This window comes from Carassius auratus, unplaced genomic scaffold (genome assembly GCF_003368295.1).
Source record: "Carassius auratus strain Wakin unplaced genomic scaffold, ASM336829v1 scaf_tig00216378, whole genome shotgun sequence".
NCBI lineage: Eukaryota > Metazoa > Chordata > Actinopteri > Cypriniformes > Cyprinidae > Carassius > Carassius auratus.
In genome coordinates this window covers 1-70,000 of record NW_020528536.1, presented here as the reverse complement: position 1 = coordinate 70,000, position 70,000 = coordinate 1, and the positions used below count along the sequence as shown (strand labels likewise).

The 70,000-nt window shown below is 42.5% G+C and overlaps 3 protein-coding genes and 1 pseudogene across 5 annotated transcripts; 1 reads left to right on the top strand and 3 right to left on the bottom strand.

The window, feature by feature from the left end:
• Positions 1-21,927: 21,927 nt before the first annotated feature.
• Positions 21,928-29,631, bottom strand: LOC113097706 (uncharacterized). 2 transcript variants are annotated; one of them, XR_003288931.1, is made up of 2 exons: positions 22,541-29,631; positions 21,928-22,067 (listed from the first exon to the last, which is right to left on the bottom strand). XR_003288931.1 is itself a non-coding variant. In XM_026262965.1 (2 exons), exon 2 carries the CDS (start codon positions 28,781-28,783, stop codon positions 22,790-22,792), a length of 5,994 nt encoding a protein of 1,997 aa, XP_026118750.1. In that variant the 5' UTR covers positions 28,784-28,966; positions 29,440-29,631; the 3' UTR covers positions 22,003-22,789. The 2 variants fall into 2 exon arrangements, 1 of the variants encoding a protein (XP_026118750.1); XM_026262965.1 differs by having other exon boundaries at positions 22,003-28,966; positions 29,440-29,631.
• A 10,278-nt stretch (positions 29,632-39,909) lies between these two features.
• LOC113097708 (Krueppel-like factor 4) lies at positions 39,910-45,121 on the top strand. Of its 2 annotated transcripts, none has more exons than XM_026262967.1 (4): positions 39,910-40,240; positions 41,091-41,760; positions 43,831-43,995; positions 44,210-45,121. In XM_026262967.1, exons 1-4 carry the CDS (start codon positions 40,217-40,219, stop codon positions 44,383-44,385), a joined length of 1,035 nt encoding a protein of 344 aa, XP_026118752.1. In that variant the 5' UTR covers positions 39,910-40,216; the 3' UTR covers positions 44,386-45,121. The 2 variants fall into 2 exon arrangements, with proteins under 2 accessions (XP_026118752.1, XP_026118753.1); XM_026262968.1 differs by having other exon boundaries at positions 39,911-40,240; positions 41,140-41,760.
• A 212-nt stretch (positions 45,122-45,333) lies between these two features.
• LOC113097707 (UV excision repair protein RAD23 homolog B-like) lies at positions 45,334-52,732 on the bottom strand. Its single transcript, XM_026262966.1, has 10 exons — positions 52,526-52,732; positions 50,073-50,154; positions 49,910-49,989; positions 49,313-49,461; positions 48,598-48,644; positions 48,382-48,509; positions 47,800-47,926; positions 46,762-46,889; positions 46,480-46,632; positions 45,334-46,134 (listed from the first exon to the last, which is right to left on the bottom strand). The coding sequence occupies exons 1-10, from the start codon at positions 52,721-52,723 to the stop codon at positions 46,021-46,023; spliced, it is 1,206 nt and encodes a 401-aa protein (XP_026118751.1). The 5' UTR covers positions 52,724-52,732; the 3' UTR covers positions 45,334-46,020.
• A 1,410-nt stretch (positions 52,733-54,142) lies between these two features.
• Positions 54,143-69,983, bottom strand: LOC113097705 (zinc finger protein 462-like; annotated as a pseudogene).
• Between the last annotated feature and the right edge of the window lie 17 nt (positions 69,984-70,000).

Sequence of the window (70,000 nt, the reverse complement as noted above, 5' to 3'; positions counted from 1 at the left end):
ATAAATCTAGAAGAGAAACGCCCTGCGTCTGTGTGTGTGGTGAACGAGCAGAAATCAAGAGTTTAAACCACCAGAGGCTTAAAATAAGCAGAGCCCCTGTATTTATTCAGCCACACACACGGACGACATCAGACTCACTGTAGATACACTTTCATCATGTTTGAGTTTCACATTCTGTGTAATGCAGAGCAACCCAGCAGCCAGCACGACAGCAGATGTTCTGTGTCTGATTGAGAATAAATGTGATGAGTATTTTTATAATACACTATTAGTGCTTGGATAAAAGCACTTCATGCTATAATTACTGCATCAGGACACAGTGTGGTTTGTGCATTAAAAACCACAATCTGATGTTATTTAATCCTGTTAACATGCATACAAACACACCTCGGGTGTGGCTTCACCTTTCATTCTCACACACACACACACACACACAGATCCAGACACGCAGATGACCTGGAAACACTAGATGAGAGAACACTATCACACCTGATCACTGAAGCCCAGCAAACACTGGAGTCTAACGGTTTGTTAGTGACATCTTCTGAAACACTCCAACAACTGACACTCATGAATAACAATCAGTTTTGACAGATCTGCAGTCTGATTGGTCGCTTGGGGTCATGGACTTATCTTATTGGCACAAGATTATTCGACTCAAAGCTCATGCAAGTACACAAACTAGAAAAGTAATCTAAAAGTAGTCAGATTATTTTATATAAAATTTGTATTCTACAATTGCTAGTAAACTCCAACAGAAATTCAATTAAACATGAAGTTTTGTTGTACAAAGACTCAAAAAAAAAAAAAAAAAAAAAAAAAAATGTTCAAAGTGGGAATTGCAATCGGTAGCAAATTAATTCGTAATAAGTAATCTACTTTGCCAGTCCAGTGATCCGGTTAAAACAGCAGGGATGATTTTAATTCATGAACTGGTCACAGCAGACAGGAAGTTGAACTGGAATGACAGGAAGTGGAAATCACTACATTGACAATGCATCTTAAGTTTGAGGTTTGTTATGCTTTATCTTTGACTTCCATTATTAATGAATTTACTGAAAATGCTGTGTCTGTTTCGTTGTTTTACTCAGCAAATAAATAAATAAATAAATAAATGATCATTAAGAAAAAAATGCAGTCCAATGTAATATGTAAAACATCTTGCTTGTTTTAAATTTTTTTTTCTTTGAATGTAGTACATTTTTTATGTTGATTTAGTCTCATTTATAATTTTGTGAAAATATGATGTTATTTAAATATTCCTTGTTTATGTTTTTGCATGCATCTTAAACTGTGCAAACATGTTGGATATTTAGATTTTGTACTCTACATTTGTAACAATTTACTCAAAGCCTTTATGAATAATGCATTATTAAACTAGTTTTAATGCATTAATTATGCCTTGTAATGCATTGCACAGGTATATTTGTAGCAATAGACAACAATACATTGTATGGGTAAAAATTTTACATTTCTCTTTTATGCCAAAAATCATTAGGATATTAAGTAAAGTTCATGTTCATGAAGATATTTAGTAAATCTCCTACTGTAAATATATCAAAACTTAATTTTTGATTAGTAATATGTATTGCTACGAACTTCATTTGAACAACTTTAAAGATGATTTTCTCAATATTTAGATTTTTTTGCTCCCTCAGATTCCAGATGTTCAGATATTGTTTCAGAAAACTGACTCTTATGACTGGTTTCGTGCTCCAGAGTCTCACATGAGAACGATGAGAGAGAGAGAGAGAGAGAGAGAGGGAGAGAGGGAGAGAGAGAGAGAGAACGATGAGAGAGAGAGAGAGGGAGAGAGGGAGAGAGAGAGAGAGAGAGAGAGAGAGAGCGGCAGATGTCGGCTCAGGTGGAAGCGGATCCTCTCAGTCAGCAGATGGAAGAGGAAAAGCATCTCAGAGGGAATTCTGCTCTAAAAACAGACTGACCGGAAGAGAGGAAAGAGACGGAGGGAGATCCGTGGATCTGTTCTTCATCAGGAACACCTCAGCGTCTTCTCTCTGCTTGAGAATGAATCTGGCATCAGCTTGTGAAAGCGAAGGGGTTCAGGAAGACGATCTATTCCTGGACGCTTCACAGGAACGTGCTCCTGATATAGAAACATCTCCAGGAGGAGCATCTGCTGCTGATCACAAGCGCTCACAGACTGATGAATCAACAATCATACAGTTTATTCTCCTAACACAGAGAGAACGGATCAAGAGAAATGAACCCAAGCTTGACTAATGGAAGGATCGAGCAGCACTGAGGAATCAAACATGGTTAGATGTTCTTCCAGTCGATCAGGACATCAACAGCATCTCGTCTCCTGGAGAGGAACTGGAACACAAGTGATGTTTGTCTGGCTCCAGAGGGATAACACAGATGCTGTCATCGTCAGATATTAAATACATATCTACAGCAATCAGACAAACCCAGACCTACAGATCCTGCAGGAAACATTACCTTCATGTGTGTTAGTGATGCTCTGATGGACACAGCTTAGAGACTGAAAGCTATTAATGCATAAAAAATCTTGTTGAAAACACAACAAACGAAAATTAAGCGAATGATGCTGTGCATAAACATGCTTGGTAAATAAGCAGCTTTCAGATGTGGCTCTGGCAGCAGAAATATCTGAATTCATCATCAGCAAGAACTAATCAAAGTTAATTAAAAGCATATAGAAATCAAGAGGAATATTCTGCCCTTTAGTTTTATGATTATGAAAGCACATCTTTCCAAATCATTACAGCCTCCCTTTCTCTCTAAACTAATCAGATAAAGCTGATTTCTACCGGATTTAAGATCTTTACTGAGTTTACTGATGATTGAGACAGATAATAAACACTATTTACAATCATTAACACCACGAATTCATAAAGGAGGTCAAATTAACCCTCCATGATGTAAATATCTGATCAATAAAAACCTTCAAATATTTGATATTCCATGAAGTACAACTGCATTTTAAAAATAGTATGTTTCATCTTTTGCAATGCATGTAAAAATAGACAAATATGAATGTCTGATGTATTGAACATTTGTCTATTATTTTAATTATTTAAAAAGACACCTATAATCCGAAGAAAACCAGTAAATCCAGTTCTAGTCATTTTGACCTGTATATATATATATATATGTGTGTGTATAAGTGTGCACAAATCTTGACAGTCTGCTGATTTCCAGTTGAGCGCGAGAGCAAGTAAACCCTAACAGAGCATTTCTTCAGATAATCAGAGCGGTCCGTGTCGGAATCATCTCTCGGAGGAGTTGAACGTCTCAGGAAATGTGTCAGATTCACAGGGATTCATTACTTGATGACATAAATCATCTCTCTCAACACTTTCCACTGCACGCGTGGGCTAAAATAAGCCATTAAACCTTCACGCTCAAAAATATGATGATCCAAAAAACAATAAAAATTAATTAATTAATTTCATCTAACAAAAGCAAGAAATGTAATGAAAGCAGTAATTCATGAGAACTGTGTCATCATATACTCGTGTAACTCGTGTTGTTTCTTCTGTGGAACACAAGAGCAGATGTTCAGCTTAAAACACCATCAGAGTATCATGTGAGGATCAGAATATTAATGTGCACAGATTCTTCTGGAGGTACGAATCTGAATGAATCCACTGCATGTTTTTTGTGGTTCATTGTGATTCCTGTTCTGACAAAACTCTCATGGACTTTGCAGATGTGCACACAACCACCAACAAGGAAGGACAATATTTGGAACAGGACCACAGAATGACCCAGATGAGATGCTTACTTATGTAATCAGGGGGCGGGGCCTCGCATATAAAATCAGGGGGTGGAGCCTCATATATATGAGCACAGGGGCGGAGTCTCTGCTGTCAGCTTCATGCGCAGTTTCATAGAGAAGCAATGAACGCATCATATTTTTCCTCATTCTTTCTCTGATGAGTCTCAGCGGTCAGCTCTTTGCCAGTCTTTTCCTCGCCCCGCATTCGCTCACTGTGACATGATGAATTACAGATGGCCTCATCTAATGGAAAATGAACTTGTCCGCCATGGGATTCTCATTTATCACACTGGTGTCATGCTTTCTTTCTCTCAGTATCTTATTTCAGTTTAATGGTCTTTTCTCACCATCCGCTCGTCACACATGCTCAGACTCTGTGTTTATAGAAGCAGCGAGCTGATTGTTTCAGGCCCAAGTGCTCTTTCTGTGTTTAGTATTTGCATCCTCATTGAGTCGTAGCTATGCCATCAAAACAAACACAGCGTCCATATGAACCCAAAGACACTCATAAAGTTTCTGTTTAACGCTACGTCGTGCTCTATATAAATGACACAAGTTTTATTATAAACAAAGCCACAAATGCAGTCTCTTCCCGAGTAAATGAAAACAGACAAACAACACGTCTCTTTTCTTGATCAAAACGAGCATTATTTCAAACAATACACACTGCATGTAGAACCCATCATCCTGATGGATAATCAGACTTCAGCGGTGTATCTGACTGCACGATCTACAATATTTGACAAATTTGCCAACAGCCAAAACTTGAGTGAAAACCACTGCTGGCTTCGCGGTCAGAATTTCCATCCACCCAGAATGAACTAATTCACTGACATAACTCTGGAAATAATATTAAATATACAGTTTGGCTTGTTGATATCTATCTGAGTCAAACAAACTCAAATCATGATGCACTGAGAAAGCTGACGTTCTCTGGAAAGTGTCAGAATTTGAGAACAGTTCATCTGAAGTTTGCAGTTTTCAGTTGAATTGAAGCACCACAAGCTCATTTCTCATCTTGTATCACGAGAATGCATCTGCTCCGATGTAAACCTTTCTGTAGTTTGATCTCTGATCGTCTGCGTCATGATCAGCGTTTCTGTTTAACTACTGTGTGAAAAAATCAATCTCTCTTAGAAGAACGAATGCAAACACTGCACATGGGCCATGAAGCTGGACACACACACACACACACACACACAGACACACACACACAGACAGACACACACTTTTTTACTTTCTCAAAAAAACTCATTCTGTATGATTTATAAGTGTTTTGAAAAATGGGGACATGGGTTATGTCCTCATAAGTCTCCCTCTCCTTGTAATACCTGTGTCATACCCATGTCATTATACAGAGTTGTGTCCTGATATGATACAAAAACAAGAACACACACACATACACTCTCAGACACACACACACACACACACACACACACACACACACACACACACACACACACACTCTCACTCACACACACACACACACACACACACACACACACTCTCACACACACACACACACACACACACACACACACACACACACACACTCTCACACACACACACACACACACACACACACACACACACACAGACAAATTGCAACCATTCAGCCGTCAGCTACAGTATCACATCAGACAGTGCACTATAGACCCCCTGAGGAACAGTTCCACTCATTCTCTACTATAGAGAATGAGGAGTTGTCGTCACAGCACAAAGCCCCTCCCTCGAGATCACGGTCTCCGCCATGTTTGCAGGATACCGGCGGCGAAACAGGATTGTTTACATGTGTTTTTAAATCGGTAGTAGAGGAGGTTCTCGCAATTCTGCACTGTTTTACCATGCCTGGAAGTTACTGCTGCGTTAAAAACTGCTCCAGTACCTCACACAATACATATGGAGAACATAGGAACAATGGAATACAGTTTTTTTAGGTTACACCAAGCGCAAAACAGCAGTATTTGGAGAAGCTCTCAAGCATCCAAAATATCGACCCATACGAGCTCCCTGCAGCAGCACAGAGACCTGGACAGTTTACATCCACGCACACATATGGACATTGGGAATTATATTGTTTTTGGTTTAAGTTACTACACAATGCAGGAGTTTAAAAGCCACAAGTCTTTGGAAAGTTACGAGGCTTTCTGCTGTGGCTGGGTCCATCTACAGCAGGTGATGAAAGCAGTGTTGTACTGGCCAAAGTAAGTTTATTCACATGCGTTTTAGTGTATTGTAATTACATTGCAGTTAGAATGCACTTCTTGACCAAAATGGCAAAGTAATTAACTGCGACTGTTTCGTAAACACTAGATTGTAACGAGATGTACTGTACCAGGTTTTTGTGTTGGGGGCAAAGTGGAGAAACCAGTTCTGGGTTAGCTAGGGTAGTTAAATGTGTGATTGCAAGATGTTAATGTCCTGGTTAGATTAAAGCCATTAACAGCGTGAATGCGAGGTGATTTACATTGAAACAATATAATTCCCAATATCCATATGTGTGCACTGAGGTATATGGTTCAGGTCTCTGTGCCGCTGCAGGGAGCTCGTATGGGTCGATATTTCGGATGCCTGAGAGCTTCTCCAAACACCGCTGTTTTGCACTTGGTGTGAGCTTGTTCCTGTAAGGTCCCCTTTCTTTCGCCTTATGTTTTTGCATTGCTTTACTTTCTTCCTTTTCTTTCTCATATTCGTAGATCTGTCTCGATCTTTTCCGCCGACAAAATAAATGCGCAAAAATTAAAGATCTCTGAAATGTTTAGTCGCTTCTCTGTGAAGTTCTGAAGGCATTGCCCCTGGCAACCGATAGCGTATCCTGCCATCAAGGCCAGGCGGCTCAGACCCCTCCCAAATCAACCCAAATCGGCACCTGACTCCTCACTCTCAATAGGAGAGGAAGAACTGTATAAACTTGTTAAATCATCTAAACCAACAACATGTATGTTAGACCCTATACCATCTAAGCTCCTAAAAGAGGTGCTTCCAGAAGTCATAGATCCTCTTCTGACTATTATTAATTCCTCATTGTCATTAGGATATGTCCCCAAAACCTTCAAACTGGCTGTTATTAAGCCTTTCATAAAAAAAAAACACAACTTAGAACTAGTTAATTATAGACCAATCTCAAATCTCCCTTTTCTGTCCAAGATACTAGAAAAGGTGGTATCCTCACAATTATATTCCTTCTTAGAGAAAAATGGTATACGTGAGGATTTCCAGTCAGGATTTAGACCGTATCATAGTACTGAGACTGCTCTCCTTAGAGTTACAAATGATCTGCTCTTATCATCTGATCGTGGGTGTATCTCTCTATTAGTTTTATTGGATCTTAGTGCTTCATTTGACACAATTGACCACAGCATTCTTTTGCATAGACTTGAACACTTTGTTGGCATCAGTGGAAGTCCATTAGCATGGTTTAAATTGTACTTATATGACCGCCATCAGTTCGTAGCAGTGAATGAAGATGTATCATATCGATCACAAGTGCAGTATGGAGTACCTCAAGGCTCAGTACTAGGGCCGCTACTCTTCACGCTTTATATGTTACCCTTGGGAGATATCATCAGGAAACATGGTGTTAGCTTTCACTGTTATGCTGATGATACGCAGCTCTATATTTCCTCGCAGCCTGGTGAAACACAACAATTTGAAAAACTAATGGAATGCATAGTCGATATAAAAAATTGGATGATGAGTAATTTCTTACTGCTAAATTCTGAAAAAACAGAGGTGTTAATTATAGGACCTGAAAACTCTGCTTGTAATAACCTAGAACACTGTCTAAGTCTTGATGGTTGCTCTGTCAATTCTTCGTCATCAGTTAGGAACCTAGGTGTGCTACTTGATCGCAATCTTTCCTTAGAAAGCCACGTTTCTAGCATTTGTAAAACTGCATTTTTCCATCTCAAAAATATATCTAAATTACGGCCTATGCTCTCAATGTCAAATGCAGAAATGTTAATCCTTGCATTTATGACCTCAAGGTTAGATTATTGTAATGCTTTATTGGGTGGTTGTTCTGCATGCTTGGTAAACAAACTACAGCTAGTCCAAAATGCAGCAGCAAGAGTTCTTACTAGAACCAGGAAGTATGACCATATTAGCCCGGTCCTGTCCACACTGCACTGGCTCCCTATCAAACATCGTATAGATTTTAAAATATTGCTTATTACTTATAAAGCCCTGAATGGTTTAGCACCTCAGTATTTGAATGAGCTCCTTTTACATTATACTCCTCTACGTCCGCTACGTTCTCAAAACTCAGTCAATTTGATAATACCTAGAATATCAAAATCAACTGCGGGCGGCAGATCCTTTTCCTATTTGGTGCCTAAACTCTGGAATAACCTACCTAACATTGTTCGGGAGGCAGACACACTCCTGCAGTTTTAATCCAGTACGTATCCAGACCAGATGGTGGATCAGCACCTAGAAAGGACCTCTACTGCCCTGAAAGACAGCGGAGACCAGGACAACTAGAGCCCAGATACAGATCCCCTGTAAAGACCTTGTCTCAGAGAAGCACCAGGACAAGACCACAGGAAACAGATGATTCTTCTGCACAATCTGACTTTGCTGCAGTCTGGAATTGAACTACTGGTTTCGTCTGGTCAGAGGAGAACTGACCCCAACTGAGCCTGGTTTCTCCCAAGGTTTTTTTCTCCATTCTGTCACCGATGGACTTTCGGTTCCTTGCCGCTGTCGCCTCTGGCTTGCTTAGTTGGGGTCACTTCATCTACAGTGATATCATTGACTTGATTGCAAATAAATGCACAGACACTATTTAAACTGAACAGAGATGACATCACTGAATTCAATGATGAACTGCCTTTAACTATCATTTTGCATTATTGAGACACTGTTTTCCAAATGAATGTTGTTCAGTGCTTTGACGCAATGTATTTTGTTTAAAGCGCTATATAAATAAAGGTGATTGATTGATTGATTGTTCAGTGTGTAGAGCTGATGGCAGGTGTGTAGTAGTATAATAATAGTATAGTGTGTTTGTATATGCCCTGGCAACAGTCAGAGAACCACTGGAAAGTGCTGAAATAATGTGCGTGTCAGAACCGCTTCGGTCTCTAGAGGATAATAATCACAGGTGGATTCCACTGCTGAAACAAACCACTTCAGAATCATCAATCCTCTAAAACACCTTGTGAAGATTCATTCTTGAACTGATCACAAACACAAACTCACTGCACGTTCACCCGATCTTCACAGGGAAAGAGAGCGCACACGGCTGGAGGATAGTCACAAATTACCAACTTTTCAAAAATTACCTGTAAATCTCTCATTATGCTATTTTATCATCACATCTTGGTTTAATTCATTAATTTATTTGTCAAAAAAATTACAAAACATACAAAACATTACTAAAATCATTTAGTTATAAAAATCATTTATAACATACCATACCGTGAGAGCAAAATTAGCCAGTTTCAGTCCAATGTGATAACATTAACTAGCATTTACAGGAAAAATAAATCCTCTGTGGGTCGAAATGATCCAAAAACACTTGAGGTAGTGTTATAATCACAGATAATCATTAGTATTTTATTAACTGCTCACACACTGAGAGATGACACTCAAACAGCAGAAACACACACCAAATCTACAAACACACACCGGTTCTCAGCCTTTGACTCGTCGACTGGGATTAAGATCATGACATCATGACAAAAGTGTTTGCAAATGTTTGCTTTTGAGATCTGTTTGGGATATTTTGAATGCAGTGCTTCATTTTGCAGTTTGTATTTTGTGTGTGCAGTTCTTGGATTTATGTAAAGTTTTGAAAATGTGTGTAAGCAGTGTGTAAATGTAAAAAGTATGAAATCAGCTCATAGAAACATGATGCAGATGTACTATATGACACTACCCCAATGACATCATCATCATCAGAATCTGAGCATGTGCTGGTCTCCTGAGGGAGTGAAAGTCTCAGATATTCCATGTGTTGTGCTTTATGATCCATACAGCAGCGATCAGAGCAAAGCCTCTCTCAGCGTGTTCTGACAGATCTCCCTGAGACAGCGGTCATATTTCCTCTCAGTGTCCAGCACATACAGCGAGAGGAAGAGAGGGACAGACGGCAGATGATCCAGGATTCATCTCACTCGTCGAAAAGCTCATTCGTTTAGATGCCAGTAATTCTTGGTTGTTTACATCTGGTTTCAGTGACATCAGTGAAGAACACTGTTAAACCACACGACTGAATGATCAGAAACACACTTACACAGGCTTTGGTTCGATCCGTTAGGCTCAAAAACACGATTAATACTCAGAAATATTTATATCACATCACCATTGGAGAGATGCAGACACAATTTGTGAATGAAAGGCAAAGTAGCAAAGCATCTGAAATGTTTTTATGATGATTCTGAAACGTCTGAGGAAAGTCTGTTGTCAAAGTATTTCTGTATAATTGTTTTACACGACAGCAGCAACGACTGCTTTTATTGTGTTTCATCTGTTCGCTCTGAGATCATATAGCTTATTAAAATGATCATATTCAGCTGCTTCTCCTACTTTTATTACTAATATTTGCATTCTGCATCTGCATTTATTGTTTGGACACACCCCTTATATTTGTCCTGATTTGTCTTAGTTATGATTCATAACCTCGACGGGCCACTGACAGGCTTACAATGAATCCAGATTTCAGCTTCATGTTAAAACAGTAATTACAGGCCAGACTGAAGCTTTATATATTCCACAGTCAAACAGCTATTAAATTATAAGAGCTAATGGCGAAGTTAAAGGCATAATTCATTCAAAAATCCCTTGTGTTATTCCAAACCTGTACGACTTTCTACTATGGAAAATAAAAGATGTTGTTTAGCTGAATGCATGGAAAAATGAAGGTCATGGGTTCGATTCCCAGGGAATGCATGAATGGATAAAAAATCTAAGTGTGTACCTTGAATGCAGTGTGAGTGGCTTTAGATGAAAGCATCTACCAAACACATGAGTGTAAATGTAGGAGAATGAAAGCCTGTGACGTTAGGAGTGTTTCCATCGGCTGACGTCAGTCTGGAGATCTGCTCTGTGTTTGGGAAACATTTCTTCAGAAACCACAGCCGTCAAAATGTGGCCAAAATTAATCCAAGGTTAATAACTCGGTTTGGCAGAAACCTATGATTGATCGAAACTGGAGTTCTCTGGTGTGCTTTAACATTTAACACAAACCATTCATGCTCGCTGAGAGGAACACAACCAGATCTCAAATCACTCCCAAAATCAGTTTCACGAGTTCACATCTACGTATATTAATACCGTAAGTTTATGCGTATTTGGCGTGCTGTCCGGGTGGAGGGCTCCGAGCTCGGGAAGTGGCCCGAACCCAGAGTACTCCCCCCGGTTGTGGTAAGAGTAGATGGATCTATAAGTGAGGAGAAATGGGGTGGAGGAGGGATGCTGAAAACGGTCAATGAACAGAGGTAGGTTCTGCTGTTATTTATACCTTGTCATGAGTTGATTACTGATTGGTCTCCACTTGTGTTAATCAGGTTAATGAACTGCGACTGTTCCTCCCGAACTTTGTTATAAAACAGCATTTCACGAGTTCACATCTACGTATATTAATACCGTAAGTTTATGCGTATTTGGCGTGCTGTCCGGGTGGAGGGCTCCGAGCTCGGGAAGTGGCCCGAACCCAGAGTACTCCCCCCAAAACAAGAGAGCAAAAGGACAGCCGCCGGACTACGAACCCCCCAAAACGCAGAGATTTGGCGGGCTGACGTTTTTAGAAGTATGGTCGTTGACCAGGAGATCTCGCAATGCCTCTGGCAGAAGTAGAGGAGCAGGCAGGTCCTGTTGGTTAATAGTTGAGGAAGAAGCGGTTACGATGTCGGGAAGACAAGCTCCACCGTCTGCCTGCGAGGTGTAATGATATATTGACTAGATGCGTAATGTGTCCTCTGGGAGGCTGAGGCTCGCTGGACAGATAGAGGAAACAAATTATATTCCTGCGTCCACTGGGAGACTGAGGCTCGCTGGACGGGTAGAGGAAATGAATAGGTATTTACTGCGTCCGCTGAGAGACTAGCGCTCGCTGGACAGACATGGGACACCAATAGATATTTCTGTGTCCGCTGGGAGACTAGTGCTCGCTGGACAGGCAGGGGAAACTAATAGATATTACTGCATCCGCTGGGAGACTGAGGCTCGCTGGACAGATATGGGAGACGAATTATGTCCCTGCGTCCGCTGGAAGACTGGGCTTGCTGGACGAAGAACAGGAAGAGATGGATGCATACTGCGTCCGCTGAGAGACTAGTGCTCGCTGGACAGGCAGAGGAAAAATAGGTATTTACGGTGTCCGCTGGGAGACTGATAGCCTGACTACGACAGACTTCCTACTTCCGCTCAATTTTATTTCGCTTCTGTACTCAGTCTGATACAGCGTCAGAGCTTTCGGTTTGCCACCGGTCTGGAAACAGCCGGGCCAATCAACGAGCAGAGGGCGGGCTGAGAGCCGTGACGTAGATGCTAAGCACAGAGTTTTAAATTGTAGGTTAGAGAAATCGAAAACTGAAACGACCGCGGAAATGGGAAACGAGACACGGGATGCAATTCGCTTTGTTATGGAGAACATTCAACTCTTTTTCAAACTGAAGCCAGAACAAGAAGAGTGTTTAACAACAGATTTACAGTGGAAGTTCAATCATAGATTTGAGTTCGATGCATGATGTCTGTGCTTCGATGCGGCTGTACAGGCGCATAACATACGTCATAACTAAACGTATCTGATTGGCTTACGGGTAACCAATGATTTTAAACTTCAGACAAGTGCCCCCTAGCGAGAGAGAAAACACTTCTCTATTATGCCATTGCAGACTCTGCTACTTCACTTTGCTTCGTAGACAGAGTCTGGTATTACCAGGCTAGGAGACTGAGGCCCACTGGACAAACAGAGGAAAAATAGATGTTATTGAGTCCGCTGTGAGACTAGTGCTCGCGGACTGATAGAGACATAGGTATTTTCTGCATCCGCTGGGAGACTGAGGCTAGCTGGACAGACAGAGGAAAGAAAAATAATAATGAAAATAGATATTTACTGCGTCCGCTGAGAGATTTGTGCTCGCTGGACGGACAGTGGAAACGGATCAATATTTACTGCGTCCGCTGAGAGACTGGTGCTCGCTGGACGGACAGTGGAAACAAATAAATATTTACTGCGTCCGCTGAGAGACTGGTGCTCGCTGGACGGACAGTGGAAACAAATAAATATTTACTGCGTCCGCTGAGAGACTGGTGCTCGCTGGACGGACAGTGGAAACAAATAAATATTTACTGCGTCCGCTGAGAGACTGGTGCTCGCTGGACGGACAGTGGAAACGAATAAATATTTGCTGCGTCCGCTGAGAGACTGAGGCTCGCTGGACGGGCAGTGGAAACGGATAAATATTTACTGCGTCCGCTGAGAGACTGGTGCTCGCTGGACGGGCAGTGGAAACGAATAAATATTTACTGCGTCCGCTGAGAGACTGGTGCTCGCTGGACGGGCAGTGGAAACGAATAAATATTTACTGCGTCCGCTGAGAGACTGGTGCTCGCTGGACGGACGGTGGAAACGGATAAATATTTGCTGCGTCCGCTGAGAGACTGGTGCTCGCTGGACGGGCAGTGGAAACGAATAAATATTTACTGCGTCCGCTGAGAGACTGGTGCTCGCTGGACGGACAGTGGAAACGAATAAATATTTACTGCGTCCGCTGAGAGACTGGTGCTCGCTGGACGGACCGTGGAAACGGATAAATATTTGCTGCGTCCGCTGAGAGACTGGTGCTCGCTGGACGGGCAGTCGAAACGGATAATATTTACTGCGTCCGCTGAGAGACTGGTGCTCGCTGGACGGACGGTGGAAACGAATAAATATTTACTGCGTTCGCTGAGAGACTGGTGCTCGCTGGACGGACGGTGGAAACGGATAAATATTGACTGCGTCCGCTGAGAGACTGGTGCTCGCTGGACGGGCAGTGGAAACGAATACATATTTACTGCGTCCGCTGAGAGACTCGTGCTCGCTGGACGGACAGTGGAAACGAATAAATATTTGCTGCGTCCGCTGAGAGACTGGTGCTCGCTGGACGGGCAGTGGAAACGAATAAATATTTGCTGCGTCCGCTGAGAGACTGGTGCTCGCTGGACGGGCAGTGGAAACGAATAAATATTTACTGCGTCCGCTGAGAGACTGGTGCTCGCTGGACGGACAGTGGAAACGAATGAATATTTACTGCGTCCGCTGAGAGACTGGTGCTCGCTGGACGGACAGTGGAAACGGATAAATATTGACTGCGTCCGCTGAGAGACTGGTGCTCGCTGGACGGGCAGTGGAAACGAATAAATATTTACTGCGTCTGCTGACAAACTTGTGCTCGCTGGACATGCGGGGGAAAACAGAGCAGATAATATATATATATATTTTTTTTTTTTTTTTTTTTTTTTTTTTTTTTTTTTTTTTCAGCGCGTCCGCACCGCATCGAGTTGAAAATATCTCAACTTTTCAGAATGCCGCAGCGCAAGAATATCAGACCTGAACCAGGAAGTTGGTCACCAGATCACGGGGTAACCAGTTAAACTGCATGGAGACACCGGAGAGCGCCTAGATGTTTTCCCTGAGGTGCTCGCTCATCGCAGTTGTGCTGCCGTGGTACACCATATCGGTTTTGCAAAGGGAACAAAGAGCCATTTTATTTGTCCTCTGTTTAAAGTATTCTCATACTTTTAATAACAGTGGTCTCGGTTTGTGAAGAAAGTTGCATTCTATTATTCGCAGTATGCCATTATGCGAGATGTAAACAGTGTGACGCGTTCACGCATTTCACACGCGTCAATGTATTTTGTAGTCGACGTAAACGATGATGTCGACGCGTCGTTGCAGCACTAATTAGTGGTGGAAATTATGATTCTTTCTAGAGATTCGTTCATTTTCAGTTCATTCACCAAAATGATTCATTCAGATTCGTCCAGTGATGATTTCTTCGTTTTACGCAAAATGTGCCACCAGGCGGGAAAAAAAAAAAGAGTGTATTATGTCTTAAGTCAACGAACGCGTTCACTTGTTACAAAAGCTGATCTGGCTTTATTAAAATGTGTGTGTAATCGCATTCAATATATAAAGTCTAATTGAGTTGTTCAGATGAACAAAGCACAAGGTTTCTTGCCTAATTAGCATTTTAATTGTTTGGTCAAACAGTTTGTATATTATAAATTCACATCCATAAATCGGGGATTAAACCTTTCTTTTACGGTCTATGGATTAAACGTGGAGTTGCTAAATATCAAAACGAGCGTATGTGCACAGTACTGTACCTATAACTGCGCTTTGCATTTTCGAGATTGACATGCTAAGTAGCAGACTAACCCGGTTTACTCTAATTTCGTTCACGAACAAGGTAAGCTATGTGCCAGTTCATTTTCATTCACGAACGACATGTATCCGTTCATTCAGTTCGTTCACGAATGACATGTGTGCCAGTTCAGTAATTTCACTCACGAACGATAAGATCTCTAGATCTAGTTTAGACTCATATGAAACTCGTTCATTGAAGGGCGTATTCGTTACTACATTCAACGAATCACATACTCTGTCACCTCATACTCGAAGGCTATCGGCTCGAGGTTGAGTAATTCTTTGACAGGATGAAATGGTTGTTACCCGGTTCACTGAGCTGCGCATGCGCTGCTTATAGCGCCGCGCTGCTATGGAGGGAGAAACTTCATTGAACGAGAAATATGAGTCAGTGGATAACATGAGCGATTCGTTCACCTAAAAGATTCGTTCAGCTAAAAGATTTGTTCAAAAGAACGATTCGTTCATGGACGACACGTCACTAGTCCTAATGGATACATTTGGAACACTGGTTTCACGTTGTAGTATAGACTGTGGAAACAGAGGCTTCTGAAAACTATGAATGTCATTATATAATGAATATCATTATGTCTGTAAAACATACCAAGACATGATTATGGCAATAACATTAATTGCAGTTATGTGCTATTCACTTCCAAGCAATTCTAAAGATATTTACTTGCATGCTTTTCATATTACAGTCCTAGAAAGACAACAGAATTTTACTCACGCTGCTGTCCTGCGGCAAACGAGGGTAGTGATCACGCCAGTAGATGGTGAAATATGCCCCTAAATAAATTGGTCCTGCCAGAATAATTGAATGAAACTTATGTCTGTAAAACCTCAGTGAGGTTTAGACGTGCACGGTAAGGCAGGTAATATCTTTGGACATTTCCGTGTGGATGATGACTACGTCATAGCCTCATTTAACAACTTTAAGCCTCCTTTCCACAGCACACGGCATTTGGAAACGATTGTCGCATACTGGTCGTGCAGCAACTGTTACCTTGACGTGTTCAACATGGTAAAATTAATAATCAGTGTTGGGCAGTAGCGTCGCTACAAGCAGCGAAGCTAGTTTGACTACATTTCTCAGTAGCTTGGTCGTAGCTTCGCTACTTTCTGAATCGAATAGCTTTTCAGTAGCGAAGCTACTTTTACCAAGTAGTGCGGTAGCTTCCACACAAGCTACATTTCGCAAGCATTTCTGAAGCTCAAACTCAAATCGGGAAATACAACTGCTAATATCGCTGATCCTGGATCAGTAGTGACGCTCTTGTTCGCGTTTAAGGTGGATAGCAACCAATCATCTTTAGATGCATTACCGCCACCTTCTGCTCCGGATGGTACGACTCCTTGGCCAGTCACGCAAAAAATTATTTGATGAAATGATGGCATAGGATGAGGTCGGAGAACATTTAATCCCGAGGAGTGAGTCGCCGTGGCCGTACCTCGACAAGTACATGACACTGACCGAGATAACAGAGAGAAAATATGTTTTCAGATGCTGCTTGTAAAAATTAACAGGGTCCCCCTTACGATTATTGTGATATATTGTAATATATTATTTTCCTTTTTATTTCTAATATTTATAATTTAAATACATTTAATAATAGTTAACAAGATATAGGTAATTCTGACCTCGCACCGATAGATCTGATTAGAATACATCACATCCGGTCGGGCGTTCGCCCACGGTCTAATCGTGGAAGTGTAAATATTTGTACGCATCCGAGACTCAATTTGGATCTGAAATTCCACATGCGTATGTGATCGAATCTCCACGCGGCTCCCGCACTACTTTCTAGCCGAAAACCTGTATTTAGCGTCTTCACCTGAAAATGCCTCAAACTGCGCCTCGGCCGGAAAAGCCGCGGTGAAGGGCTGAGCCGCGGCGGGAAGTGAGAGAGGCCTGCTGCTGCTGCAGTAGGAACTGAGGAGCGGGCTGGTTGGGTGCCTGCTGGAGCTGCGATTCCAGCGCTCAAAGAGAGCCCGGTCTTGATCGGATCGAGCGTGGTGTCGAGCGAGGTAAGCTCGGCTTGCACGGTCTATTGGCCACGACGTGTGGCTTGGCGAGAAGAGCAACTGTCGCGATGACGTTTGATGGTGCTCAACTGCCGTGTTTAATGATCATGGGTGTCAGAAAAAGTAGCATTTCTGAAAAAAAAATCCCCGGTATGGATCTCCTTGCTGGAAGGAAAATCGGGTCTGTGATGAGAAGACAGACAGCGCGAACCGGGATGCTGAAAACGGTCAATGAACAGAGGTAGGTTCTGCTGTTATTTATACCTTGTCATGAGTTGATTACTGATTGGTCTCCACTTGTGTTAATCAGGTTAATGAACTGCGACTGTTCCTCCCGAACTTTGTTATAAAACAGCATTTTACGTGAACTGACCTGCTCTCACACCTTTTCTTCAGTGTGCATCATAAAGCATGCTGACCGAGTCAAACATCTGATTCAGGAAGAAAAGAGTGACGTCCAGCGCGAGAGTTCATCATCATCATCATCATCATCATCATCATCATCATCAGGACGGCCACACCTCACACATCTGGAGCTGATCTACAGGGAGCGCTTACATTGTGTTAGAACTGTGTCTGATGGAGATTTCAGGACACACACACACACAGACACACACACACACACACACACACACACAGACACACACACACACACAGACACACACACACACACGCACGCACACACACACACACACACACACACACGCACGCACACACACACACACACACAGACACACACATACACACAAACACACACACACACACACACACACACACACACTGGGAGAGCATTATCACACAGATCCTTCAGAGAGAGGAGTTTACTGCTGATGATAGTGATGTATAGTGCTCCAGCATTAACTATTTCACTTTATTTGAGTGTGTGCATCGTCCGTCAGCATCTGTGCACCAGATATGATTCATTCCTTTTCTTGAGGAGAGAGTGCTTTTCTACACAATAATAGAAATGAGAATAAAAACAACTCACAACCCCTTAACAACATCCTAACAGTCCTCCGCAGCAGCGTCATGAAGATGATGACCTGTGAAGAAAGATTCGTATGGAGTTCATCTGCAAGTTGTGTTGCATTGTGAAGCATTTCCTTTTCCCCATAAATGCTAGCTGAATTTGCTCAAAAAATGTGATAGTTTTCACACTTTTTGTGGATTTTCTTTTGAGCTCCAGGACAGAAACGACCGGCCTTGTTTTCTTTTGATTAGCCCAAGTTTTGTATTTGTTTTAGGAACTCACTGATTAGACCTTGTGTGTTTTGAGTGAACATTTGCAAATGATCCACAGATACTGCACAAGCTGTGAACATGTTTTGAAAGGCCGGCTCTCGTGTTCGTGGCGTGACGTCTCAGAGCGAGCAGGACTTTGACTTCACCCCAGTCTCTCTCTCTCTCTCTCTCTCTCTCTCTGGGCCCTTCTCCAAACGTTAACACTTTGTAGTTTTCCAGCGCAGCAGCTTGAACCCCAAACCTCTCGCTCTCTGGTGATATACAGTCTCTCTACAGCTAAAGTTGGTTTGGATTAAGTTAATGTCCCGTCTTCAGTGAGTCCGGTGAGGGCCACAGACCCCCAATACATTAACCCCTTCTCCAAACCGCTGCGGTGATGAGGGAAGATGGTCTGATGCTTTCTTTGCATTCTGTTCATATTCCTCATGTTCTGAATCAGGAGTAAGTCAGATTAGGTTGTGCTCTGAGATCTGCGTTATTTGGGATTGGATCACTGGTCTTGCCTCATCTTCTGGACAGCAGCATGTCTTTGGGAATATTTGGTCCAGTCCGATGCCAGACTTCAGTTCATGTAGTTTGTGTTTGAGTCATTTCTTCAAACTCAAATAAAAGATGCTCCTGTCATTGTTATGAACTAGGGTAACCCCTGAACAATGATTTTCATATTTGTTGACTAGTTGCACTCTTATGATGTGAATTTAATGTTTCATATTTCATATCTCATGTCTCATATCTTCATGTGTTCCCCTGATGTTCCAGTCAACTATGTCTGATTTTGATATTGTGCTGCAAGAGAAAGCTAATTAATTTCTAACAAGCAGAAACTGATGAGGAAATAAAAAGTGAAGGAAAAGAAGAAATGTTTATAATCCTCTGAGAAAACACAAGTGAGGATCTGGAAAAAGAACAAGAGATGTCATGTCTGGTGGAGTAACTCATGGGATATTGTGGGGAAAAAAGGTGAAGAGAAACTAATTCAGCACAAGTGTTTCCACGGTTACAATGTGACGTTCAATTGCTACATTTAGAATTTTTTCTCACAGTTTGGTTGATTTAAATATTGACTGATGTTTAGTCGACCAGTACAAAAGCAATGCATTGGTTATAAGCTGTTCCCCAAAAAATGACAATTAAACTATTTCCATGACAAATTGTAAATAGATATATGATAACCTTGCTTTGGATACCTTATGAATCAGAGAAACACGTTGTGTTGAGATTAGGTGTCTCATCTACAGGAACAAACATGAAAACTCATTCTTTCCCGAGAGTTTATGTTGCTAGAGTTGTTGTAGAATGATGAAGCAAACATACCTCGGTTCAGAGCCAGATCATACAATAATGAACACTAGAATGTGAAGAGAGCTGCGAGGAAGAGACAGGCCACAGATCGTTCCAGACGGAGAACAGCAGGAGTGTGTGGTTAGTTTCTCTCTGACGAATGTTAGTGCAATCTCTGCTTCACTGATGCTGCTGATGGAGAAGAGAAGAGGGGAATTCCATCTCTTTCTCTCTCTCTTTCTCTCCAGGACGCTGATCTCTCGCTTGCATTCCTCACAAACATCACTGACTGCAGGAATGGATCTGTCCAGGGAGCACATTACAATCCCAGCGCGGGCCAAAAACACGCCGCTCGCCGAGGCTCAGATTGTTTGAATTAGTGAGATTGCGTCTGCTTTCGCTCGCCGAGCCTCGAGGATGCACCTGCGCCAGAGTGATGTCACACCCGCACGCCTGCAGTGGCCTCCTGATGACATCATCACAGCGTGACATCATCAGCGCAGAGGGGCGTGGTCTGCTGGAACGGGCGAGTTCAGAACAGGACCCGTTACAGAACATTAGAAATGTTAGTGGAGGTTTTTGACGTCACGCTTCAGCACTGTCATGACATCATCTTCTCATCCTCCAGAGCGATCAATCACATCGAATCAATCCCAGCTCAATAACCACATCCAGGAAGGAGTATACTAATGGATAACTCCCTGCAGGTATTACAGAGCTGAATTTATATCTTTATAAAACAACAACAACAACAAAACAATGAATATCTGGTTTTCTATGACAGCTGTAGCTCAAACAGTAAATCATGGTCATAGGTTTGATTCCCAGGCAACATTCACTGATAAGTGGTTAAACACAAGTTTTTGGAAGTGAAAAGGTAGATTGCGTTCCTGTAGCTCAAACAGTAGATCGTGTCTAGTTCTGTGGTCCAGTATTTGTACGGTAACATCACGCAGCCCTTGTCTTCAGGTTGGGATGTGGAAGTGTGACGGAGCGCTCGCTGAAACACCACACACACTGGAGCGTCAGATCTGGCGTGAGCTGCTTCTTCCAGTGCTGTGGACTCTGTTCAGGTGTGTGTCCAGACTCACACACAGCAGCTGGACAGGTGTTACACAGCACTTCTGATAATCCACTGCTCAAAGCCCAAATATACAACGATTAACAGAAGACTCGCTGCTTGAAGAGGCCACTTAAAGAGGTCTGAATACTCACAGATTCAGTAAATCATTTGTTCGGTAATTCCCCAGAAGAGCAATAATCTTTTGCTTGTTCTGACTCAATCAAAGCCCAACCTCAGATTCAGAGTCTCGACCGGACGAGAGATTGATGAGTGAACACTGCAGGAGCGAGGCTGATTTCTTCACACGATCGAGCGAACACGTCTGAAGGAGGTTCAGAGAAACTGAGGCATGTTCTGTAACTCTTATTGAGCACTGCCACACCGGACGACTGGAGACACACGAGCCAGAAACACACTGAATACACATGATCTTATCCACACCGTTTAGTCCAGCGAACACCATCAGACTGAGGAATGAACTCGAGCACACAGGTGTTATAGAAGTCATCAGACGCACTGTTTTTCACCTCTGGGCAGTGAGAAAGGTGGTAAAAAAATACTATTTTCACTAGAATCAGTAAGATCCCTGATAAATAAATACGTATCGAGATGCATGTACACGCTCACACGGCTGTCAGACATGACAAATATATGCTTATATGATTTATAAATCAAATTCTGTCCTCATGTACTTCCAAACCCATGAAACCTTTATTCAAACTCAAAACACCAATCAAGAATATTTCTATTTAAAGTTGATTTCAGTCCCTCATTGAAAGTCTGTTCGCCCAAAACTTTCAATCTTAAATATAATCCGTGGCTCCAGTCAGTGATCTAATCCCAATTTTATGAAGCAATGCAAATGCTTTGTATGAACCTAATTTCCTAATGAATCCTAATTTCCGTGTAGATATCTGATGAAGAGAACGTGGATGAATGTGTGTTGTTGAAGTGAGAGTAGAGCAAAAATACAAGTCCTCTTCCATCTCAAAGGTTTTTGGAAATAGGTTTGTTCAGTTTGTCTTGGTTAGTATAAAGCGTCTTTCTTCCTCTGCTAGAAGCTCTACTCTCACGAACAGCTGAACTGATTGTGTTTTGGCAATAAACACAACAATAGCTTCATTACATTTTGAAGTTGGGATTAAACCCCTGCCAGAGTTTAGGGTCAACAGATACAGACACACAGACTGTTGGGGATTGCCCCACTGAATGCTGGTTAATATTTATTGACCGCTGCAGAACTCTTGTCAAGGAGTCGGAGTCATCATATTTATTTGATGATTTATTGCACAAGATGTGACCTAACACACATGTTAGTGTATTTGAGGTAGTTTCTGAAATAAATAAAACAACAGATATAAATACTCATTGTTCACATATTACCAATAACTCAACATATAACAAACTCTATAATAAACAACTGTCAAATGCGCTGATATAGAATATATATAGAAATGTATCAGCAATATATCTGTGAGAATAATCTGCTTAGTAAAATTACAAACAACGAAATATAAAATATATACAGAAATGAGAATGTATCATTAATACAGAAGTTAGTAATAATAGCTGCTGGAAGTTATTATCACCATGAAATGTCACTTCAATGTAATAAAATTGTAAACATGAACAATGCACGCTGCGATGCTAGCGGGCTAAACCGCTCGTTAAACAGGATCAAATTACACTCAAAAAGATCGCTAAACATCAATAACATCAATAACATCATAAACACTGTTAAAGTTAACACGATCGTGGTACACTGTAATTATCTAGGTAATTAACAATATATATTGAAGTAACTTACTTCATCACGCACTTTCTCTTGCACATAAACACTGCACCTGAGTGAGAGCGCGCGGCGGGTCTGCCGTGCTGAAGCAACAGTGAATAACCGGTCACGTTACAACCGTACATACTATGAATGCTGCACTACGTTATTTACGCAAGTCATTACTGCAACATAACGCAGATCGCAACTCTTAAACTTAAAAGGAAAGAATTCACAACAGCCGCCCCCACATTTGAGCAGCAAATGGGTAATAAAGGGAATTCTCTAAATGTCTTTGGTATTACCTTCTAAAGCAGGTAACTCTATCAGGCGGGCAACTGGTCTGGTGTAAACTTTACCATTAACGACGATTTCAGCAGTCCGCACACATCCATCACTACTGGGCAATGTCTTTCGAACTCTGCCTATGGGCCACTGAGCTCTTGGGAGCTGCGGATCCACAATCAATACGACAGAGTCAACTTCCAGGTTCTTTGAAGCCTTATGCCACTTCTGTCGGGTCTGGAGCGTAGGCAAGTAGTTTCTAGTGAAGTGAATCCAGAACTGGTCCACCATGTTCTGACAGTGCCGCCATCGCCGCCGCCCCATGTCTCCTGGAGCGTATGCCACCTGAGGCAGCGATGCATCCCGCCGCCCCATAAGGAGAATATTAGGAGTAATCGGATCCATGTCAGCAACATCTGATGAGGCATATCCTAATGGTTTCGAATTGAGGATCCCTTCTACTTCCACTAGGACTGTGGACAGAACATCTTCTGTGACAGCTTGCATTCCGAGAGCCACCTGGAGAGCATTCTTTATGGAACGGACTTCACGCTCCCATATTCCGCCAAAGTGTGGAGCACTAGGTGGATTGAACATGAAGCTAATTTGATAGTCTGAAAGCTGAACTTTGAGTTCTGGCTCCATAATTGAGAAAGCTTCCCGTAATTCTCTGTCAGCTCCCCGGAAATTGGTGCCACAATCCGAACGAATCTCGTGTGGTTTACCTCTTCTGGCTATGAACCGGCGGAGCGCAAGAAGGAAGGCATCTACATCCATTGAATTGAGGAGCTCAATGTGTACTGCCTTAGTTGTAAGACATTTGAAGATTATTCCCCAGCGTTTCTCATTTCTTCTCCCGATTTTGACCAGGTATGGGCCAAAGCAGTCAACACCAGTTGAGTGGAAAGGTGGACAGAGCAATCGGAGGCGTTCTGGTGGCAAATCTGCCATCTGTGGGACCTTTGGCTGAGCTCTCCATCGCTGACAGGACAGACAGTGTAGCTGATGGTACTTTATGGCCTGACGCCCTCTAAGAATCCAGTACTGTCTCCTTATTTCAGCGTAGACTCTTTCTGCTCCTGGATGTAACAGACGCTCATCAAATTCTTTGATAAGGAGCTTCGTTATTGTGTGTCTGGAGTCCAGCACAATAGGGTGGATTTGTTCTGGGTCTGAGTTTGCTAACCTTCTTAATCTGCCTCCAACTCTTATCATGTTTTTCAGTGGATCCCATTCTGGAGCAAGACTGACTAATCGGCTGTGTGCAGGAACTGGTTTCTTTGCCTTGAGGGCAGCAACTTCTTCAGGAAAGCTCTGGAGTTGGCATGCTCTTATCAGGACAGCTTCTGCCTCTTTGCTTGTTATAGGCTCACTGGAAGCACAATCCGATGTGGCCGCCCCATGACAGGCCCGTCGAGTTGCTTCTACTAATTCACACCATGATTTGAACTGGGTAGAATCAGGGAGGTTGGAGACAATGTCAAATGCTATTAGGCAGTAGCTTGGAAGTCCTTTTAATTCGGATACTCCCTCTGACTGGGTGAGTTCAGGTTTTTTAGGCCAGTGTTCTTCGTTTTGTTTCAAGAATGGAGGTCCTTGACTCCAGCGACTAGGCTCAGCCAGACTTTGGAGTGATTTCCCTCGTGTTATGTCGTCAGCGGGGTTGTCCTGTGTATTTACGTACCTCCATGATCTGTGATCAGTTAGCTCCTGTATCTCGGAGACTCGAGTTCCGACGAACACTTTATATCGACAGGAGTCTGATTGAATCCATTCCAGCACAGTTAAGGAGTCTGTCCATAGGATTGTCTGACTGATGGAGAGAGTGGTCTCATTCCTCACCAGTTTGGCTAGCTGTGCTCCAGCTAAGGCAGCACAAAGCTCCAGACGAGGCATTGACTGCTGCCTCTTTGGAGCAACCCTCGATCTGGCCATTATGAAGGAAACGTGAATGACACTGTCGGATTGAATTGCAAAATATGCCACTGCCCCATATGCTTTTTCAGAGGCATCGCAGAACACATGGAGGGAAATGTTCTGTTCTGCTGGAGTTGTGAAGACCGTTAGGTAACAGCGAGGAATGGATACTGTCCTGAGATGTTCTAGCTCACTCTCCCAAATTATCCAGGCCGCCTTAAGGGTTGGCGGTAGATTTGGATCATCCCAGTCTCTCTTTTTTGTCCACAACTGTTGGATGATTACCTTAGCCCTTGTGGTAAATGGTAGTATAAACCCCAATGGATCATACTGAGATGCCAGCACCTGGTAGGCTGTTCTCATTGTCAGGGCTGCATGCTCAATAGGCCGGTAATGATAGCCAAGGCTATCAGTTGCGCAGTTCCAGCGAAGCCCCAATGTGGGCTCCATTGGGTCAACATGGGTTTGGACCAACCACTGCTCTGTAGCGGAGGAGCGGGCTTCAGTAGGAAGATGAGCGATCACGGCTGGGTGACTACTAGCCCACTGTCTGAGGTCGAATCCTCCTTTTGCTAACATGCTGCGTAATTGATCCACTTTTTGTTTGGCTGCAGCAACAGTACGAAAGCTTGTGAGACAATTGTCCACATAGAAGCTCTGGTGTACTATTTCTTGTAACCCTGGATATTCGGCTTCAGAATTATGAGCATGATGTTGCAGAGCGAAGATGGCACAGCATGGACTGCTTGTTGTACCAAATGGTAGGACCTGCCATTCATATACATCTGGAGGGTTCTCGCTCTGCAGGTCTCTCCAAATGAAACGGAGATAGGGTCTGTCCTTTGGTAGGAGACGAACCTGATGGAACATGCCCTTAATATCTGCACTTACAGCCACATGATGCTCTCTGAATCTCAGAAGGACGCCCAACAGTGATGGTCCAAGAGCAGGGCCAGGCAGGAGTTGATTGTTAAGAGAAAGACCCTGGTGTTTGAATGAACAGTTAAAAACCAGTCGTGGTTTATTGTTATGGCTCACCAGATGGTGGGGCAGGTACCATGATTCTTCTGCCTGGGCTGCTTCCCTTTGGTTCAGTTTGGCTACATAATCTGCTTCAATGAGTTTAGCAATCTCTCCTGAGTAGATTGAGGCCTTCACATGGTCTTTCTGGAGTCTCCTTTCAGTACTTCTTAGGTTTGCAAGAACAGATTGCATAGATCCCTTGAGCTTAAGGGCACCTGTCTTCCACAGAAGTGGGGTGGCATAACGTTGTACACCCTGTACACTGACTTGCTGCGTTTGAGACTCAAGCAGCTGCATAGCCTCGTTATCTTGTCTGGACCGGACCACCAGCTTCTCATTGCGAAAGGGCAATACGTCCAATTGCCATAACCTTTCCACATTTCTGTAGAGAAGATCATCTGTGTGAGCTGTAGAGATAAAGAAACATTGCTGCACTGGTGCCTGGTCTGTGGTACCCATTACTGCTCCTTGGAGAGCCCACCCAAGAGCTGTATGGACTGCTACTGGACCCCCTTTGGTGCCTTGACGAATTGGCTCTTTGGCTGTAATGAGATGAACTTGGTCCGAACCAATGAGTACAAGCGGATGCACTTTGTGAAATGGCTGTAGTGGAACTCCCCTTAGATGTGCATACCGTCTCCGAAGAGCCTGAACTGGGTATGTTTGTTCTACCAGATCAAGACCAGAAGCTGTAAATGCTCCTAACACCTGATAACGTTTCTCTGGGTTATTTCTCGGAGAGATTTCAAAGGTGACTTTTGTGCCACTGAGGTGAGTAGTGTCTGGTCGGACGGTACGAAGGGCTAGAGTCTCAGGTTCGCCTTTCAGCTGCAGTTGCTGGACAGCAGTGGGCAGGATCATGGTGCGCTGTGCTCCATCATCCAGTATAGCATAAGTCTCAAATGTCTTTGATCTGTGATGTAGCAGCACTGGTACCACCTTCAGAAGGACTCTGCCTGATGCAATGGATGGTAAGAGGTAGATACGGCTCTCAGAGTTAGCTGATGCTGTGTTAGTTGTATAACTTTGGGCCACACCATGAAGCACTTGAAGGTGAATACCACCACAGTCACTGCAGGGTTTCTTTAGATTACAGGTCTCGGGGGCATGGGAACGAGCACATTTCCAGCAGCGCTTTTCCTCCGAAATCCACTTGCAAAGTTCAGCAACAGGCTGCTCTCTGATACTACTGCATCGAGTGATGTAGTGATCTTTGCTGCCACAGAATAGGCAGATAACTTTGGGTGATGTTCTTTTCCAAGACACCTTAGGACTGGAGGATGGTTTAGTCTCTGTGGGTGATACACCATGATACAAGGTTGTACTTTGGCTTTTCGGTTTAGCTGCATTCTTCTCCTTTGAACTACTGGGTGCTCTTTCATACTGGTAACGTTGCACTAACCTACTGGAAAGTCGCTGTTGCTGAGCCTTGACTTGGAGCCATCCAGCAAAGTCTTGTAGGTTGTACGGGTTAATACTTGGGGAGTTTAGCTTCCCTCTCAGCTGGAGAAACTCTATGAAGCCATCTCTTAAGTACTTGGGCAGCTTACTGAGTAAACGATCTACATGTGAACAACAGTTCAACTCCATCCCTCTGGTACCCTCCAACGACAAAAGCATACTCACTAAGAGGTGTACACGAAGAGCGAAACTCTGGAAGCTGTGAGCATCATTTGGTTTGACCTCTGGGGCTGTGAGGATTGCTGCTATTTCGCTCTGAGCCAGTTGGTGTGGTTGACCATATTGCAACTGAAGGGCTTGCATAGCTGCTGAATATGGGTACAAATGATGGCGACAAGACTGGCCAATCATCTGTGCTTCAGGCAATTTGAGGTGCTCCAGCAAAATATGGTACTTGTATTTCTCATCTAGCTCTGCATGTGGTTCAAGAAGGTTGTCCAGTGCTAACTTCAGGTTAGCAAATTCCCTTTCATTGTCATTCACAAAATCAGGAATCTTTGGTTGTGGGGCAGCATGCAAAGGGCGTTGAGGCACAAAGTATTCAGTTGGATTCAGTGCTTTATTAAATGGCTGCAGAGAGGGGGTATCAAAGGCAGGAGGATGTAGTGTCATAACTGGAACTCTAGGCTGGGTTTGAGAGACTGATGCTGCTGGAGTCATAAGAGTATAATGAGGAGTCGCAAAACTTGCTGTAGGCAGAGCAGTAAACTGCTGTTGTGAAGGTGACCCTGTCAAATGGCCATAAACTGCATTAAGGTGCTGGTAGACTGGCTTAGGTGCCATTAAAGGTGGCTGCACTTGAGGTTGAAAAGCCTTTCCAGCATCATAAATGGGGGACTGCTTCGTAAACAGTGGTGGCACAGTCTCTGCTCTTATAGCAGGTTGTTGTTGGTGTGAAACAGTAGGTATAGTTCCAGAAGATACTGGTGAATACAAGGGGATTGAACTGACTGGACATATTGGAACAAATCCAGAGTTAAAATCCTCAGCCTCCGCAGGAGATTTACTTGCATTCTTTTGCATGTCACTCACACATCCTTGGGTAGGTAGCTCAATGTCAGGTGACTGTGATGGAGTAGTATGACTTGAGGGAGGCAAACGTGGAGAAGTTACTGAAGGGGATCGTACTGGTGGTGTTATATGCTTTTCACTTTGATCATCCTCCTCATCCTCTTCTTCCCTCAAGAACGACGTGATATGTTCCATCAGCTCTTTACGCCGACGCTGTCGTTTTTCATATTGTTGAAGTTTACTGTGAAGTGCAGCCATATCAGCAGCCTCATCCTTCTCTTTGTCAGAAATAGTCTTCAACATTTTCCTCAATGAACTCATGCTCAACAAATCCATGGAGCTTGTGTCTGGGTGCTCACCTTGTCTGGAGACTGTTCGTGACTGACTAGCTAGGCCCACTGCGGCTGCTGCTCCTCTCTGCTCCACTTGCACCTCTTCTGTGGGTGGGGAGGAGAGAGCAGGTCGGTGATGGCCATAGTCAACATGATACTCTTCCAGATGCCTGGGTGTGCGACGATGCCGTGAGGGTCTGTCTGACGTCTCAGTTTGAGGGAGAGAAGTGGCTTGCTCTTTCGATGACATCACTGCAGTAGTCAATAGCTCCGGCTCGAAGGACCAATGTTGGGGATTGCCCCACTGAATGCTGGTTAATATTTATTGACCGCTGCAGAACTCTTGTCAAGGAGTCGGAGTCATCATATTTATTTGATGATTTATTGCACAAGATGTGACCTAACACACATGTTAGTGTATTTGAGGTAGTTTCTGAAATAAATAAAACAACAGATATAAATACTCATTGTTCACATATTACCAATAACTCAACATATAACAAACTCTATAATAAACAACTGTCAAATGCGCTGATATAGAATATATATAGAAATGTATCAGCAATATATCTGTGAGAATAATCTGCTTAGTAAAATTACAAACAACGAAATATAAAATATATACAGAAATGAGAATGTATCATTAATACAGAAGTTAGTAATAATAGCTGCTGGAAGTTATTATCACCATGAAATGTCACTTCAATGTAATAAAATTGTAAACATGAACAATGCACGCTGCGATGCTAGCGGGCTAAACCGCTCGTTAAACAGGATCAAATTACACTCAAAAAGATCGCTAAACATCAATAACATCAATAACATCATAAACACTGTTAAAGTTAACACGATCGTGGTACACTGTAATTATCTAGGTAATTAACAATATATATTGAAGTAACTTACTTCATCACGCACTTTCTCTTGCACATAAACACTGCACCTGAGTGAGAGCGCGCGGCGGGTCTGCCGTGCTGAAGCAACAGTGAATAACCGGTCACGTTACAACCGTACATACTATGAATGCTGCACTACGTTATTTACGCAAGTCATTACTGCAACATAACGCAGATCGCAACTCTTAAACTTAAAAGGAAAGAATTCACAACACAGACATCTCTCAGATTTCATTAACAATATCTTCTTTTGTGTTCTGAAGATGAAGGTTCAGAACAGCTTGAGCTTCATCTACGGTCTTCATCTACACACACACACACACACACACACCTACACACACACACACACACACACACACACCTACACACACACACACACCTACACACACACACACACACACACACACCTACACATACACACACACACTCTCACTCACTCAAACACACACACACACACATACACACACACACATCTACACACACACACACACACACACACACACACACCTACACACACACACACACACATCTACACACACACACACACACACACACACACACACACCACACACACACACACACACACACACACCTACACACACACACACACACACACACACACACACACACACACACACACACACACACCTACACACACACACACACACATCTACACACACACACACACACACACACACACACTCACACACACACACACACACACACACACACACACACACACACACACACACTCACACACACACACACTCACACACTCACACACACACACACACACACACACACTCTCACACACACACACACACACACACACACACACACACACACACACACACACACACACACACACTCACACACACACACACACTCACACACACACACCTACACACACACACACACACACACACACACACACCTACACACACACACACACACACGCACACACACACACAACTCACACACACACACACACACACACACACACCTACACACACACACACACACACACACACACACACCTACACACACACACACACACTCACACACACACACACACACACCTACACACACACACACACACTCACACACACACACACACACCTACACACACACACACTCACACACACACACACACACACACACACACACTCACACACACACACACACACACACACACACCTACACACACACACACTCACACACACACACACACACACACACACACACACACCTACACACACACACACTCACACACACACACACACACACACACACACACACACACACACACACGCTGCAGCTGGGAATATCTGTTAATGATCTATTTTGCGTAAGAAGTCTCTCACTGACTCACAATGTCTCGTTCTATCAGTGCAGTGTACAATAAGAAATGAGTTCAAACTTTTCTAATCTTGACACAAAGAAAAGAACAACCAGGAATAGTTCGTCTGATGAAGGCTCATTATAACACACAGGGGCCCGATGTGTGTGTGTTAAATCAGAGCCGAGGCTGTTTTATAAGAGCAGGAGGAGGCACACAACCCTACAAACCCCTCAGCTGCTTTTATTGGGCTGTAATTTACATTTATGAGCCTGATTTGGTGGTTTTGCACAGATGAAAACCAGGACTGAGCTGAAAAACACACTGCTGGAGCGAAGGATTGAGAGAAACTCAAAGCATGTGAGAAGCATGATCTACAGAAACGCTGTGATGATCACGTCCATCCATCATCTCATGCAGTATTCATGACTTCTTCAGGAGGATGCCAGGATTATCTGTTGGACACACAGAGTGCACGCTGCATCCCAAATAACCAAAAGCTACTTGAAATCAGATCAGACCGTTTAGACTGAGATAGATGTGCTAAAATGTATAATCATGTTTAATCAAAGTGCTAGAACTATCCTCTGGCTATAACAGTTTCACTGGTACTTGATCTATCTGCACAACAGAAACACAGTATAGCTAGATGGGATCATCATTATATATTCTACATTGCCTAACATCCTAAAACCATTCGATGTTAAAGCATTCTGACAGTCTGACTTTCTCTAAAGCTGCTTTAAACCCATGTGTGTTGTGAAAAGCGCTACATAATGACACTATTATATATTACATTATATTATGACACTAAAGTCTGACTTTAATCAGATTTCTCTCGAGAGAAACGCCGTTCCCTGTTCTTATCAGCTCCAGCTCACAAACACACATCTGGAAAAACACTCGTCTTATCAGCCTTCAGATGCACACGCTGAATGATTTCTCCTTCAAGAGACACAGAAACTGCTTCCCTAATGTTTTTGAGAAAACAATCAATAAAAACAGAGATGACGTGTGAAGTGAAAATGTTCATTATAGATGAATATCTACATTTTATATTTATGCATCAAATTTAAAATACATGTAAGGAAATCTAGTATTTATATATATAAAAAAATCTAGTTAAAAATTGGAAGAAAAAAATGAAGCAAAGTTTCCACAGTAATATTGTGCAGCACAACTGTGTTCAACATTGATAATAATCAGAAATGTTTCTTGAGCAGTAAATCATCATATTATTCTGATTTCTGAAGATCACTGAAGACTGGAGGAATGATGCTGGAAATACAGTTCTGATCACAGAAAACAGCTGATTTACATTCCCACGGCTCAATCAATGCACTTCTTAACTCTAGTATTCCCGTTATGTTCTGTGGCTAAAGCTATGGATGTTTTTTGTGAGTGAGATTCTTGGCGATGCTTGTGGAACCACGCAGGAGTGAAACAGCAGATTCAGGGCTCGTATCCCGGTGTCCTTCCTCCAGGAACCAGATCAGAGCCTCTGGTCTCCACACCCAGCCTCCGGAGACGGCTCTTACATAAGCGCTGAGAAACGCTCCGGATGGACTCACCCATGCCAGCGCGTCCGGAGAGAGAGCATGACTTCATCAGCCGGCGCTCGACTCAGGATCTGACTCTGACTCTGTGCTTTACTGTGTCCTACAGATCACGATGGTGAAACTGAAGAGATTACTTTTGCCTTTCAGTTAGACTGAGTGCATGTTGTGCTTTCTATATGTGTGTTAATGAGATTATAATAAGGACCTAATTATCTGTGTAAACCGTCCTGAACGCCAAACAGAGCAGGAGCGATGGAGGAAGATTGTGGGGCACAGAGCGAGTCTTTGACTGTCAGCAGGGGTGTAGACTGTTCCTCTGTCACCGTACTGTGCTCATTAACCCTCGCTTATCTCTTCTCCATCTCCTAATACACGAGTCCGGCTGGCGGCCAGAGAAACCCAGATAAACATCAGAATCAGACTGGTGACAAAACGTCTGTGTGTTCGAGTCGGCCTTCACAAGCGAATGATCTCTGTGTCCTGATGGAGTTCGGTGCAGTCAGCTGTGTGTTTGTGTAGTCAGGGTCTGAGAGACGTGTGTGTGCACGCACTAAACCTGACCGAGTCTCTGTTCTTCTGTAGAGCTGCTCTAAAGCTGAATCTGATCTCCTTCATAGTTCACTAGTTTCCCTTTATCTCTGAATCTCTGATGATCTGTATTGTATAAAGCGTTTTAGAAATAAAGCTGAAGACAGCAGGAAGATTTACCAGCTTTACCTGTAACTCCACTACTTCCACATATATTTGAAATTAGGCAAAGCGAAATGAATGCATCATGTTTGAAACAAGTTATAAGCAAATAGGACAGAAATAGAGATGCATGCTTTCCTTCTGAACTTGCATCCGCTCTTATTTACGCTGAGAGACTCTCAAGTTTCATTTAATTCAACACAGCTTTATACAAAACTGATAACAGATGAACAGGAGAACAGCAGAATCAAACTCGATTATGAAGACAATCCAAATTCTGCTCGGCAGCTCTGGAAAGTGAAGGCACCTTTATTTATATAGTGCTTTTTACAATAATACAATAATAAATAAATAAAACTATCTCTCGTTATTCAGCTCATGTTAGCTCAATGTTGATTCAGTTCAGTTCAATACCAGTATTGATGTTGCAAAATGTGATTCAACCAGTTTTGGGGAAAGTTATTTTTAAAAGTAATGCATTACATTCGTCCTATAGTGTAATTTGCCAAATAGTTTGTAGTAAGAGCAAGCCGTCATGCATTTGTGTTTGTGCGTCTGTTGTGCAATTCTGTGCGTACACATGTGTGTCTAGAAACATACCTGCGAGTGTTTGCATACCTGCAGTCTTTGAGAGGGAATACGAGTGTGTGCGAGTGTGTGTGCAAGTGTGTGTGAGCGAGTGTGTGTGTGTGTGCGAGTGTGTGTGTTTACCCAGTGGGTGTGTCAGTGTGTGTGTGTGTGTGTGTAATGACCTGAGCTCTTCTGGTTTAGTGTGTCACTAGCAGAACAGCTGACGCAGTTAAAAGCCACAGACATGAATTCTCTCAGCTGCTATTTTAAGAACAACCAAAAAATCTGCTTTCACTCATTCACACAGGAAACAAATGACAAAGACTTACAGAATATCTATTTTTTTCTTTACAATAACATTAGTTAATGCATTAACTAACATGAACCAACAATAAATATTAATGTTAATGTTGATAAACTCACATAATTTTGTTCAGGAAAAGTCTTAATATCCCAAGTCATTTCCCATCTCAATCAAATGTGTCCAGATTCAATGGAAAACTAATGTAAAACTATTATGAAAGTTATTTTTCACAGTTTTTCCCATACGAAAATTATACAGTACAACGGTATAAACAATGTTAGATTGGAGAGAGTAAACTCCTGAGCAGCTTGGATGGTCATCTCTCATCTGTCACTCATTGGCTCGATTCACGTCATCTCTCTGACCTTCAGACTGAAGTCATAAAGAACTGCTGCATGAACGAGACGAGAGACTCTCCATGATTATTACTGCGGTCATTCCCCACATGACTAAAACAAGGCTATAAAGAGGCTCTGTGATCTTCTGGTCACTAGATGTGGAGACGCTTCACGCTAAGATCACCGAGCTCTTGGTTCCTGGTTGGCAAACACACTCACAAACACATAGTTTCTGATTTTCCCAGGGCTTCTCTGTCCATTCACATTATTACTAACAATGAAGTCCTGTTCTAGTTTGAACACATCTGTGGAACTTCATCGTCTCCATCGTACCACAACAGACACGGAAAGAGAGGTCTCCCTTAATGAGGATGACCTTCAGCAGTATCTCTTTACACCTGGACCAGCCTAACATTAGTTTCCCATCACTATAAACATGTTTGATCTAAGGGCTTCTAAGGGTTAATTCTCATGGAGACACTAATGGAAAAGCCCAGAAGCAGCTCAGATCGTTTACTGCACAATGATCCCACTCTTCCATTAGTGTTCCTTCATAATTTGGACGTTTATGATAAAACTCCTCTAAAGTGTGGAAAATCATCATAAAGATGTCCTAACCATGAATGAGTAGTTGTGTCCAAACATTTGACTGGTGCTGTATATCCCCCGTAAATCTTGCAATGGCATCACAAACACTATAAAAGACCTAGAAAACCTCTTTAAACAAACGTCACATATCTCTGGTTTATGCCGAAAGCAAACATGTCATCTACAGGGTTTTCAGCGGTCTGTGCTCATTATTGTCCAGTCCACAGGAGAACAAACCAGCGAAGTTGGAAACTTCAAACCCGAGATAATAAACTCAATCAGGAATCTCCACCAAGAGATGTGTGTCCCACAGACGGTCATCACAGTGATGCTGTCTCCAAAAGAAAACGTTTAACATTAAAAGACAACAACTAGATGCTGTTGGATGGACTGCTCTGGAGAAGAAACCCAATCCAAAGACACAAAACAAAGGTTATGACAATTTTGTTCTGTGTGACACACTCTCTCATCGTTATTTCTATTTCTTGAACAGAGCAGTTCTTTCAGAAGTATTTTTCCCACGACTTTCTCTTCACTCCTGCCAAACTCTCTTTCCATTCAGAGTTTCGTTTAAACTCTCTGGACTGTAATTCGGCTGGAGAAGCCAAACCGTAGTCGAGCCTTGCCTCACGTTACTGTCCGAGGTCTGGAGGAGAATATTCTGTAGAAGCAGAGAGATCTCCTACAAGACATCCCAACAAACTGGCACTCCTCAAAATGGACAACTAGAAAAAATACCATGTTTCTACAGTTTTCCCTGAGAGAGTTGGAGGGAACCTACACCTACATCTCCTACTTCACAAAAATAAACTCTGGGAAAGTTTCCATAATTTACTGGATATTTCACACCTGTTTGCAACAATCCATTGCACGTTGGACACAGATTCAGAACTACAACGTGAAACATGAATATATGGCGCGGTTACATAAGCATATTGTGAAGCATTTTCCGTTATTGCTCCAAATATGAAGTTTATTCCACTGATGTGTGATTCTGCAAAGCGTAAGATGCTTGACCAAGCTAAACGTCACAGACTCTTGGTTTCATGTGAAGAAAACATTTGAAAAAACACAAATTCAAATAAAAAAAGTCTGTTTCATTATGTTTCCTCCATATTCCATATCCATATTCACTACGGTGAAGGATCTTGCATGGTCCAAATCTAGTGTGCCCCTGGAAAATACACAAGCTGCTCATTTCAAACCTATAAAAACATCCCAGACACTTCATCGAAACAACAGGGCAGAAATACTGACTGATGAAGAACACAGGAGGTTAAAGGGAATGAAAGCAGGAGCAGAATGTGACGGAAACGTCTTGGTCACATCATGAACATCAGAAAGTTTGAGACAGCGTCTACAGCTGGACGAGCTTCACCAAGCATTACATCAGAGAAGAGCAGGTCACAGACAACGTGTGCACGCAGAGGTCTACATGACGTCAGGTTCCAGCGGGGTAGAGTTTGGGGAATCCCAGTGAACGTCTGTCTGGAGGAACGGGGAGAGGTTCACATCTCACATTCATTTCCAGAGACCCGGAAAGTTGCACTCGTTTGCATTTTGTTTCATCACTTTGCTTCTCAGTCGCCTGGAGTGAATCCAGAATCAGTCTGCGCTCAGCCATTAGACCGTAATCAAGTCTTATGTGAAGATATACGCCAACACAAATCACCCCAAAACAATGCTTTGGCTTCAGGAGTGATCACTGGGTGATAGTGTTGCTTGTGTGCTTTGAGAAAATAAATCTGCTCTGAATAAATTTATAAAATTAAACAATTACAGTTTACGGTAAAAACTGGCAGCTGTGGTTGCCAGAATTTTGTCATAAAAAATACAGTAGTAACATAAAAGGCTTTACGGATTTTACAATTAAAAAACATATTATTTCATGAATTGATATACAGCCAGCAGATTTACACATATACTGTATAAGATGCACATTGTCATTCACATCAACACTAATCACCATCACGGTGACATATACGAAAGCTTAAGGCCCTTACAGCTTATAAAAATATAACATTTGGGTTTTTGTTATTAAAATGAATAGTCAAGCCAAGCGCAGATGACAAAAAGTTACGAAAAACTACCAATGCATTACTTTCCATAAACAGTAGCTCAATTAGTCACTTTTTATGAAGTAATCCAACATTGTAAGGCATTACTTCAAGAGTAACTTTCCCCAACACTGAGTGTTTATTACGAATATAGCTGGCTCTTTGACAAACACTGTCTTCTTAAATGTAGATGTAATGTAAATAACTGTGTGAAATATATCTGTCAGCAAAGAATTGTATTTAAAGTAAAACATTTACACAGAGACTGACACTTCCAGAGTAAGAACTGAGAGTATCTAACAGAGATCACACACACACTCTGCTCAGGCGTATGGGTCGTGTGTGAATGTGTGCTGAAGAGCTGTCTTTCCATCTTTTTAGAGGTTTCTAATCCTGGAGAAGCCCAGTGACATCATCACACACCCTGGCCGTGCTGAAGGGGTTAAATCCCTCTGTCGCGGGTCACATGACCAGGAAGTGTGGCTCCTGTCCACTTCCTCTGCTGGCTGAAGGGGATCATTGTTACAGAGTGGGCGGCGCTGGGCCGCTCTTACACCATGGGTTAAAAATAACCACATATTTAAGAGCGAGGAGGAATCCCTTGGAGCTCAGAGGAGGCACAGACTGCCTCACGACAGGAGCTCACGTCTGCTCCTAAAAAAGAGCATGGTGTTGGTTTAGCCCATTGCTATTATACAGGAGGAACATCTGGACATGCAACTATGAAACTAGCATCTTGTTTACTTTTTCTAAATAAGAAAGCACAGCTCTATACACACAGTAGAGTCTGTTGTGTATGGAAACCTGTTTAATGACTCTGACATCTCGTTCTGTTTCTCTCTAAACAATGTTTATCTCAGCGGCTTTCTTTCAGTCCACCATTAAACTGCACTGTTCCCATCCCGTTCGAATCTCAGTTTGTACAGCTTCAGAATTACACCTGACCTACGGCTGTGAAGATACTTATGTTCCCAAACACTGAAGCTTTAACAGTGAGAAACATGAACCAGACTAATCCAGACCGAACAATGATTGGTGAAAACATGTTTTGTTCTGGAAGCAGCTGTTCATTCATTGATGATCCTCTGAGTCTCCAGCGTATGCAAATATACTGAAGCATCAGAAGAGGAGAGATCACCTGTTTATTTAAATATATCATTTGCATTCTGATTCCTGGATATATGGAGTCTGTCAGGATTTTCCCACAGGTTTGTGAATCATCAGTCATCATATCAGTAAGCGAACACACTATTCCAAGGAAATGAAAGGACACATCTCTTGGAAACCTATAAATATGTTTGAGCTCTGAAATGCAAATATATAGCGAGGATATTCCAAGCCATTCCTGTTGGTGTTGACCCTGGAGAAGAGTGGCATTTGCATAAAGTCCTCATATAACCAAACATAAGCTGATTTCTGATTCTTATATTGTGCTTTCAGAAACAGCAGCTTACAGTGTTACACAGCGAAACTGAGAGTGAAACACCTTTGAAGGAAGGGAAGATAAACACCAGAGGACATCAACACTGCATCTGATGGCACTAGATAACCTCAAGTTTCTCTTTCCCAAAATAGCTTTTTAGGTTTTTGTCATGAAAACAAAGAGTCAAGTATATCTCCACGCTCAGACTGGGCCACCAAGATGAGATATTTCACTAAACACAAACATCCAGCACCAGGAACCAGAACATGACACACAGAAGAGTCTGGATGCACTGAGAGATCAAGAACAGTAAGCAAATCAACATCTCATCCATGAATGATGAAGTTACACTACAGGAACGAGTATTGTGTGAGGGCTTGAGCGTGAGAATGTGTGTGTGTGTGTGTGTTCTGCTGTTGACAGAGCCAAACGAGCAAGATCCTGAAGGAACAGGATGGTCTCCGAGCTCGTGTTTGCTGATTATACAGAGATGATTGTAGACACTGCGGAGACATTACTCTGAGACTGACACACACACACACACACACACACACGCAGCCTCGCACTCTCACACACACACACACTCACGCACACACACACACACGCAGCCTCGCACTCTCACACACACACACACTCACGCACACACACACACACACACACACAGCCTCGCACTCACACACACACACACACACACACACACACACACACACACACACACACACTCAGCCTCGCACTCTCACACACACACACACACACACACAGACACACAGCACTAACACAACGACTCAGGACAGCACAGGAACGATCTAAAAGGATGCTGGGGTCTCTTGATTCAAAATTAAAGGCTGTGATAAATTGTCCAACTGGAAAAAAAAATAGACTTTTAAGAATATTTCTGAGTTCATATCTCACAATTTAGTGTTCATATCCTACATTTCTGACTTTTTTCTTGGAATTGTAAAAAAAAAAAAAAAAAAAAAAAGAATTCTGAGAAAAATAGTGGCAATTACCTAATTATTCATATATATATATATACTGTATACAAAGTGCCTTTGTGGCCTGATATAAACCCTTCTTAGAATGCATTTATTTTGTGTGCCTATTTATTTTCATACATTTAATAAAAATTGCAAACCGACAATGCAAGGTTAAATAAAAGTCAAATAACTTTAAAAGTAAAAAGTAAAGTAACTCAAAAGACACAATCCAGAGGTGAAATGCTGCCCAGACTCAGTGCACGTGTCTGTAGTAATGACTGTATCAGGTGATCAGGTGATGAACACTGAATGCATGGCTTCTCAGTCCTGCACGTGTCTCTCGGGCTGTGTCCCGTGTGTCAGGTGTAATAACGATCAGTTCCTCAGGTGTTTGAGAGAAGACAGGAAGAGATCGTGACTTTCACCCGTGGCTCTCGCGCTGGAGTCGGTTGATCCCGGTTGCTAACACGCACATATTTGTGTGGATACAAAATACCGGCGCGGTGCCAGATTCGGTTTTTTTGTTGTCGTTCCCTCCTCCCTCTTGATGACGTCACGAGGTGTGTTTTCCTGCGGTTGCCGCGCAACGAGAGGCGTGTCCGGGGTTTAAGAGCTAGGCGAGGATAGCCCTGCGCGCATCCGACGAGTCACTCGCGTCCAGACACTGGAGAGATCGCGCCGGGGAATCCCCGTAACGACACCGAGCCGAGGCTGGTTAGATGGCCGGTTCCGTCAGCACGCGCTCGGTATAAACCTGGACTGATCTGCACTCATGAGCTGCGCGGTGCGCTCGGAGACTTCCGTCGCTTTCTCTTTAGGCTTTGATGTGTCCGAGAGTTTCCCCGGAGCTCCGTGACTAAAGGATTGTATTCTTTGCGCTTTCTCCGACTGCAGGTGGTCACGAGTGTGACGTCATGCACTGACAGCGCTGCGCGCGAGGCGATGACGGGACCTGCTGCCGGTTCAGTGAGTATCACACGGGACATCCGATCCGTTATAGCACCGGACCGAAGCCATTCTCCAGCAAACCGGGCACTGTATACTGTGACCCTGGAGCACAGAACCAATAATACTCCGTTTTTTTGATATTCCGATTTATGCATCCTCTGAAGCTGAATAAATCATCTCTCCAGTGATGTCTGGTTTGTTAAGAGGACAATATCTGAAAATCTAAATATTGAGAAAATCATCTTTAAAGTTGTTCAAATGAAGTTCTTAGCAATGCATATTAATAATAAAAAATGAAGTTTTGATATATTTACGGAAGGAAACTTACTAAATATCTTCATGGAACATGATTTTACTTAATATCCTAATGATTTCTGTCATAAAAGAGAAATGTGTGATTGTGACTCGTACAGTGTATTTCTCCAAACACACACCTGTGCTCCTGAAGACTGCTTCTGTGCTGCAGGGACTCGTGTCTTATGTTCTTTATCATGCACTGATTACACAACACTTCTGTAATTAGATCTGTAGCTGGAAACATGAAACAATGCAGCATGACAGGGTCTTCTAATAATTCACAATAACATCAGAGGACAAGCTGTCTCTAGAAATAATTTGTGTTGAAGACCAGAACCAGGACACACTTTAACAACAATAGAAACCATCACAGAAAATCTAAGTTTCCACTTCATTATAATCAATCAACTTTTAACCACTAAAAATATTTAATTAATGGCAATATATATAGGTCATTTTCTATTTAAAAATGCTTATTTTAGAAGGTTTGAGATCCTGATCTTGAGCGTCTCTGAGAGACTCACCTTGTCTTGTCCTCTCTTCCTCTGCATGTGTCTGTGTTCACATTAAGAGATGGACGGAGGAGATGTCTCACCTGAAACGCTCCTGCATGTCTACAGGTGGGAGCTGTGCTGACCGGGACGTCCCCTCCGTGATGACCAGGAAGCAGTCAGAAGAGCTGGACCTGCTGGACTATGACTTTATCCTGTCGAACTGCATGCTTCAGCAGCAAGAAGAAGAGGAGGAGAGAGCCGTGTCCTACTCCTATCAGATGCCGTCTCCTCAGGGACAGGACTCCAGCCTGCTCTACAACATTCCCGACATCAGCGACGTGTCTCCCTCGGGGGGGTTTGTGGCTGAACTGATGAGGCCTGAGCTGGATCCTGCGTATCTTCAGCCCACGAGCCTCCACGGAAAGTTTGTGGTGAAGACCACCATGGAGATGACTGACTACAGTAAGGGAGGCTCGGAGCCGTTTGCTTGTCCTGGGATCAAACAGGAGCATCCCAGCACCTGCACCATCAGCCGACCCACGGATCTCCACCTGGGACTGAACTCACGGAGAGCGCTGATGGAGACGCACAGCTTCAGTGTGTCCCGAGAGGTCATGGGTCCCAGCCGCTCGTGCACATCGTCTCTGCCTCCAGACGAACATCCTCAGACTCCTGTGATCTCTGTGGCTCCGGGATATCAGCCCTCGCCCGGATACTCACGCTTTCCTCCGTCAGGGCAGTACCAGGGTCAGTCACGCTCTTACTCTCTACCTCACCTCTACCTCCACTTATAATGCTATCAAGACTTTTACATCAAAAAACTTCATTTAGAAGCTGTTTTCTGTCCTGTTTTTAACCAGTCCCACTGCTGCGATCGGCTAACAGTTGTGTGTTTGACCGTGTATCTTCTGAACTGATGGACACTGATGGTCAAAAACACATAAATAAGTCAGAATTGTGCCTTGTGCAAATTCACGGTAAATGAGTTCATCCACTCTTTCCTAATGTCGTGATCAGAAGGAAGAAAGTGTAAAGAACACGACTGCACAGAGTCTAGTCTTCTTCAGAGCATCTTTATCGTTTGGTTTCTCGATATTCCTCAATATAACACTACTTTGGTGAATCGTGGGCGGGGCTAAACAGACACAGGCGTAATGTGGGCGGTGCTAAACAGACAGCGCTTTAGAGTCGGTGGGCGGGGCTAAACAGACAGATGCGTAATGTGGGCGGTGCTAAACAGACAGCGCTTTAGAGTCGGTGGGCGGGGCTAAACAGACAGCGCTTTAAGGTGTGTTCGACATCGGCTGCGGCTGGATGCAACCGATCGGCGAGAGTAGCCGCGTGCAGGTGGGGAGGAGCTGCAAGCGGAGATATGAAGCCGGACACGTTGTGGCTCCCGTAGTTTGCTGCAATTACGTCAGTCATGGCAGATCACGTGGCGATTGCTTACTTGATCGCGTTTAAATGTGTGTATAAGTGGTGTTTTGAAAAAAAAAAAAAAAAAAGTGGTGTTTTGGAAGGGTGCCTTCCAAAACAAGATACCATATTGGATATATACTTTATCAGTATGACATGGGTGTTTCTGCTTATACAAAATGATAAAAGTAACCTATAAAAAAATTCCCTGGTGGGTATGTGTTTTTCAAGAAGGTTTCAGCAACAAGATTTACAGTGCCCTCCTGCTGAGCTTTTTAACATTTTAAACATAACACCACTGATTTTCATATACAGAAAAGCACAATTCTGTTGGATTTATATTGTGATTTAGACCAACTATTTGAAAGTGAACAGTGTTGTCAAGTTGAAGTTACAGCAAGTTGTTAGCAGTTTGCTAACCACATGCAGGTGAAGTATAAACACAGCTAAATAAACTAGAGAATATGAAGAAACCAAACAAATGGAGGAACATAATGTATTATGTATCATTTGTATAGGAGCATTTATGACCACATTAGATTGTATGCTTTTTAGATTAACATTTTAGTTCTTAAAAATGCTCATTTAAATAGGTTATGCTGCTGAATACTGTAAAAGGTCTGTATAAAAAAGAAAGTCATGCAAAATAAACATACACAAACTTTATATTAACAATAAAGTAAATACAGTAAAACAATATTTAATAAATATGATTTATAAGATGAAGACGACATAAAAACGTATTGAACTGTTTTTAAAGTCCATATGAGAATTTCTGAAACTGAAGCCGACTCGCAATAAACTTGAAACGCACGTCATCGGTGTCATCAGTGAATCCAGCCAATCGTGGATCAGTTGTGTCGTCATCAGAACCTGTGCAGCCGCTCTTCAGAAGCTGCGCTGGCTGAGTTCTCCGGCTACTCTCGAATCGCTCTCGTGGTACTTTGACGGCACACGTCACAGTCACGTGGCGTCAGCGCTGTATCAAGTCGGACAAAATTTCTAACCGGCATGCACTGCTTCAAGTCAGCCGACGATCGGTTTGCGCAAAACTGCATGAAGTCGAACAAGCCTTTAGAGTCGGTGGGCGGGGCTAAACAGACAGATGCGTAATGTGTGCGGGGCTAAACAGACAGCGCTTTAGAGTCGGTGGGCGGGGCTATACAGGCATCAATGTAGAAGCAGGTGTTGTGTGGAGGCGGTGCTTACCCACATCTGTCGCTTTGACAGACTGCATTCAGTATAAAGATTCGTGTTCTGAAACGTGCAGGATGTTTTTACAGCACAATGACCTCTTACATGTCAAAAGATCAAGGGAATATTGGCTTCTCAGAGTCATTAGTTGATTTTGTGAACGTGAAGCATTATTTCCTAACGCTGTGAGCTCTTTCGTCTCCCCAGAGCTGATGTCTCCAGCCGAGTGTTTGTCTGAAGAGTCCAAGCCCAAGCGTGGCCGGCGCTCCTGGCCGAGGAAGAGGACAGCCACACACACCTGTGATTACACCGGATGTGGAAAAACATACACCAAGAGCTCGCATCTCAAAGCCCACCACAGGACACACACAGGTCAGTGTCTGTAGACTGGGAGATATAGAGACCGGAGACGTGTTCAGTACAGCTGGTGTGATCTGCTATTCAAACAGCAGTGAAACTTCCTCTTCTATTCAGTCAGCGCAGGGATGAGCAACATTTGAACAGTCTCTCTAATGTGACCAGTGGGTCTTGATTGTTCTGGTCAGGTGAAACGCTCATCTGTGTGTGTGTGTGTGTGTGTGTTCAGGAGAGAAGCCGTATCACTGTGACTGGGAGGGATGTGGCTGGAAGTTTGCCCGTTCGGACGAGCTCACCAGACACTACCGGAAGCACACGGGCCATCGGCCGTTTCAGTGCCAGAAGTGCGACCGAGCCTTCTCCCGGTCCGACCACCTCGCGCTGCACATGAAACGACATCTATAACGAGACTGGAAGACCCCGAACAGTGAAGACCCCAGTGGACTAGTGAAGCACGTGTTGCCTTTGATCAAGAGTCAGTGAACTAGAGCTGTGTCCTCCGCAGCATCAGGATCGGGACTTTTCCTGCTCTTTAGTTTATTTTATTCCCCTTTTTTGTCATTGTCTTCCAACATGCTGGTGATTCCCAGTCCGTTTCCTGCACACTGGGACAATACTGGAACGACAAAACTTGGAGATGCCAAGATGCCAAACACAAGACTGGAAATATATGAATATCAGGGATAACAGATGGACACATGACAATATCTGTATTAAAGAAGCCTTTGATTGCGTCACAACACTGATCCTTCTCATGGGTCGGTTTCTTCTATTAACTTCAGGTACAGAATAATAATTTATAAGTGTGTTATAAGACGGTGCTGAGTATAGCCAGGTGTTCAGTGAGGTACCAAAGATAAAGTGATTTTGGGGTGAACGCATGACCTCTCTCTGGTGATGGACGTATAAACTGCACTGTGTTCTGAGGTGCAATCATTTTGATATTAAAGCACTCATATTTTTATATAAGAAACATTAACTCTGAACAAAGCTTTTTGTTTATAGTCAGATCCGTGTAATATAATCTGAAGTTTTGTACATTTGTAAATACTTTTTTTCATTAAGGTTTTTGTATTTTATGTATGAATGCAATCCAGTAATAAAAATTAAAAGTATGCAAATTGACTTTAGTATGGAGTAAGCTATGCATGAATAATGTGTGATTATTACAACACGTCCCAACATTAGCATGGGTTAATCAGGGTTTCTTCCATCTGTTTAGCAGCAGGTGTGATTACAGACTGCACACTCTTACTCATGCCTCTACAGAACTAGTGTCAGGCTGATTCTCTACAGCTACATGCATTAGTATTTGTTATTGTGCATCAGCGTAAAAACTAAACAAAAAACTGCTCAATTAACAAAAGAGGATTTACTGGTATATCATGAGATGAGATTTCAGACATGCTTTAACAGGCTTACGTATTTATTTAAATTTTTTTATATTGTTTTTTATAAAATAGTGTAAGTCAAGCCAAATGTCTGTATGTTATGCACGGGTCACGCGGTCAACAGCGCCCTCTGGAGGACACACGACAGCACTGCAACACTGTCAAATATAATGTCAAATCTTTCCTTCTGAAACGATATGGCATCACACCTGAAGAAAAAGACTTTAGAAGTCTGAGAAACAAATGTGAAAGTATGATTTCGAGGAGGCGTGTGTGTTAAATGTATTGGAGACAGTGAATGTTGAGAGATGAGAACTAGAAACTCTAAATGACCGAACATTTCTGAAAACCAATTTGAATCAAATCAAATATGTCCAGATTCCCTAACTTCACGAGCCCCTTGGACCTGCTAATGTGTCCTAACGATGGAGGAAACGATGCTTTTATTGGTCATATGAGGAACAAATGAGGAACAGACAGGTCTCACACAGACGAGTGTTAGAAGAATAACAGACGGACGTGCTCATGTCATCCAGTGTGTAGAATCAGACAGAATACCACAGCCTGTGTGTGTGTGTGTGTGTGTGTGTGTAGATTCTCTTCTCAAAAATGATCACTGAAAAACAAAAGCCCATAAGAAGGGATTCCTCTAATCATCATCAAAGTTCTGTTGTAAGAGGAAGTTTGCAGCCAAGTTTTCATTCTTCTCACAGGCAAAGTAGGCCTGTATAACGAGTCCTTCTGGGAATCCAAGGGCTTTTAGCTGAGGAGGAAACACAGAGAGGTTAGATGAGACACAGAAACACTCGCCAGACACATCCTCCATCTGCCGCTCGCGCTCATTAAAGGAGATCAGTGTAATTAGTTCATCTTACAAGAATCACTTTACAGCTTTAAGAAGTATCTCAAGAGAAAGTTAGAAATCTCTGAGTTTGTGTCGAGTAAGAGCACATCAACAGCTTGACTGAAGCACAGTGTGTGTCCCTCAAACACTCGGACATGACCCCAGACGGACAGAGCTGGGGAACGTCTAAAACACCTGAAGCTCTGAGCTGAATAATAAAGCAGCACCTGTGATAACTGTTGTTAAACTGAAGGTGTGTTTTACCCTCTCGATAGCTTCTTTCTCCTGAGGTGTGACCTGGATGTAGTTCATGGCTCCGCCTCCAGCCTCGGCCCCGCCCCCTCCACCTCCTTGCCCCGCCTCCTGCACCGGCTCATTAAGCATCTGGATGAACTGCTCCTGATGACTGCTGATTTGCTGAGAAACACAACTTTGTTTGAACTTTTTAATTGTTGTTCTAATGATGTGTGGTTTGAGTATTTTGGGTGTGTGTGTGTTTCTGTGTCTGTGGTGTGTGTGTGTGTGTGTGTGTGTGTGTGTGTGTACCTGCAGCAGCTGAGGGTTCTCTCTGCCGATCTGCTGTAGGAGAGCTGGTAGTAGAGACGGGTTCTGCTGGATGATCTGTCTCATCTGCAGGAACTGGGGCTGGTTCCTCAGGAACTCCAGAGGATTAGCTGCTCTCACACACACACACACACACAGTCAGAGGAACCTGCTCTCACACACGAAAAAATGAAAACAAAAAAAATTGCGGAAACCAGAAAAAATTAAATGGAAAAAAGCTGAATTTGGAAAAATCATCTGCAGAGAGAGAGAGTGTGTGTGTGGTGTCACAAAAGGAGTGTGTGCCCGGTGTGTAAAGTGTGTGTGTGGTGTCACAGAAGGAGTGTGTGCCCGGTGTGTAAAGTGTGTGTGTGGTGTCACAAAAGGAGTGTGTGCCCGGTGTGTAAAGTGTGTGTGTGGTGTCACAGAAGGAGTGTGTGCCCGGTGTGTAAAGTGTGTGTGTGGTGTCACAGAAGGAGTGTGTGCCCGGTGTGTAAAGTGTGTGTGTGGTGTCACAGAAGGAGTGTGTGCCCGGTGTGTAAAGTGTGTGTGTGGTGTCACAGAAGGAGTGTGTGCCCGGTGTGTAAAGTGTGTGATTCTGCACTCACACTGCCAGTGATGACCCGGTATATGTGCGTGCTTTCACACACAACACGTGAAGATCTCGTAACGGCACGTGACATCAGCGCGTGACGTGTAATGTAGGAGTCGACAACGCTAGGCACGTTATACTTTCACTGAAGCAAGCAAACGATCTCTGTGTCAGCGCGGAAAGTGAGGAACTAACTGATCTCTGCTTCATTACAGTTCGCACATATGTTTTCATCACGAACGTTGATCTTCATTGAAAACAGCCGAAAAAAAGAGTTGTGCGATAACGCGCGTCATCACTTCGACACAGAATTAGATCCGGCTTTTGTTCACACAGCGCTCGTCCCGGGTCGAACCCTGCAATGTTACTAGGTCTTGACCCGGGACGTGTTTGCTTTCCCACAGAAGGAGACCCGGCAGTGTTCCGTGTGAGAGGGGCTTGTGTCTCACCGGCTGATCCTGTGCTGGTCTGTGACGGAGCGCTGCTGGACACTGAAGAGAGGCCTGTGGACACTACAGGAGGAGGAGCCACGGGGTCAGCCCCGCCCACACCACCCTCACTCTCCGCCGGGATACCCTACACACACACACACACAGAGAGAGACACACACACACACAACTCTCAGAAGGTGCATCACAAAACATCTCTGCAGAAGTGTTCATATCATCAGCTATTTTCAATGTAAGTCTAGTTTAAGTTGTATCATATTTAATAGAGATGGTCAATATATCGCATGTGATCGTCATGTGTCTGGTCAGTAAAGCTGGGTCTGTGATCAGCGGGTAATGTCCATCACCAGAGCTGTAGATCAGTGACCAGCTACACTATATCAGGATCAGTATGGAGGGCGATTCATCTGGGATAATGATCCTGATACTGTGCAGCTGGTCACTGAAGCAGCTTTACTGACCAGACACATGACGATCAGCAGCTGAAGGTGTGATCCTTCCCATCAGCCTGACGTGTCCTGTCACCGGCACTCCTCACAGAACAGGTGTTACCATCGGTCAGTCGATGGGTCAGTCTCTCACCGTGAGCAGGTACTCCACGGCGCGGTCAGGGTTGTTGAAACTGGCTCTCAGTGCGGCCACCACTCGCTCTCTCTCGTATCCCATCAGCATGATCTCTGTCACCATGTTCTCGTAGGACTGACCGGTCACTGCGCACACACACACACACACACACACTTCATCACAGAGATCACTGCTGAATCATGAACGTGGAGAATGAGTGAACATCATCTTTACCCAGCGCTGACGTCGCCTCGTCAAAGATGTCTGCGTTCAGCACAGAGCTGCAAACAGCAGGAAAACAGACTATGAGCTTCTAACGAGTAATGATGACCACACCGGAGAGATGTCTGATATATCCTTTCATTTATTAATGCTAAGGTTTGCACTCAGTGGTGTTCTCAAAGACAGCTTTCATTACAATATATACTATTCCTAAAATAAGAAATATCCCAATATATCCTTGAGCCTGGCTTACAGTATCGTATCGTAACCCCTGTATCGTATCGCCAGATTCTTGGCAATACACAGCCCTAATTAACAATCATTTTAATGCATCATGCGGAGACAAAATGAAAATAAAATGAAAATAGTCAGTTGTGTTTGAATTGGGATCAGTAATATTTCCTCATGTTTAAAAGAAGTCTCTTCTGCTCAAGAAAACTGCATTTATTTGTACAGTCTGATTCAAGAAGGGGTCTCAAAAATATTTTATTCACTTATTAATTTTAAGTTAAATTGTGCTTTGTTGGTATAATGTCTGCTAGACCAATATTTTTATATAGTTTTGTAATTGACAAAACAGTAAAAAGCACATTTAGGATATTTCATGTATGCTATGATAAATCAAATCACATCAGAAAACGTGTTTGTCGTTCAGTGTCTGGTTCTGTTGATCTTGGTCCCGGGGTTGTGACGGTGTGACGGTGTGTGTGACGGTGTGTGTGTTCACCTGGCGGGTGTAGGGGAGGTCTCGGCGCCGCTGGGGGGCGTCTCCTCTTCAGTCCTGCTCTCAGACTGTGTTTCTGATGGAGGGGTCAGGGCTGGTGTAGTGCTGGAGGACTCTGTGCTGACCGCTGGAGCAGCAGGACACGCTTTGGGCTGCAGGAGGAACATCACATCACATGTGAGGAACACACTACACTACACACTCGTCAGCTAACACACATCTGAAGTTTAGTCTGCAGACACTGAGAAATCATCAAACAAACAGACTTATGGAAACATAAAACCAATTTCACAGGGCTCTAAAAATGTCATTTCTGTTGAACCTTTATTACATTTCTGTAAAAATGCATGAAAAACGTTCCATGATTTCAATTAATTACACAAGCTTTCTGATCACTAAATCTAGCATAACCATTAAAACAGAATCCAGAAACAATAGAAAAGGGAGAATAACAGATTTCATAGACACACAATTACACATGAGGTTTGATTTAGATCCTCTCGATCTGAAAGTAACTAAAGGACTGTCTCAGTCCTGCTCCTGAATACTTCAGCGTTTGGTCTCTCTGCAGCAGACGTGATAACACTGATAAAGCCTCACCTTTGCTACCATCACCACCACAAAGTTCTTCTCCTCGATCTTGTACTCCTTCAGAGCCGTGTCATCGCTCAGGATCTTTCCTGCAGGGACAGAACCACACAGAAGAACCTGAGGACAGATCCTGAGCGTCACACACCGCTGGAGAAACACACACCGGACGTACCTGCATATATCAGCTTCTGCCCCGCCACAGGGAACTGATCTCTCCCCTTCTCCAGCTCGATCCTCTCCTTCAGGGCCTTCACCTGTGACACACAGAGAGACAGAAAACAGGTCAGCGTCTGATCCGAGAGACACACACACCGCTGGAACCCTGGAAGACCAGGACCATATCTGAACATCTGAGGGAGCCAAACAATCTCCATACTGAGAAAACCATCTTGAAAGTTCTTCAGATGAAGTTCTTAGCAATGCATATTACTAATCAAACATTAAGTTTTGATTTATTTATGGTAGAAGATTTACTAAATATCTTCATGAACATGATCTTATCTTAATATCCTGATGATTTCTGTGATAAGAGAGAAATGTACTGTTGTGTGTTGATCTCAGAGCAGACATGGAGGAGGTTTGGAGCGGATCTGTTGTCTAAAGGACTGGAGTCAGAAATATAAAGCTGTTTTCCTGAGTAAGAGTATTTCTGAGAAGAACCGCTCCGAGAGCTCTGATAAACCCATGAGTGTCTTCCTTCCTGAAGGTCCGGCTGACCTGTGACCTTTGACCTCATCCCTCGAGGAGCACGTCTTATTTAACAGCACACACACACACACACACACACACACGTGTTGTTTGTCCCAGATACAAACCTCTTCTGTAAACGCTCAAAGTTTAAAGAGATGTTCATACAAACACAATTCTGTCATCATTTACTCACTCTGACGTCGCTCCAAACCTGAATGATTTCTTTCTTCTGTTAAACACAAATTAAAATATCAATTTCCCGTCAAGAGTTTATGAACAGTAAGATTTTTTATGTTTTGTAATGACGTCTCTTCTGCTCATCATGCCTGCATTTATTTGATCCAAAATACAGCAAAAACTGTCAAACTTATAAATATTTTTTATTAAAATAACTGCTTTCTATTTGATTTTGTTTTCAAATTTTATTTATTCCTGAATTTAAGCATCATTACTCCCTTCAGAAATCATTATGATATTCTGAATTGCTGCTAAATAAACATTTATTATTATTATTATTTTATTATTAGTGTTGAAAACAGCAGAGTATAATTTTTTCAAGTTTCTTTGATTTATCTGAAATATAAATATTATAAATGTCGTTATCATCTTTTGATCAATTTATTGCATCCTTGCTAAATGAAAGTATTAAATTCTATAAAACATTATACTTGACTCCAAGCTTTTGAATGGAAGTGTATAATGTTATAATAGCTTTTTATTTCAGATGAATGCTGATCTTTGGATCTTTCTATTCATCAAAGAATCCTGAAGAAATGCTGCGTTCAACACTGATAATAATCTTCATGTTTCTTGAGCAGTAAATCATCATATTATTCTGATTTCTGAAGATCATGTGACACTGAAGACTGGAGGAATGATGCTGAAAATACAGAAATACATTACACTTTAACACAGATTCACACAGAAAACATATGATTTACATTAGAATAATATTTCACAATATTACTGTCTTTGCAGTACTTTGGATCAAATAAATGCAGTCTTGGTGAGCAGAAGAGACTTCTTTAAAAACAATAAAATCTAACACTTCAATAACTAGACTGGTAGGGTATGACAAATGTTGGTAAACCAAAAGGTCAACATTGACTTCACTAGTTTGCTACTAATGTATGAAAGTCAGTAGGAACCTGAAACTTAGGAAAATGTGTCATTTAATTTATGGGTGAACAACCCCTTTAACACCCAAACATCCCCAAACAGACTAACAAGAGTGTCATCAGTTCACAGTGAATGACTAACACGAGCCAGATTCAACAACACTGTGATATGAAGAACTGTTCCTGACTGCACATCTAACACACAGTGTTCATCCAGAAGACTCTCAGAGAAGAGGAGGAACACATGAACTGTGTGTGACACGTGATCAGAAACATCCTCGTGTTCAATCACACAGCTGTCATATCAGAAATCACATGAATCGTGTCCATAGAGCAGATACACACCGTGTGTGTGTGTGTGTGTTCACATACAGCTCTATCTCTCAAACACACACACACACACACACACGAGTAATAACCTTTATAACACTACAGCATGACTTGCTAAAACACAATAATTACTCTTTAACTGTCTGTCCGTCTGGACACGACCAATAAGGCATAACGCTGATTAAATGATGATTATAGTGATTTTGGAGTGTCTGTACTACTCTTATGTCTAACGTAGACAACTTTTATCCCGTCTTGGTGAAAATAAAAACTCATTTTATGAGAGGCTAACGAGCTAATGCTAAAATGTTCCCAGAATTCCGTAAACAGCGAGAAGCGCAAACAGCAACTAGTGTTTAAAGTTCATTTAAAGCTACAGAGTAATCGCAATGTATTTACGTGATTTGACGGGAGTTTTACTGTGTTTTATTGACATCGATGACAGAAAGCCGTTAGCATCTCGCTGCCTCACGCGCCCGTCTCTCACCGTCTCCTCCGCGTCGATGTCGATTTTAAACGTCTGCTGCTGGAGGGTTTTCAGCGTGATCTGCATGTTCGTGTTCTTCCGTGTCGCCGCTGTGGAAACTGACCGAGGGCTGATCGCTGGCTGTGTTTCTCCGCCGAGGCTCATCACAGCCTGTCCGCCGCCATTACGCGCGTAAACACTCGACGCAACGTCCCCCATACGCAGCAATGCGCGTGCGCCACGCACCGACGCGTATGCGTCACTGCAAGCGTGAGCGAAAGCGCTGATGGGATATTGTGTTTTTCTTGCTTTTCCGTGAAAGCACAGTCTGCCTACAGAAGAAAGCAGGAAGTGGTAGAAGCGGATGTACAGTGTTGGGAAGGCTACTTTGGAAATGTAATAGGTTACAAGTTACCCTATTTAAAATGTTATAAGTAGTGTAATTATTTTAATTAGCATACTCTATTAAAATGATGTAAATGATTGCATTTGATTTCTTTTCTAAATGTATAATATTTTCAACTTAATAATTCTCAGACATGTTAAGCAGGCAGGGTTAAGCTTTTAGAATTACTCAACACTGATTACTATCAAAAACAGGTTTAAAACCATAACAAGAAACAGTTTAATAGCTACTGATTTTGAAATCAAACAGTTATGACAGAAAACACTTGCATCTAACAATGCCTTGGAAAAAACTGTTAATCTTAAAAAAATAAAGCATATACATAAAAACCAGATAGGAAATAAAACTGTTATCGATCAATCATGTGTTTTAAATAAAACATTAAATCTAATATGGAAACATAAAACACACACACAAATAAATGTTTTTCTATTTCATATCATAAAAGATACTTAAAAGATATTTTTTTTAGCTGATCTTGTAATATTTTTCCCTCATTTATTGTCATTTATGTATTTAATAGGCATCTGGTGTGAATCAATACATTTCAATAAACATTAAAATAAAAATTTTCATATAAATCAATATATGCATGCAATTATATAACATGCATAATGATTTTTCATATTTGGACACGTCTCGTGTGCTACACACTGACATACATTCAATACTTACATTCTTAACAAAATGTTAACACACTGAACTAAATGTGAAATCTTGAAGTAGAAAGACTGTTGTATGTTCTTATCAAATGTCCTACAGCAGTGTTTCCACAGGTCTGTTCCTCTCATGCACTGTGTATGAACTATGTGTTGTATTGTTTTATATTGTGAGATGTCAGCTCCTGTTGTGCTGTGTTGATGTTAAACCTCCATCCGCTGTTTAAAGCCCATCTCTCCTGGGGTCTCGAGCGTCTCCTCCTGCACAAACACTGGTGTGAAGATCTGATCCCTCATGTCTCACACATGCTCTTCACAGATGAGGTTATAGAAGTGAAATCAAGCTCTGAAACACATCAACTCTTCTGTTGGGTTTCAGACGTGACCTCTCTATCACAGCTCAAACTGCTGTGTGTGTGTGTGTGTATACTTGAACACATGTGCATTTCAGGACAGTGTCACCTTCTTGATATTTCTGACCACAAAGTGTTGATTTTAATTCAGAAATGTAAAAGCTCATCACAGACGAGGTGAATTCATGCCCTGAGCAGAAAACAACAGAAGTGAGCGCGCTCAGGTTATCTGATAACTTTATTACCAAGTTAAAAAAAGACGATGAATTACAATATTTACAGAAGATAGAGAAATCAAAGGAATAAAGCTGTAAACAAGCGTCAGAAATCATCAGAAGAAAGGCAGAACGCAGGAGATCTAGTCGAGAATTAAAGGGCAACGATAGAAACTGAAGCACATCTATGTACAGATCCAGTGTGATCTTAAAAGCTTATATCTGATGCTTCTCTACTCCTTATGAAGGACATGGAGGGTACAAAAGAGCTTTTTATTCTGTTTTTTTATTCTTAACCAGACAATTTACAACAGCTTTGAACAGTGGAGAGCTAAAAAACAAAAGAACGTCTTCTATTGATTTGTATTTTTTCTTCCTTCTTTCTTTTTTTTTTGTTAATATTAAATATCAGAACAACACTTAAAGGAACAGACCCCTTTCTGAAACAGAATCCACAGTTTCAAACACTTACTGATGAGGAGCTTCGAGTCTATACACGGCTGCAAAACATCATGCAGGTTTCCCAGAATGCATCTGGGCCATTGCTCGGGAAAGACTTTGGGAAGCGACACTTTGCTTTCAGTTTTGGTGTGATGACTGGGATGATGGAGATCGGTGGATCTGTAAGGCTTTGGGGTTTGGAGCAATCACACGATCTCAGCTCCATGTGAAAACACAGAAAACACTCGTTCTGCTCAACATCCCAGAATCACAGCTGTCTCCACTCGTCCTTCAGCTTCAGTGAATCATGTTTAGAGCGAATCACGTGTCTTTGTTCCAGTGCGAAACACAGATGTATTTTAGCATGTCTGGGGAAATCTCAGAGCTGCTTGTCAAAATAAAATGTGTAGTCCTAAATGTCATATTTATGTATTTGAATTGCATATAAGATCTACACAGTTAACAAACTAATACAATTAATGTGATGCATATTTGTCAGCCATGCATGACTAAAAACTGGTCAGATTTCTGTAATTTTAGTAATAAAATAACATATTAATAATAATAATGAATAATAAATGTGTTTTAGACACTCAGTAGCCTGTTTATATATATTCACCATCAATAAAAATGTATTTTTTTTTTAAATGAAGATGCACCAGAAAAAGCAATAATTAATAAAAATAAACAAACAGAAAAAATATACAAATATTTTAATATAAAATCTACATCATAATGATACTAAATGAACACTGATAAATCGGACCTGTTTGATGTCTGTATGATAGACAAGCATGCATCACAATAGGTTTATTAGTTTATGTTAAAACTGCAATTCAGAAACATTAATCTTACATTCAGGTGTAAATATTATTGTGAGTGTGTTTTGAACTAGTCATTTTCCTTTAAACCGATGGATAGAATCGTCCAATCAGCAGAGAGCAGCAGAAACACGTGATTGTGATCCATCGATGCCCAAACGTTAATCGTGATTAAAGTGAAGCGGGAGTGCAAGACGAGCCGGAAAGTGGCCGAAATCGTCCAAAGTAGCAATTTGCTACGAGTTTTTGGGGCAAGTGTTGATATTCTAAAATCATGTCTAAAAGAATCAAACGATCTAGATAAATAAGATGACAACTATTCCTCAAGGAATTCAGCTACAGGAAGATTAACACAAGGCTAAAATGTAAAAAACAGAAACCGTCAGGCGACGTTCCGAGCGACTCCGAGTCCCTCCTGCCGGCCGAGAAGCTTCCGGATGGATCGTCTCTCGTTTGAAACGGACGTGAATCGCTACACGCCGTCTTCAAGACTATCAGCGTGTACGACGGAAGACATGCGATTCTCATGTATGCTTATTTTTTATAAATGAATGTAATGAAAGGTGCATCGAGGAAATTTTAATCTCTGAACGGAGGGACTCGCGATTCGACCGGAATATCGACTCACGGTTTCATTCACTATTGGTTACCAATATATCAACATCTGTCCTGAGGGACCAAGTCACACTTTGTAAAATTCAGTGTAAGATTCAGCAACTGGACGAACGTGAAACACCAACATCTAGTGATACTCCAAACCGGGATCATCACATTCCACAAATCTAGCTTTTTAAACCAAAAACTCAAGAAGCATCCAATGTTGTTCTGCAACAAAACCAACGATGAACAAACAGATGAAACAACGGAACGCATGACATTCTCTACAGCTTTTGTTTCGCTCCTAAGGGTCATTTTTGGTCTTTTCTTCTTCCTCGTTCTGAATCGGACACTTGGATTGGTCAGACTGATCCACAGTGTTACTGGATAGGTCCAGCCCTCTGTCAATCACAGTTGCTGGACCAATCAGAGGCAGCGCTGACGAGGACACAGGACTGCTGTCTTTCTTGCTGCCGTTAACAGTCCTGAAACACAAACAGAATTAACTCATTCGTTACTATTGTAAGGGTTAACACGTTTAATCCCAAATTTTGCCCAGACATGAAAATATCCAAGTGATGTGTCTCTAGTGATTCTTTGAAATAATCAATAATAATTTTTTGCACTTCTTTTGGAAAAGTTTGTGAAAAATTTAGTTTTATGGTCGGTCACAATTGTGATGTGTGTACTAAATTAACATATTTCTAAAGTCATAAAAATTATAATATATCTTAGCCCAGCAGGTTTTTTAAAGCAATAAGCCCCAAGAAGTCATGGTTTACAGTGAATTTATAAAGGCTATTATGACGTGAGGCAGAGTGCCATTATAAATCCACTGTAAACCATTGCTTCTTGGTGCTTATTGCTTTTATAAAACGGTTATTCCATTTACATCGTAAAGTTTCACAAAATAAAACAGAGCAAATAAAGTGTAATGATATTAATAACAACAGTATTCTTCAAACAATGTAGCTCCTCAGAAACTGTTGTGGTTGCTACAAAGTGGTTGCCGAGCAACACACAGAAGTAAACAAAGGTTCAAACGCGGTTCAACCAATCAGAATCAAGCAATGGAACTATCCGTTTAATAACAATTGTTTGATTACACTCTAGTTGTTACTGTTATGTATAAAAATACAACATTGATGGGAATCCTGAGATAAAAGACAAAAGATACAGCCATCGTTGTATTTAAAACTGTGGATGTGGAGACTCACATGCCGTGTCGAAGCACGTGTCGCTCCCATTCGGAGCGGAGCGAGAAGCTGCGGCCGCAGAACTCACACGGATAGCGTTTACCGCCGCCACTGCCGGGAGACTCGCCTAAATCAGCAGAAAACACAACGAAACACATGCTCTGACTTCCTGCGAGGAAATGTCCTTAACTGATCTGTCAACAGCTACAGATGTCTTTATCCACAGTGTGATATCAGTATAACTGAGATCAATTAAAAAAGATAGTGAATTTAAAACCCTCTAAAAATACATTTTCTGTTCAGTCTACATCACTTTTGTTGTAATATGCTAATATTTGTGCATATTAATAAGATAATGCAAATTTGGATATACAGGCAAAATGATGGCTTTCTCATGAACTGGTTAGTTTTGAGATTTTCTATATCGTCTTGTTTCAGACTAGAGTAAAGTAGATGTTACGACTCAGGCCTCTGTGGCTCTCTCCGACAGCCACCGGTGGGCACCTTCTCCGAAATACTTACATTCTCATGAACTACATTACCCAGTGGCCCCGTACCTCAGACTAATCAACACCAGGTGTTCCTCATTCCACGCCCTATTTAAGCTGCAGCCAAACACACACACAGTGCGAAGTCTTGATTTGCCTGTTGGACATTTTTGAGCGTTTATCCCTGCCTGCCTACTTGTCTGCCGCCTGCCCCGATTCAAGCCTGGTAATCGACCCTGTCTTTGTCTCTGATATCGCTGACGCTGTTGTCTGAACCCTGCCTGTTATCACTACAAGTTCTTAATAAACATTGCACATTGATCCGAATGTCCCTGACTCCTCGTTACAGTAGACATCTAGAATATACATTTAAGGGTTTATTTTATTACACTTTATCTATTTGTGTCTGTAGATTTCAATCCAATCTTATCCACCAGTTACACTTGGCAGTTTAATTCCTTTCTATATTCTGAAGGTCTGTTCATATATCATTCACTTTTATTTACAGAACACTTTATTCCTAAAAACATGATGGTCTGCTGACAGTATTTTTCTGATTTATGGAGTGACAAAACAGAAATCCAAACTCTGTCAACAAGCAAACAAGAATTCTGAACCTGGTTTTATTCAATTTTCAGATTCATTTTCTGGAAATATACTGGATTTGTATGTTTAAAGTAGGAAACCTGTAAAAAAATGTTCTCTTAATGTACTATGATTAATCAGCTGGTAAACATATGATGTCTTTCTCTATTTACTTGTGTTGTACTGACCTATATATCATAATACAACAACAAAAAAGGTATTTTAGCATACTTTCATTTTAGTGACAGGAGGTGAAGTGTTACTGCTATATTAAGAGTATTTAGTAGATTTACAGTCTTGAGTTTTGTGTCAGTTGTTCATCTGTACAGAAGCACTGTCTCTGATGAACATGAAGAGCGTTACCTGTCACCTCGGTCTGACTGCTCTCTGGACGCTCCTCCTCCTCCTCCCTTAGCTCCTCCTCCAGCTCCTCCCCCTCCTCCCTCAGCTCCTCCCCCTCCTCTAGAGTCTGCTCTTCCTCTCTCTCCTCCTCGCTGCTGCTCGTGTCCTTCATCAGCTCCAGCTGGTCCAGGTTCACCCGCCCCACCAGCTCTAAGTTTCGGATCACCTGCAGACGACGGGTTAGACTGAGTAACAGCTCATTAAGTGAAATCATGATGATCCAGGGCTGAGGACAGACCTTGTGCTCCTGCTGCAGGTGCATCTCCAGCTCGTTCAGGAGTCTGCTGTCGTAGTAGCAGAGCTGACACTGGTAGGGCTTCAGCTCCTGGTGTTTCTGGATGTGCTGCTCGAGGTTCTGCTCGCTGGAGCAGGTGAAGGTGCATTTATGACAGCGATACACCAGACCCTCCAGATGACGGGACAGCTTCGAGCGAGACACCTCCAGCGGGACCACACGCTCCTCTGAGAAACATCAGACCACACAATCACACTCTGAAGCGCTCTTAAACTGACCCACATCATCTTCACACACTCATGCATAAATAATCATGTGTCTAATAATTCAAAAGTCTCCCACGTTCATATGAAACAGCCTACTTCTGCACTGAAATACACAGATGGATAGTTCATTTCCAACAATAGCATGTGGAAAAATACAACAACAAAAAATGCAACCATTGGATTGAGGAAGTTGGATTTTGAAACAAGGAAGATAAGTTGGAGAAATCCTAATTTGGTCAGTAGCTGACCTCTGTGCAGGACGATGTGGTCGATCATGCTGCTCTTGTGTCTGGTGTGGTACAGACAGAAAGGACAGCGCAGGTCTCTGGGCGTCTCCTCCGAGCCGCTGGTGTGACCGGCCTCCACATGCAGCGTGAACGAGGACCTGAACACAACACAGTCACTCACATGATCACTACATCTGTGGTGTCCTGACACTGCCCAATCTAGAGCTACACCTGTCCCTGCAGCACAGAAGCAGGCATCAGGAGCACAGACGTGTATTTGGAGAAATACACAACAATACACTGAATGAGTCACAATTATACATTTCTCTTTATGACAGAAATCATGTAGCTGTAGCTGAAACAATAGCACATGAGCGTTCGCGTCGAAAGGGTCACGGGTTCAATCCCCAGGGAAAGCATGAACTAACTGATATTAGATCTCACTTGTAGCAGGTGAAGAAGGAGCAGTCCTTGCACTTGAAGAGCTTCTTTCCTCCGTGCCGGTCTCGGTAATGTCTGCGCAGACTCTGCATGTAGCCGGAGCTGAACTCACAGAACTCACAGGTGAGGATGGAGTCGAGCCGGGCCGGAGGAACAGGACTCTCGAGCGGACGAGGACTGGACGACACATATGCTGGCTCCAGATCCTCCACAGACTCTGAGACGACACGGACACAGAGACATCAGCATCATTACTGCCTCACATCTGCCTCGCATGAGTCTAACCATGCCTGAATCATCTCTCACAGCCCTCGTTTAGCTCGATGATTACATGCTGAGAGAGTGATGTGGCCACGCATAATAATAGAACATCATTCCTCCAGTCTTCAGTGTCACATGATCTTCAGAAGTCATGATAATATGATGATTTACTGCTCAAGAAACATGAAGATTATTATCAGTGTTGAACACAGTTGTGCTGCTCAATTCTTCTGTGAAACCTGTCATACATTTTATTTTTCAGGATTCACAGATGAATAGAAAGTTCAAAAGAACAGCTTTTATTTGAGATATAAATCTACTGTAACATTATAAATGTCTTTCATACTTTCACCTTTGATCAATATAATGTGTCCTTGTTCAATAAAAACTAATTAATAATAAAAATCTTATTGGCTTCAGACTTCTGAAAGATAGTTTAAATAAACAATATTTTTCACCCTCATGCCAATATTTAGAGTTTTATTCTAAATGCATGTATAATTGTTGGCTGTTTATAACTAAAAGGTTCAGTGCAAGAAGTCAAACACTAAAGAGTGGGTCACATGCATGTCATGTTCAGCACCAGTGCATTGTGGGTCGAGGTCTGTGTCCTGCTGGTGTTCAGTGTTGGGTGGTGTTGTGAGTTTGGGCAGCGTGAGCGTCTCTCCGTGCTCCTGCAGCGAGTGCTCCTTCAGCTGGACGACGCTCACAGTGGAGAACAGACACGAGGTGCACTTATACGTGTGTTCACCTGCAACACACACACACACACACACATGCATGCACAGACACACACACACACCACATTAACACACGCCTGCAGCTCTGTGCTCACATTCGAACACTTTGGACATTTCTTTTGAGTGTGTGTGCCTGTATGTGTGTGTATGTGTGTGTGTGTGTGTGTGTGTGTGTGTGTGTGTGTGTGTGTGTGTGTGTGTGTGTGTGTAGCGTCTCACCTGCGTGTGATTTCTGCAGGTGTCTCTTGAGGCGGCTCAGGTAGGAGGATTTAAAGGGACAGAGCTTACAGCGGAAGGGCTTCTGATGTCCGTGGTGTGACTGGACGTGACGGTCCAGACTGGAGACAAAACACAGTGGTCAGACACACACACACACACACACACACAAACACACACACACACACACACACACAGGGAGGATAAACAACCATCAAGTTTCTAAATCCTCAACGATCCACATCTTAGTGTTCGATGCATCACTGTTATTATTACACATTACTGTATAATTGATATTTTGAATTAGCTTTTATTTTATATATGTAAGTTTTCATTTAAAAATTAGTTTAATATTTAGTAGTTTTGTTTATTAGTTTTTTACACCAATTATATTTATATTTAGCATTATTTTTTTTATTTCAGTTTTAGTTTGAACAATTTTATTTGGGGGGGGGGGGGGTTACAAAATAAAATCTCTATTTTACCCAACTGATTAATACAAATGATAAAAAAATAATAATAATTCACCTTTTGTCCCCACTGTTTTTGAAGTAAAGACAACTATCTGTAACAGTTTTACTAACATCACTGTAGTCGTGCACACGCTCTGATCTCATGTGTGTGATACAGGTTTAATTATCAGATCTCTATTCTCATAAAAACAACACATAAATAAATATGTAAAGCATGCACTAACACTCAGCAGGTGTCACAGGTTCAGATTGCACACGGACAGGAAGAAAGAGACGCGTCTACTGATAACCCTGAAGACCTGAGGAAGAGGATCCCTGCTTTAGCGCTGAGACTCTGACTAAACAGCGTCTCCGACAGGGATCTGGGGAATCAGTGTTTTATATCCACGGTTCCTGTGTGGCACATGAATACAGCAGCTTTCTGGGTCACAGAACATCCAGTGAAGCAGGATTTACTCTGCCATTCTCACAGGAAGTAGACGAGGAGACGAGCACATCTACAGCTCACATACTCTCTCTCCAGTTATCTGTCTATCTCCTCTCTTAGTTTGATGTAAGAGACGATGAAGTTTATTATTTTAGTGCTCTCAGACGAGACACTACAAGACAAACTCATAGAATTTGAACTTTTGGGTTTTTTCAGAGTAGTGGAAATGTAAGCTTTTATTTTATTGCTCTCTATCTATCTATCTATCTATCTATCTATCTATTGATAGATTTAATTTCCAACACGTATCTTTAAAAAACTAAAATTCTCCAATTTAGTACCACTTTTGCACGACGAAACATACTTTTTTCTGTCTATATTCTGAATCTTTTTCTGAGGGGTTTGTACATGTATAATTCACACTGATTAATACAGCATTTTAACTCTAAAACACATGGTGAAAATCCATGTTTCTCCACTTCAGCAGAACTTACATACACCAAAACTATTTTCTATGGATTTTTACTGAGGGGTTTGTTCATATATAATACACTGTGATTAGTAGGACACTTTATTCCTAAAAACACATGGTGAAAAGCATCCTGTTGTCGGTCCTGAGTGTGTATTCTGAAGGGGATCTGATGTGAGTGTCACTCACTTGTGTCTGAAGGGCGAGCTGAACTGACAGTGCTGACAGCTGTGTCTGTGGTGTGTGTGGAGGAGAGCTCCAGCGGAGTGGCTCCTCTCGTGAGAGCGCAGGCCCTGCATGGACATGAACATACGGCTGCACATGCTGCACGGATGCCCAGGAACCACTCGCTCCTGCTCCTGCTCCTGCTCCTGCTCCTGCTCCTGCTCCTGCGGCTCGACCATCATCTCCGTTTCCACGGCCACCGGCTCCTCCGTCTCCATGGTGACGTCAGCCGGTGATGCAGCAGTCTCCAGTGGGTCAGCGTCCACGGCAACCACATCCTCCACATCGCCGTTGGTGACTGCGTCCATGGGAACAGGCATCTCTGCTGCTTCCTGCTGCCAGAGGAAACCACTGATGAAGGACCGAATCTGATTCTCATTACTGTAATATATCTAAAATAATACATATTAGAATGATTTCTGAGACTGGAGAAATGATGCTGAAAATACAGTTCTGTTCACAGGATTAAATTACATTTTACAGTGTATTCACATAGAAAACAGCTATTTATATATTAATAACATTTCACAATTTTTCAGTATGTTCAAATCACATAAATGCAGCTCTGGTGAGCAGAAGACACTATTTTAAAAAACATGTTTCTTTTTTTGTGGTGAAACAACCAAACTAGTCATGTTCTGCACATATTTAAGGTTCCTGGGCTTTATTAATCCTGATAAATCTCACTGATATATGATATTTCTCTGGGTTTGGAGGTGATCTTGGGCTCTGGACTGAAGCACAGATGATCTGGGTTTGATTACGGCCATTAAAGCGCTCTGAGGCTGTGAGCTCTATCGGGACATCCCCTTTTCTTTATTTAGAAATGTGTTTCTGAGACATCTGCTGCTTTACAGCCGCAGGAAACTCAGCATCTCAGAGAGAGATCTGACCCCGCACTTCAGACGGGTGTATGAGACGCTCCTGCACCCTCGGCCAATCAGACGCACATTTAGAATATTTCTTTTTTGGAGTATTTCTGTGCAAAATGCACCACTGTGATGCAAGAGTGACAGATTTATCTTTTCAGCCCGTTCTTGAATCATTATATTGATCAGACTGATATTTAACACTTTGTGATTACAAAGTAGATTTTTTTGTTTGACACAAATAACCAAACCAAATGCTCATGATAACTAGACACCACATCAGTGAGGTCATATTACTATTTTAAACATGTAACATTGCATACTGATTCAAAACGATGATAAAAGAAAGAGTGCACAATAGTATAAGGTTTCCAAACTGGAATTCAAACTGATGAAAGTAGAGAATTGTGTTATTTCTAGGACTGATGGCATCCATACCTGGTTTACATTCTGTATCTGTATTCACATTAAAGGTTTTTGTTTAATTGCAAGGATGATGCCAGTTTAGGTCATTGTTCTGAGAGTTAGTAGATATGTAGTTGCAAATGAATGAGCAATAGTTGACATGTAGTCACAAAGTGGACTTAACACATACTAAAACACTTCATGATGTGAATATTAACCAACATGAATGCAAATGGGTTTCTTAAAATTGTAATAAATTATTGAATTAACTTCACAAAATAATTTAGGGCTTCAGCTGACAAGAAACTTTGGGAATCCCTGGCCATGTGTCTGTCTGAGAGCCGTGAGCGCTGCCCCTAGTGTCCGGTGCGATCCGCCCCATCTGTGATCCTCGCTGGGCTTCTGCTCAAATCCTCAGGCCTCTCTGCCAGCACTGGCACTCTCTGAGGAATACTAACACTAAGACGCTTACACAACTCTCTCTACGCCAAACCATCAAGACAAACTAACTGGCTTTCTCTTCAGAGAGGGTTGCATCGAGGGTCTCAGGATTCTGGACTCAGACATGTCTAAATGCAGCTCTCTGCAGAAACAGTCCAACTTAGACGCTATGGTTAGTGAGGAAAGTCCTCATTATGAAAACCATTACTCTGTACAAAACGCCACACATTTCTACTATAATACAGATATTGCAACCATGCATTAACTAATTGAAACTAACACTGTACTTTTTAAAATTCATTTGTCACACTGCAGGACTATTTTTGATCAACTACTGTAGATTTCGTTTATTAAATATGGATCCAAGGAATAATCATTCCTGTCTACGTAAATATAAATGTTAACCTGAAATCTTTTGGAGTCTATTGACTGACCTAGAAAGCATTTTAAGGCATCACAGGTGCTCTCCTGACAGAAAGACTGTTGTAAGAGGTTGGTAGCAACATTGTTAGCGTCTAAAAACCAAATTTAGTGCACACTCTAAGGCCACACCACATTCAGAAAAGAGCTTCAGAATAAGAAGAAAATCCTTTATATCAAGTCTTTAATATGCAAAACGTGTAACACAAGGCCGCTAGATTTAATCGCATGACTTTATGACGCGTTCAAGGCTGTCCTCAAGAATGCCCACACAAGGAAATAAAACACTAGAGTTTAAGGAAATGTCATAACTCCGCACTCGTTGTTTCTTCTGCAATTCTCAAGGATTTGCTCTATTTGTCCATTTCATTGAATGTGCAGACTATAGTAGTTTAACCATCCAAACAAGTGAACAAGACACTTAAGTGGAAGAAAAAACATGTCCAAACAGCCTGTAAATGCACCTGCTATTAGAAAAGAGCAGAAGAAGAGAGGCCACCTCAGGAAATAAAGGTCTGCATCTAGATATTGTGAACAAATCTATTAAGATCTCAAAAACAGATGAGAAAATGAATGAATCTAAGTCACAGGTGAAGATTTATTAAGCACTCAGACTTTTTAAAAGCCTTTGATGAAGCATGAGGTAACTATGTACGTTCGTACCTTCACGTGTCCCTTCTTGGCCTCCCCGTACTGCACATGCTTTCTCAGGTGGTTGCAGATGGCTCGGAGGGTGGGGTGGACCTCCACGCAGAAGTTACACCTGTAGCCAATGGGAGTCTTACCGGGGGTGCCATCCACCTGTTGGAAGAGACAGTGACAACAGAAGATCAGTAGTGCAATCTAGTTTTGTTCTATCACTTGCAACTATAGTCAATGAAGCTGAAGATTGTTGCCAGTGTTGCCTGCTTGCAATGCACTTGTTTGCTTGTGGTGATCGAGATTAAATCCAAATGCAAAAGCTACACTAAAAAATCTTCTGCTGTTATTCTACTTCCTATGTTCCTACAGCACTCTGATCACTGCTAGAGAAAATCACACAGAATACAGTTTTGAAAGTTAGCCAGGGCCCGTATTTATCAACCCTTTGAGAATTACTCACAAAAACAATGATAGGAATTGACTCGAGAGTAAAAACTATTCTTGGCTCAAAGCTGCACTTAAAGGGGGTCATATGATGCAATTTCAATGTTTCCTTACTCTTTGGAGTGTTACAAGCTCTTTGTGTATGAAGAAGATCTGTATAGTGGCAAAGACTAAAGTCTCAAGTCAAAAGAGATATTCTTTTTCAAAGTTAAGACTCTGCCACGCCCCTTAAAACAGCTTGTTTAAAACACGCCCCCACATCTCTACATCACTGTGTGGAAATATTTGCGTAATGTGGCCCAAATGTTGACTGAAAGAAAGAAGGCGTGGTTTCAGTAACACAGTTAGTGTTGAACCAGTCATGTCAGGAGATGTGTGTTTATCTAGGAGAAAGCAAACGCACTTTATATTTGGCCTTCCGTAAGTAGATGCATTTATGAATCTTTAAGATTACTTACAAAATAACAGCAATGGATTTTATGGATGACCGTTTTGTAAATCTTGGAGAGGAGGTCATTCTGACTTTACTATGACAATCTGGCACTTCTGACCCCTTTAAAAATAGTGATCAAGCATCTCAATCATAATTTAAGTGAAGTGTAGGAGTAAATCTTAAGTGTCAGTCTTATATATGATTCACAACACTTTGCTGTGCCCCAAACAGGATTTTGGATGATGACATAGGCATGGACAAATCCCAAAAGTTTCTCAAGAATAAAATGGCACTTTGAGAAGCTTGATGAATACGGGCTTGGGTAATTCAACTGTTATAACCGAATTTTACCCATTAGAAGGTGTTTAAGCTCACCTTATTCTCAGGTTTGGCTTCTGGTGGCTCTGTCGTCCTCTGTTTGCTTTGAAGCTGTTTTCTTCGCTCAAGCCTCATGGCTTTTTTTCTGGAAATCCTCATTGTGGTTTATCAGATGGACGCTGAGTTCTGGAAGAGTCAAGAACTTGATTTCACAGTGGGTGCACTGGTAGAGCTCTGTCCCATCTTCTGCGGGGCTCGGAATGGTGATGAAATCCCGTTTGAGTTCCTTGTCGTGGCAGTCGTTGTAATGCATCACCAGCAGCTCCGCCGCGCTGAACGACAGCTTGAAGCATTTCAGGCATTTAAAGGGGAGCCAGTCCACCTCACCTTCAGGTTCCACCTCATCCTTAACTTCAACGACTTCCACCTCTTCCGTAGATGGAGGTTTCTCTGCCTCCTTGGAATAGATCACAGTGAAGTAACGGCCCAGTTTGCTGGAGGGCTGCTTCTTGGGAAAGACTCCTGGGTGGCGCTTTATGTAATGGGAAACGATACTCTTTCTGCTGAACGCCTGGAAGGAGCAGAGTGAACATTTCCTTCTGTCCACTGCAAGCCTTAGCTCTTCGCTCATCGCTGGAGACTCTGCCTCTGATGCCAAGGGCAGCGTCACCTTGTTCGGTTTCTCCGCCACAGTCTTGGATGCTGCCAAGCAATGGGTGTAGTAGGCATCAATGTCATGCCGTTTCTGGTAGTGTGCTGCGAGGCCTTTGCGGATGGGGTTGGTGTAGGAGCAGAGGGCACATTTAAAGACATTGTTCTTCCCTTCGGGCTGTGCTCTGACATTGTTATGCTTGATACGGTAGTGACGAGCGATACCTTTCCGGGTGGAGCAGAAGTATTTGCACAGCTGGCATTTAAACAACGCATGCTTGTCGCTCTTCGCAACTTCGGGAAGCTTGAGGTCAAAGTCACAGGCCTCTGAGACTTCGGTCACACTGCTGCTGCTGCATTCAGCAACCAATCCTCTCTTCTGGCTGGCGACTGGATAGCATTTGCTTTCAACATATCTGTGGCCGACTGGTTATGATATTTCTCATAGTGTATCTTCAGTTTCTCTAAAGTGCCATGTGTGTAAGGACATATCTTGCAGCGGTAAGCACCGTAGCCCTGTCTCTGGGTTTTGGATCGCTCATCCCCCTCATTAACCAGCTCGTTTACATGCTCAACATCATCGGCAAAGTCTTCAGCCGTGACTTTGATGGAAGGATGCCGTTTCTGGTAGTGTGTGAGAACTCCATGGATGCGAGAGTTCACGTAGGGACATTGTCTGCATTTGTAAACAGAGCTAGGGTTGATATCTGCCTCCTGAGCAAAGTCAGCAGCTTTCACTTTCATGCCTGGGTGTTTCTTGCCATAGTGGGTCAGAAGCCCGTGAAGACTGTTGTACTCAGACAAGCATACGGTGCACTGGTAAGGGTTATTTGAAATAGACGATGTGGCAGACAAGAGAGATTAGCCTGTCGCTCATGTGTTGGGCGGCTGACTTCAACTGCAGCCTCTTTCCTCCTGGTTGCTGTTAAATGGACTGGACATGGAAATATGTCCTTTGGGCAGATGTGGGAGCAGCTTTTCAGGTGCTTTGTTCCTTTGATAATGTCGAGTAGGACAGACTCGTCACCTTTGACGGCCCAAGGGTGCACCACTTGGTAATGGTTAGTAATATCCCAGATGGAGCACGCCTCAAAGGCACAATCTCTGCATTGGTAATGCTTAGTTTCAGAGTTCCCAGCTTGTCTGCTGGTGGAAGTATCAGGACCAGCCCACAGTTTGCTAGCCATGTAGGTGTAGTCGACATTGTGCTCAGGATGGCGTCTTTGGTAATGCATGAGCAGCCCGCTTGGTTCAGCATGGGAGTATATGCACCACTCACAGTGATAACCAGCCTCCAACACGCCGTCCTGATAAGCCCAGTGTAAGATCGTCATAGCCGTGGCCTTCACTGTAGGATGATCCTTCTTCAAATGCTTCTTCAATGCATACACATAAGGAGATGTGTATACACAGTGTCTACACTTCAAAGATCGCAACGCCCTGGATTTTTCTGCTTCAGTAGCTACAGTTGCAGTGGATGTAGAACTTCCTGCTTGGGACATCTGTGCTCGTTCTCTCTGACTCCTGACCACAGCTGTGTGTCTACGGACGAGGTCGGCATTGGCTTTCACGTCTCTGTGCTTCTTCTGGTAATGAATCAAGACCCCCTTCACAGTCCGGTTCCCGTAGTCGCAGTGCTGGCAGAAGAACAGCATTTCAGGTTCCCCTTTGTCGGATGCTCCTTTAGTGCTGGAATTACCTGACCCTTCAATCCCATTATTGTTCAATTGCTTCAGAAATTGTTTAGGAGGTGCGATCTGTAACTCATCCATGAGTTTCAGCAGTCCCGGAGTTGGGGGTGCCTGCTTTATGTACTTTGCCGTCACCTTAATCTCCGGATGTCGCTTTTGATAGTGGACCAGAACACCCACTACAGAGCGGTTGTTGTAGACACAGTGTTTGCAGTAATAAACATCTTCATCCAGAGCTGCAGGTGAGATGACGTTTGAAGACTTGGGGGTGCTCGTCAGGCTGTAGGTTGAATTGTTTGACAACTGTGCCCGGTCAACAGATATGACCCGCATGGTCTTCTGTATGCGGAAGTATGAGGCCTTTTGCTCCGGGTGCTTTTTCTGATAATGGACCAATACTGAGTGCATGTTGGGACTTGAGAAAGAACAGACGTCACAGTCGTAAACCACCACATTACCACCCAGACTTTCTCGAAGACCTTCAGTCTCAGCGTTTGCTTCTGCCGTTTTGCAGATGCTTTTTAAAGCAGGACTGGATGATGATCTGGACCCAGATGAGGTGGGGCTGAAACTCTTGGGCCCAGAATTCAAGATTTCTCTCAGTGTTTGGGATTCAGCAGCACCCTTATGAGGCTGATCGACCATGTAGCTGGAGAAGATCATGGCATTGTTGATCTTCACTGAAGGGTGCATTCTTTGATAATGGGGCATCAGGCTCCGCACATTTGGACTTGTGTAGGAACAGAAACGGCACATATACACCAGATCTGGCTGGTTAAAGTTCAAAACGTTACTTGCTTCTGGATGGTGTGTCATATAATGCTGGTGCAGATCATTAAAGTTGTTATATTCGATGAAACACTCGAGACAACGGAAGACTGCGCTCTGATCCTCTGGGTCCAGGATGTATCTGAAGCTAAACTTGATATAAGGGTGCATCCTCTGGTAGTGTGTGCTGACACTGCGAGCAGACTTGTTTTGTACTCACAATGTTTACAGTAGAACAGGTTTCCAGGTTCTTCAGTATTGAATTCAGTGT

What these genes read in the sequence shown, in the direction of transcription:
- LOC113097706 (XM_026262965.1), bottom strand. Translation starts at nt 28,783, where the DNA reads ATGTCATCGAAAGAGCAAGCCACTTCTCTCCCTCAAACTGAGACGTCA.
- LOC113097708 (XM_026262967.1), top strand. Translation starts at nt 40,217, where the DNA reads ATGACGGGACCTGCTGCCGGTTCA. An exon ending in CGGGACCTGCTGCCGGTTCA is followed by an intron (nt 40,241 to 41,090) that starts GTGAGTATCACA and finishes GTTCACATTAAG; the next exon opens with AGATGGACGGAGGAGATGTC. An exon ending in CCACCACAGGACACACACAG is followed by an intron (nt 43,996 to 44,209) that starts GTCAGTGTCTGT and finishes GTGTGTGTTCAG; the next exon opens with GAGAGAAGCCGTATCACTGT.
- LOC113097707 (XM_026262966.1), bottom strand. Translation starts at nt 52,723, where the DNA reads ATGGGGGACGTTGCGTCGAGTGTTTACGCGCGTAATGGCGGCGGACAG. An exon ending in GCAGAAGCTGATATATGCAG is followed by an intron (nt 49,990 to 50,072) that starts GTACGTCCGGTG and finishes CTGTCCCTGCAG; the next exon opens with GAAAGATCCTGAGCGATGAC. An exon ending in AGAAAGAAGCTATCGAGAGG is followed by an intron (nt 46,135 to 46,479) that starts GTAAAACACACC and finishes TTTCCTCCTCAG; the next exon opens with CTAAAAGCCCTTGGATTCCC.